Below are 52746 nucleotides of genomic sequence, written 5' to 3' on the forward strand. Positions count from 1 at the left end.
CCAAATTCGCCTTCAAAATGGAATGAATCCTAAGGCAGGCTAGGCTGATGCAAATTCTTTATCCTTTCTTGTCACCAATATGCTCCTTGAAAACAAACTGAATATTAATAGTTTTACATTTTACCTCTCACCCTGTCCCTGCTTTGCTCTGTAAACAGAGATCAATTTCCAGGATGGCTCCTGCTGCTTTAGAGCCAATGATGATCTTTGTAGGATCCTAATTGCTGAGTGATTAAAATAAAAACTTTCCAAAACTGAAGTTATCTTGAATAACGTGGATCCCTATACTCACTAGCCAAAAAAACCAAAATTCAACGACAAAACGTGACTTTTTCCATTCTGCCTCACCTGCTGGAGTTGACGTCAGAGCAGACGAAAGAGTAAGACCACTAGCTGAGGTAGAAGTAATAGGGAGAGCAAATGGTGTGGCAGATGCGGCAGGTTTACTGAATCCTAAACTGAAACCTGTTGTAGACGCAGATGTAGTAGCTGGCGTTCCTGAGTCAAACAAACAAACAAATCCTATTTTACCATGAATGTATATGTCTTACATCAATCAGAATCCCTAAAAGTTCGTGACCCTACTTTTGTAGCTAGAAGGATAGGTGTGTAGGTATGAAAAAGGAAAATATAGAAGTTGGAGCCAAATCATGATGAATAATTAAAAGAGGATGCTATGATCTTAGGAAAAGCAAGAAAAAGTCCCATCAATGTGGTCATATTGAAATCCAATTTCAGTTCTACCCCTGGATTTACCTACAACAGCACTTACCCTTCCTTTGCTCTATACTCAACAGAAAAATATTCCTCCCCTCCAACGCTATTTAAACCACCATTCTCTACTGTTTCCTCTTCCTGTACTTCTGTCAACTCTGGCTACTCCTTCCAGTCTGCTTTTGTCCATCTCCTTCCTCTGTTCAGTTCTTAAATGATACTGCCTACGGCTCCAGGCCTGCTCCCATACTTCCCAACTACAGAATCTCAGTTAGGGCAACATGGGTCTAAATCTACACCTGCCGGAGTCTCCACTGGTTAGCTCTACCGGGATGTCCCTTAACTATCCGCCTCTATGCCTCCCTACACAAAATGTTTCCTAAACCCCCTTCCGTGGTCCACTCAGTTGCTCAAGCCAGAAACCATAATCACCCCTGACATCCCTTCTCTCTCCTGCATTCTACTAGCCATGACCTGCTGATTCTACTGCAGAAATAGCTCTAGATTACAAGCATCCTCAAAACCCTTAGCTCAGGTCATCTTCCTCTCAAGAACAATTATAACCTCTTAATTTGTTTCTGTCCCTCTAAACTTTAATCTTTTCTTGGAATTATTTCAGTTACTTTAAAAAAGAAGAAGCGAGAACACCAACAATAAATAATACCCTGGTGATTCTCTCTGACCGAAGGCTCTTATTAGCTCTATACTATCTCTACCCTAGAGTCAAAAGGCGTGGCACACAACCACCTTTCCTATCTACCTCCAATCTGTTCTTCACACCCCCTCTCTCCCTACCATTCCCACTTCTGAAACCTAAATTCTAACCAAACACTTTTCCTACTTCCCTGAGTCCCCTTATGACTGGGCAGTTGCACGTCTCCATCAGGAATGATGTTTCCTGCCCCCAAAATAAACTTCTACTCTTATCTTCCTCTACTTCTCTTGGTGCCTATCATACATGTTAGAGCACTTATCAGGTCATACAAGAACATGTTACTATACCTGCCAGTCACCTTCACCTCATCACCCACTGAATGCCTTACTCATGCTCATGCTCTTGACAACATTAGTATCACCTGCACCACCAGTATCATCACCACACCAACAGCTAATACTAAATGTTCAAAGCATTATGTATACCCAAGGCCACAGAGTTAGGAAGTAGTAGCTGCTCAAAACTATTATGAGGAAATACATAATGACCTGCATTTTGGCTTTCCTTAAAGGCACTGAGAGAAGCAGCTGCCAGAAATTAAACTTCTGGATTGCCCTTACAACAACCAGAAATTCCTGCCAGGGTACAGTGCTCTAAAATCTTTTTTTTTTTTTTTTTTTTATTAAAGATTTTTATTTATTTATTTGACAGAGAGAAATCACAAGTAGGCAGAGAGGCAGGTAGAGAGAGAGAGGAGGAAGCAGGCTCCCTGCTGAGCAGAGAGCCCGATGCGGGACTCGATCCCAGGACCCTGAGATCATGACCTGAGCCGAAGGCAGCGGCTTATCCACTGAGCCACCCAGGCGCCCAGTGCTCTAAAATCTAAATGGGTTCTAAAATCTCAGAAAATGAGAGAATCGAACTGCTTGCCCCAAAGCCAATCCTGTCCAAAACTCTGGTAGTGAACAGATGGGTTACACTTTCTGCTGGTCACAGGTGAGTAGCATCCAAATGAACAAAGTCCACCAATCTTTGGTTTACTTCAAATGTTAATTAAATTAATAAATTTAACTTTGACTGAGTTTCCTCACTGTCCTTTCATTCATTCATTTCCTTTGACATTATTAATTTTTTTTATTAACATATATTTTTATCCCCAGGGGTACAGGTCTGTGAATCGCCAGGTTTACACACTTCACAGCACTCACCAAAGCACATACTCTCCCCAATTTCCATAACCCAACACCCCTTCTCCCTCCTTTGACATTAACAACTGTCATCCTACTTACTCACATTCCCTTCGGCGTATCGCTACAGAGAACCATGGCATTTTTGAGCTGGAAAGAAATACAAAAACCTTTCAGTCCTACCCTTGTTTTACAGATAACCAAAAGCTGCCAGATACTACATGACTACCTAAGACCTCACAATGATTTGGAATTACAACCAGGGCTTAATTCTAAGACTTCTGGTCTAGAGTTTGTTGCCTTTTTTTTTTTTTCCACTAAAAGGGTTCAAGTGACTATAAAAATACAATGTAAACTAAACCTCCAGAGAAAAAACCATTTCTTTATTTAAAGGTTTTTACTGAATTAAACAGTCATTGACTTTTTTAAAAACTCCAGTACTGAAAGGCTGTATAATGAGTCAGTGTCTGTGATCTATTAGGTTCCTTACATGCTTCCTTCTATAGCCCAGCTCTGTGAGATAATAAGAAAGAGAAGAGAAGAAAACCACAGATCTGGGATCTTTTCTCAAAAATTCTTACCCAGAGTTAATCCTGTAGTTATTGTTGCTGCTATTCCTGGGGACAAAAAGAGAAATAAAATTTAATCATCAATGGCAGATGACATTTTGGGGGGGTTATTACAAGGGCAAGACTTAGAGTCATCCTCGGGATATGATACTACAACAACCAGTATCTTCTACCACGACCGCTAATAGAAACGTTCTTCCTAGATCACTGGTTTTCATATTAACGGCTATATATAATTATATAGGGAATAAGATTTATAAATGCAAACAACGACTGCTTATAACAACATTAGGCAAGGAGAAAAAAAGCTACTCTAAGCCAACACTGGCACACAAAGTTGTTTCAAGGAGCTCACTGGAAGCTCCCGCATTCCTGCAGTTCTTACATTTTCTATGTGTGGCTGTGAAAAGTGGCAATCAAAGCTGGAATGTCAATGCATAAAGTGGTAACAGAGACCAAGAGGCCCTGCGGGTACAGAATAAAGAGTAAATAAAGAAATAAGCTTTTGAAATGGCAGCATTACTGACACATATTTTTAATAACCAAATATCTTTAAGTATTAAAAAACAGATTTTTATTATCGAAATGTCTACCAGAAACTTTGACCTCTTGCCCTTTTCCCATCGAAACAACTCTTTTAATAATATAAAAACTTAAAACGTCTCTTAGGAAGGTAAATTATAATGTTATAGCAAGAAAGGATGCTGACTGCCCCATATATGCAAATTAAAAAACGTCCAAATTGGTAAACTTGATTTATATTCACTAAGGTGAAACACTGCATTATATACTCTCATGTAAAAATTAAATTAATTCTTTATATTTAAAGAGGTAGATCTTCTTTGTGTCAAGTATACCAAAAAAGAAGTTATTTTGAAAAGAAATCTTGGGATGCCTGCGTGGCTCAATTGGTTAAGCGGCTGCCTTCAGCTCAGATCATGATCCCAGGGTCCTGGGATCAAGTTCTGCAATGGGCTCCTTGCTCAGTGACGAGCCTGCCTCTCCCTCTGCCTCCTGCTCCCCCTGCTTATTCTCGCTCTCTCTGATGAATAAATAAAATCTTTCTTTAAAAAAATCACATTTCTTCAAATTTGTTTCTCTTCTTTTTTGAAGATTTATTTATTTTTGAGAAAGAGCTTGGGGGAGGGGGGTGCAGTATGCATCAGGAGGATAGGGAAACAGAGACAGAATCTCAAGCAGACTCCCCAAGGAGCTTAAAGCCCAAAGAAGGTCTCATTCTGCAAGCATGAGATCATGACCCGAGTGGAAATCAAGAGTTAGACCCTTAACCAACTGAGCCATCCAAGAACCCCTAAATGGGTGTTTTCATTTACACTAGAATAGATCATAACCGATGTGAGGCCTACCACTGGCCCTTAAGTCCACATCCCTATATATATTTCCATCTTCATATTTACCATTTTTTAGGTCTGACACCAATGACAATCCCTATAAAGGGCAGAGATATAAACCAGAACCTTAAAAAGAATATCCCATAGCTACTCCCTGAAATGTGACAATCCTCCTTACCTGTATTTGTTCCTCCCAGAGTGAACCCAGTGGTAGGTTTCGTTCCAAAGAGCCCGGTTCCAAAACCACCTGAAGGAGCAGATGTCGTGGCAGGAGTTGCAGTGCTTCCAAGAGTTCCAAAATTGAGACCCACTGAAGGGTTTCTTACTTATAAAGAACACAAAATAAAGTCTACTGGAACCAGTATTTCCTAAAGAAAAATAAGAATTAACTCTTCAAGGTTAAACACTTTCTTTCTTTTCACATATTCAATATATTGCCATAGAATACAAAAAGAACTATCAATTTATTTTTAACCAACCCAATTCAAATAGTCTCCTGTTCTCTTTAAAAATAAGTCACATACAAAAGATTTCAGATCCCAAGGAAATCATAAACAGTATCACATATTCTCCTTTTCTAAGTTTTATTGACAGCGTATTTTAAAATGGCCACAGAGAAGTCCTATGAATGTGGATCATTTTCCTCTTGAATGACTCACGTATAGTTCATATTTCTAAATACATTTGTTCTTTCCCAACTACTAAATAAAGAAAAATAAAACATACTCAGAAAAGTTCTTTTAAGTGATCTTTGCCACCTCTCTGTTGCTTTATCACCATATTCATGGATTTAGGCAGGGATGGGGGTTACAGTTACTTTTCTTGTCACCAAAACAGCATCAAGAACTGGGGTAGGGGAGAGAAGAGGAAAAGGACTAAACATAACCTGGCAAGAGGAAAATACAAACTAAAAATCACCCTCTATCCAGATTATGTGTTCATAAGCAGAAATTCTCTTCAGAGTTTCTGAAAGCTCAAAAAGAACAGCTGGTGATAGCAAGTGATGTGAACAAAGTTCACAACTTTCAAATGTTCTTATCAAAACTCAAGGGCTCATATTTGCTAACTATAGTGGGAGAACAAATTATTAAAATGAACAACCTGACACTCCAAAAATTGTACAGGAGAGTTAAAAGAGACTATAACACATAACATAATGGGAGCTCCCATTCATCCTATATAGGTCTTAATTCTGTCTTGCCTGCCCTTCCAAACAGACATAATCCCAAGAGAAGTCAAGGTCAGTTTTAAAAAGCTTATGTCTGGGACACTGCAATTTAAGGAGGTAGCGGTGTTATGGCTGGGTTCCAGTGCCAACTCTCCAATGTCCTGGGACTTGTGTGACATAACTTAGCCTTCTTGATCCTCTGTTTCCTCATATGCAAAATGTTAATAACTTTGTCCACTTAACAGATTTTTTGCAAAAGATTGAGAGATTATGCATGGTGAATTAACTTCACTTAATAAAAGTTATTACTGCCATCATTAGGAACTTAATAAATTCTACTGTACATATTTTACAAATTGTATTACACCAGCCAATCACTGTGAGGGGAACAGAACTTGAAACCAGTCATCAACACTGAGGAGGGGCTCAAAAAAAGGGTCCTGGGATTGAGCCCTGCATCGGGCACTCTGCTCGGCGGGGATTCTGCTTCCTCCTCTCTCTCTCTCTCTGCCTACTTGTGATCTCTCTCTGTCAAATAAATAAATAAAATCTTTCAAAAAAAATGGAGCGGGCCGGGTGTCTTAGTTTATCATTGATTTTAAAATAATCTCTAGGAACATGGGTATGTGAAGTACAGAAGGTTGGCAAAACAGGGTTTAAGGTATTACCAACAAAGCACAAAACTGTGAACACTTAATCAACTGAGCTAAAAAGGTATTATAATAAATGTTATCGGCAAATTTTGAAGACCTCAAATTAAGGAAATGGTAGTTATGCTGTCCTCCCTCCCAAATAATTCAGTGATCCCATTTGGTTTTACTGCTATTCCATAAATATAGAAAGACGCACAATGAAATTTTTTTTTATTTTTTTGAAATTATGTATTTTTAGACTAAATATTTAAAATTTCTTGACAACTTAAGATACCTGAAGACACAAGGCACTGTTTCATAATTAAATGTGAAAACATTACCGAAGAAATACATCAAAGTGGTATCTTCTTACTCAAGAAAGCAAAAGAGAATTTTCTCTACAGGAGAGAAATTTATTTAAAAGCTACCCCAAACAGGACCAAGTTTTGCCTCAACCCACTATTATCTGCCAATGGCTCATCAGAATGTGTTACTGTTGACTCCATCAGGTCAGGAATATTGTTTTAACTTCTCCAGCATGCCCTAATGTGGACTTAGAAAGTAACATTTAGGGAGCACTTCCCAAGTGCCAGATATAATGTTAAGTACTTTATTCATCAGCATCTCTGTTCCAGATGTGGGAACTGAGGCTTGGAGAGTAACTTCCCTAAAATGATTTACCTAAAGAGACCAAATCGGGATGCCTGGGTGGCTCAGTGGGTTAAAGCCTCTGCCTTCAGCTCAGGTCATGATCCCAGGGTCCTGAGATAGAGTCCTGCATCGGGCACTCTGCTCAGGAGGGAGCCTACTTCCTCCTCTCTCTCTGCCTGCCTCTCTGCCTACTTGTGATCTCTGTCTGTCAAATAAATAAATAAATAAAATCTTTTAAAAAAAACTATATTTTTGACACAGCAATTGCGATTCCATTGAACTAAGTAGGAGATGATAGGAATAGTTTTTGCCAAATCGGAGAAGGGTTACTGGTTGAAAACCTGGAAGAAAGAGCCAGTACCCTTATTTATTTCACCATCTAAAACAGAGTCCATTATATGGAACTGTGTTCAATAAATATCTGTTCCATGAATGACAAGAGCTTGCAACAGGGCGGTGGCACTGGAACTGAAGCAAATGGAAACTAGGTAATTAAAATTAGCAGGCCTTGCTGATTACGGGTGCAGAGAGAAAAGGAGGTATTAAGGGAAATTCCCAGACTTTTTCCTTGACTGTGTAGTCTGTACCTCCCCCATTTTTCTTGGTAAATTATGTTTTTTTTATTTTTTTTCAAGATTTTATTTATTATTTGACAGAGAGAGAGAGAGCTCTCAAGCAGGCAGAGAAGCCGGAGATATGCCCCTTGCTAAGCAGAGAGCCCCATGCGGAGCTCAACCCCGGGATCCTGGGATCATGACCTGAGCAGAAAGCAGAGGCTTAACCCACTGAGCCACCCAGGCGCCCCTGTACCTCCCCTTTTTAATATAAGGAAGATACTTTTGGCTTTTTACTCTACAATGACAACCCTCAAGCTTCAGGAGATAGATACCTTGTAACATTTTCTATGCACACTTCTTGATGTAATGAACTCCTCCCCTTTTACCTTAAAAAGACTGAGTTCTAAAAATTAAATCTCTCACCATGAAAATGACCTTTGACTATTATTGTCTCTTTCTAAACCTCTGCTGACTGTATTTCGTCATCGCCTGAAGCGGTGCTTTAGCAGGTTGCACAAAAACGATAAATATGCTACCTACAGGGGCGCCTGGGTGGCTCAGTGGGTTAAGCCCCTGCCTTCGGCTCAGGTCATGATCTCAGGGTCTTGGGATCGAGCCCCGCATCGGGTTCTCTGCTCAGCAGGGAGCCTGCTTCCTCCTCTCTCTCTCTGCCTACTTGTGATTTCTGTCTGTCAAATAAATAAATAAAATCTTTAAAAAAAAAATATGCTACCTACAGTTTTCAGTGTAACTAGAAGACAGTGTGAGTCAATCCACCATAACACTCACGAATACTACTACGCACACTGTTCAAAATGACCACCAAGAAATGCTGCAACACGTATTTAAAACAAAAACCTGCAGTAAAAAAGGACAGGGTTCCATGAGGTACCAAGAGGTGAGCTCGTTTAGAATACCACGAAATCATTAAAGCAGTGGAATGTCGAAAGCCGTATATCCTGCAATGAATTCTGAATTATCAGCGATAAAACTCTAATTGTCCCCCTTAAAATTTTTCTATTGTCTTTTTCTAAAAGCCCAGAATGACCCACAATGTCGTTCTCCCTTCTGTGCCTCAGACTGCCGCACTGCTAGGGCTCAGCGTGAAATCCCAGGCCCTTTCACCCAGCCAGACCCCACTGGACAGGGACACTGGGTGAACCATTGTGGATTCTGGGGACTCACAACCCTATGACCACCCTCCCGACCAGGCCCCCGAACGGCAGGACTATGAGGCTGGCGCTGCGCAAGTCTGTCTTTCTCTTTCGCAGACCCACTAGAAAGGAACCCAGCGCGAAGGGAGAGGGCCGGGCCCACCCACGGGATCTCACGGAGAGGACCAGGCCGGGAAGGCGCAGAAGCGCAGTTACCTAGATGCCCCGTCCCGAAGGAGAAACCGCCGCCTGCGCCGGTCCCGCCGGGGGCTACGGTGGTGGAGCCCAGCGTGCCGGTCCCGAAGGAGAACCCCGTGGACATGGCCGCCGGGGCTCAGCGCCGAAAGCAAGCTGCAGCGGTTCTGGACGTTCCTCTCTCCTCAAAGCCAAGGCGGGCCAGGCAGCATCGCTCTTGCCCAGCCCAACCAGGCGGGAAATTCAAGCCCTAGAGGCTGAACAAACAAGGCCGAGGTGGGTGGGGCAACCACCCGAGAGCACGTTCCGGCTCCCGCCGCGCGCTCGTAACCGGGAGCGAGCCCGCCGCGCAAGGCACCCTGGGATGGGAGGAGTGGATCACGCCGGCGCAGGGCATCCTAGGAGGGTGCGGGCTGCGGGGGGAGGAGGGGAGTGGACAGAGGGGGGGGCGGAGGGGGAGGGGAGGGGGTGGGCTGCGGAGGGGGGGTTAAGCGGGGGCGGGGGCGGGCTGCGGGGCCGGGGGGTTGTCGGGAGCGGGGTTGGAGGGGTGGGACTCCGGTGCTCTTAAAGGGTAGGCGCTTGGCGTTAAACAGCAAAACCGTTCCCTTAGTTATGTATTTGCATACCTGTTGATGTAATCTGTACTTCATGCCTGTTGAATATTATTGCTTATGTCTTTCCTTACTGGTAAAAGGATGCGTGGAATCCCAATGTGGGGGGGGGGGGCCCTATTGAGCAGTCCAAGCCCTGTTAGAGGAACGGAGGCGCGCTCAGTCCATGGTCGGCTGCCGTCCCTTCCCGGAGGAGGAGGGGTAGCTTGTCTTTCCCTGACAGTTCGGAAATGAACCGAGAGCAATTCATTCATCCCCTCCACAGCTTTTGGAGCCCGATAAGCGCAGTCATTGCGAGTTGCCAGCCAGGAAGCTCAGAGAGCGTCCTTTGGTGGGGGGTGGCCGATCCCGTTGGTGGCGCTGAGCAAACCCCCTGGACGTCAAGCGATGTGGTCAAGTCCACGAAGTTTTTGCAGCATATCCTGCTGGGTAGGAGTCTGGGTCTCCAGGCCCATCGGGGCGATGGCTGCCTTCGGGCTTTGGGTTTTGCATTGCTCTGACGCCTCTTTGCTACCTACCAGAGGAACTGCCAGGTGGAAGGGCTAAGTACAGAAACAAACTAAATATAGTGCGGAATTTAAGAGTTCCAAGAGCAACCCCTAAACACAAGAAAAATGTAGATTTAAGGAAGAGATCCCCTCTTGTAGAAGCATCAGGAGAAGCTTCATGTCTGGTGCATTTAAGGTGCTGTCATCATAATGTGGGTCTTTATTCAGAGATTGTTACATTACTTCCGCAAATGGTTTTCCTACTTGTGATTTCTTCCAGTAAAATTTATCCCATAAGCAACCACCAGATTTGCTCTCCTAAAACACAATTTTCACCCCTGCACTGCCTTGATGAAACACCAGTGGCCTTTAGGCTAGCATTCGTCCTCCATAAGACAAATCTAAGCTCGGGCCTCACAATTCCTCTTAATGCAGCACTTTCTCTAGTGTTGAGGTTGGGCATTGCTGCCTCCTGTGGACTGAATCCTGTCCCTCTAAAATTCATGTGTTAAAGCCTTCACCTCCAATGGGATGGTGTTTGAAAATAGGGCCTGTGGAAGGTCTTAGGTTTAGATGAGGTCACGAGGGTGGGGCCCTCATGATGGAATTGATTCCCTCATAAGAAGAAACATTAGAGACCTCTTTTTCTCCATTTCTTGAGGATACAGCTAAAAGGCAGCCTTCTTAGGTAAGAGGAGAGCTGTTGGGCACCTTGATCTTGAACTTCTCAGCCTCCAAATCTCTGAGAAATTTCGGTTCCCACCCAGACTGTAGTATTTTGTTATTGCAGCCTGAGCACTTACACATTACCTCTGTGTGTGTTTAATTAAAAAACCTAAATAGCATTTTAGATATTATGGATATCACCATAAGAATAATTAAAAAGTGATGCATTTGAAGTGTAATTTAAAGAAAAATTTCATAGTGACTGAACAGGTGGAGGAAAAAATGAAATATCGAGGGTTTAGAGCTTCAGTGATCTAGAAAATGCTATTATCAGTGATAACTTATAAGATGGTTAATAAGAGGACTATGAGGAAAAAATGTAGGGTATTTTGACTGGAAAAAAAAGATCCAGATGATTTTTGGAGGAAGATAGAATGTGGCTCCCAACATCTTTTAATTCCATTGTGTATTCTTTCCACAAGTTTTGAAGACTATCAACATAAAATTAGTAAGTTCAAAAGGCTTGGCCTAGGAGTACCTGGGTGGCTCAGTTAAGTGTCTGCCTTCCACTCAGGTCACGATCCCAGGGTTCTGGGATGGAGCCCAGCACCAGCCTCCTTGCTCAGCGGGGAGCCTACTTCTCACTCTCCTTCTGCCTGCAGCTCCGCCTGCTGGTGCTCTCTCTCAGGATCTCTCTGTCAATTAAATAAATAAATAAAATATTGTAAAAAAATGCTTGGCACATACAGTTTATATGTTGATTAATAAAACATGTAAGGTTAGCTGGAAGGAAAGTGCATGTAAAAATGTAGTAGGGAGTAATATATATTCATAATAAGGGAAACTGATGTGGGCCATATCGGAATTAAGTTCTCAATCATTCTGTAAATCTTAAACAGTTTTAAAAATAAGTTTATCAAGGGCACCTGGATGGATTGGTTGGTAAAGCATGCAGCTCTTGATTCTCAGGGTTGTGAATTCAAGCCCATGTTGGGTGTGAAGTCTACTTTTAAAAAGCTAAAGAAATAAAATATAAGTTTATAAAAGAAAGTGAGAAATTTGAGTTAGATAAAAGTTTGAGTTTGGGGGGAGCCATTCAAATTGATAAAGTATTCCTTTAACTTCATAAAAGTTTTTGTATGGCATTTTTGTCTTCCATCTGGCAGAGTGGTTTAACTTGTGCAGAAGTAACCCCTGAGCTGCCACGGAGAGGAGCGCTGCAGGGATGGAAAGCAGACTACTTAATGAACAGCAGTATTACAGTCTATAACATGGCTCCAGATACACCGAGTGTAAGACTGGACCTCAAAGACCTTTTCTCATATAAATTCTTATGCTTGTCATTTTAGCAAAAAGAAAACAGTTTACCTCCTTTATTCTACAGAACTAGAACTCCAAAGAAAGCAGTTTCTATAAGCCAGCAATGTGGTTATTAAATGGAAAGCTTGATGTAAAATGTCCATGTAAATTTCATGCCTATTTAAGCCTAAAGTCTATGCATCCAGGCAAAACCATGCAGCACAGTCATTTGGCTTAACTGTCCTTATTTACAATAACACATTCTATTCCAAAGGATGTTTCCCATATTCCTCTTTGACATTGGGGGACCTGAATCCGTATATCCATTCTATGGGAATTACCACTTTCCAAGGAGGAAGCAAAGGATTCAGATTCTAAATTATGCAACAAACCACATTCCTTCCCTTTGTTGTTTTATATTATGTGAATCATGGTAAGAAAACCATCTTTTGCAGAGTTACTGGCTGTATGGTGATGTTGCTAATGTCAGAAGCAAACTGAATAATCCAAAAGGCAATAGCATTGTAAAAAAAAAAAATTAATTTCAACTTGCATTAAAATGGCTAAAGAAGTTTGTTTCCGTGGTATTCTCAGATCAGGATAACTCTGAGAAGCATCATTTGAGAAGTTCTAACATAGAAAAGAAGCTGGAATCTTAAGTCTATTTAAGTGGATCCGCAATATATATGGTCTGATCCTCTGAAATAACCAAGAAAGATATTATGATTTAAAGCCTATATATGATCAGTTGACCTCTGTCTTGCATTTATTCCTGGGGATCTATTGACTTTAAAGTTTTATATAGTGTCCTAACTTTTTTATAAAAATCCTATTAAAGTTTCAAAAGATCCAACAACAACAAAATTTATAGAAAGATAGATCAACAGTCAAAATGCGACCAAATGTTAATAACTGCTGACTCTACAACAAAGATAGATGGGTGTTCATTGTACTGCTCTCTGAAATTCCCTACAGGTTTGAAATTTTTCATACTAAAAAATTGGAGCCTAAATCTAAAACAAAAGTTTCCAAGAATAGATCTAATAATGATCTGTTTCCTGATAAAATTTTCACTCATCTCCCAAGAAATGAATGAAAGAGAAAAGAAAGGAAATGCCTTGGTTTCCTTCGGAGTCCAACAGAGACAGCATTTTGCCCTTCCTCATGGGCTGTTAGGGGGATTGACTGTCATGATTCATGCTCTCAAAAGATACTCAGTAATCCTCAGCTTGACCTGCTCAGAGTAGCCCCCTGGGAGCACGTTGCCGTCCTGGGCTCTGGGCCTCTGCCCTACTGTGTCCCTTCAGCCTGCCAATCCAGACTCCCCTGACCCAGTCGTCCTTCCAGAAAGCCTTCCTGCCCGCCAGTATGGGATCCCACTACACTGGTGCTCACCCATCAGACCCAGGCCAGCCCTGGGGCAGGACGTCCCCCAGAGCTAGTGTCCTGGACATGGACAGTCCTCCGTGTGGAGACTGGCAAGCTGGAGCCCGCTGTGCTGCCACCTGTTTTTAGAACAAATATTGGGGTGCCTTGTGATGGGGCTCTTTCTCCCCAAAGCAGGGAAATGAGCTGCCCCCCAGTTCCATCACGCCTGTCCCACTCTTCCCCCACTGTGGAACCATTGGTACATCGCGCCTTAGGCCTCCCTGACTGCCAGGGCCCCAGAGCCTTTTCGTGGCTGGAGTTGAAAATGTTTGATGGAGGTCAGTTTGGTTTTTGATGGACCTGCTGGTGGGATGAAGCCTGGGCACTCCCTGCAAGCCAACACGAAGCCTGAGCCCCTGACCAGTAAGGCAGCGCACAGCCCACGGCCGCCCTCCCCTAGTGCTCAGAGCTCCCCTTTCTCACGGAGTCCCACTCGCTGGTGTTTCTCTCTCTTCCTGCAGGGAGAGCCCCAAATGCCCTCTCTCTGAGGACCTATCTTGTGTGCCTGGTTAGCTCCATCTTCTGGCGGGCAAGACCGGAGTTACTGACGACGACCTCTATTAGAGCGTCAGATCAAGGGGACTCCCCCTTACCCGACTCTGTGGGAGAGGAGGGGTGTCAGCAGGAAGCCCGGCCCCGTCTCTCACACAAGCTCAACTTGAGGGATACCAAGGTTGGGGTTGGCAGGGTCAGGGGGTCACAGCCAGAAGATCCTGAGGGTGTGGATGAGCTCTGTCCAGTGCCAAAGGCCCTGGTTGAGGCTCTGTCCATCCTGCAGCTTCCATGAGCAGCCGATGTGCATTGCAAGGGCCTCTCTTGCTCACACAGTTCATGTGGCTCTTGCTGTTGCCACTAAAACTCCATCTGCATGAACACTTGTCTGTCACCCGCTGACCGGCACTGTCCTTGGAGGTTCGTCCCTGAGAGGATGGGGTTCAGCCAGGAAGGACAGGGAGCAAGCCGAGAGGAGTGGCCTGGCCTGTGCCCCTCTGCTGGCCTGGAGCAGGCTCTGGTTGCTCCAGGGAGAGTCTGGGTGATTGAGCCCGGGGGGCTGGAGTGGCGGGAGCGTGTCACCGGACAGGGCATGGGTGAGGTGGGTTCCAGGACACGGGCCAGGGGAGCATCTGGGAGAGGACCTATGAGGGGCTGTGGGCAGCCTCCCCAATGCTCTATGGTCACTCCCAGGGCCCCGACGTCATCACTGCTGGCTTGTCCTCCTCATGATTTCAGGTCTCATCTATAGAATCCCGGATTCCTTCTTTCCAAAGCAATGCTTCTCCCTAATGAAGACAGCATAGAGGAGCCAGCAGCCAGTCCCCTAAAAATGTGGGTAAAGTGTGTCCCAGTGTTTACTGTTTACAGGAATCATTCCTAAAGAAACAGACATTTATGGCACAGACGTGCTTATCGCTTAGACTTTGAGAGTCAAATAACTGGAAATGAATTAGTTGTTCAACAGAGGGGTTTCCTGAATGCTGTCACTGAGAATGCCCAAGGGGACAGAGCGACAGTGTCTGTCCACTGAGGGGACATAAGGAAGAACAAGAGCACAGCCCCGGAACCTTCCCCGGCCCACTCTGTCACATACATGTGCGCACATGTGCACACACGCACACACACACACACACACACACACACACACACACACTACACTGAGGGTAAGGCGGAGAAGAAGGATGCCGTGTATTATAGGGGATTGTTCATCGGTAGAAGGAACATGCCTTCCTTTTTTCATCTTTAAATCATTATTTACTAAATAAACATAGTCTGGATAAAGCCTAAAGAACTCTTTTATGACGTAACTTGTTAGCAAGAGGAGAAAATTTAGATATAATTTTAATACTTGATAACATGCCCATTAGAATAGTTGAAACAGACTATCCAGAAAAATGAAAGCATGTAAAGGTGTCTCATGGACCCAGACATTTCTCTCATGGTTTCTGCTTTTCAAGGCATGCTTCTAAATGGGAAACCTAGCTCAGAATGAAAACAGTTCATTTGGGGGCTTCCCGTGATCTCTGTTCTTTCAGGAACATTCCTATCTAATAAAATGTTATTTGTATAACCAAGTTTGAAAAGAGGGGAATCACACTTATGTTCTGCAGACACACACAGAAGGCCATATGGTAGGATTCCAGGCAGAGGAAAAAAGTGGAGGTGAAGTGGCCGAGACAGAGAGCAGAGCAGCGGTTGCAGGGACTGGGGGAGGGACAGAGCAGTGAGCGATGAAGAGTGCGGGTGTCTCTGTGACGGAAACGTCGTAGAACGACATGGTTGTGCAACACTCTGGATGGACCTAATGAGACCTCCATATCCCACTGCAAAGGATGCAAGTAAAATGTTATGTAAACTCAAATTCTACTTTATTTAATTAAATCTAGTATGTAATTATATACATATACACAAAACAGAAGAAATACAAATAAAGCAACGAGGGCGATGGGAAAGACATGCTTTCTGGTTGTAGCAAGCACGAGGTGCTGCTCAGGAGCGGAGCCTGCTTGCTCCACGGAGGCAGGGGGCGGCATCTCGTGGGCAGGACCCTGCTGGTCATCCAGGAAAGTCAAAAGGTCAGGTGGCTCTTCCGTGACAGAGAAGTGAACGAGGGCCCTGACGACCATCTGCCCTGGCCCCAACGGGTCAGGGGGGGTCACTGGTCTTCCCAATCCATAGTGAGCTGCCGCAGCAGGGATGGCGGGGGCCAGCTCAGGCTCCAGAGGTGCAGCGGGTGCCAGAGTGGCTGCTGGAACAACTTCCCGAGACACATCCTGATCTGGCTCTGGGGCCGGTGATGTAGCTCCAAGAAGAGAAAGCATCATCAGCTTGGTTGACTTCCCTCTCGCCTTTCCCTTTCCCCACCACTCAGCGTGGCCTGCGCTCAAGACCCAGCCCCTGGAAGGTGTCCCCAGTGGAAGCCCATGGGGACAGGGATCTGAGACGACTCACTACTCTCAGCCCAACTACAATCTATGGAGGCTTCCTCAGGGTGGCCCACCCTGCCTCCTCCTCAGGCCCACATCAGTCAACCCCAGTTCTCCTCACCCCCAGCCTCTGGCTCTGTGGTCTCAGCGCGCTGCCTTTCTGGCAGCAGAAGCTGGGCACGGCGCTGCAGGTCCGAGCCCGGCACATTGACCTGCAGGTAGGCCAGTACAGCATGCAAGTTGGGATACTCTGGAGGCTGCACAAAATCCCCTGGATACCTTTCCACCCACATATCCAGGATGGCATAGACGGCCCTGGGGACAGACATGGAGGCAGAGAAGTCAGAGGACAGGGTATGCATCCAAACCAATATCCCAGGGATACCCTGTGGGAACCTGGGTTCCTGGGCTTCCAGCTCCTGTCCGAGACCAGTCGGACTCCTTGTCCACCTGCAACCTGGCAGTCCTGCCTGAGACAGGCCTGCTCCCACACGGCAGGCTGGCCAAAAGCCTCTGGGAGTGGGAGTCCTTGATCAATGGGGGGAGCCTTTCTGGACTTCTTAGGGGAGCTGGACACACTCCTCAGTCTGTCTCCTTGCCCACGAGCCACTTCAATTCAACTGCATGTGCCCAGGGAGGGGTGGTGTCTGGCCTCTTAATTACCCTCACTGCACTCGCCTCTGCTCCGTGAAGATCCAACCGAGGAGGGAACAAAGGGACTCTGTCTCTAGCCAGGCCTTCCCAGGACCCTCCCCGTACCTCCACCGTTACCTCCTCTGCCCGTTCACTAGGTGCCATGAGAGTGGGTCTGTTTCCACTGACACTCACCTCCCACAGGGTGTGGGATGCCTGCTGCTCCCTGGGCTCTACTGGGTCACCACTCTCCCGGAGCCCCCTCTGAGCACCCAGCGTGCAGGTGCCAACAGACTGCTGTGCGATGGTTCCTAAATCCTGCGTTCTGGGTCCCAGAATTGGGGCAGAGAGAGGGCTGGGAGGGGGCAGGGATGGAGCATGACCCTCTCAGGGGTTGAAGCTGTACACCATCCCCTTCTGCTCTCCCACAGTGCTCACACACCTACCCCAGTTACCCAGGGCACCTTCCCAGTTTCCAGTAGAAGCTCTCAGACGTTTACTCTAAAGCAGGAATCACAGAGGTGTGCGTGAAGGTCCGGCAGCCCCTCGAACTCACAGTACCCTTACTGCCCTGCTGGAGAGGGAAGGCCCTCCTGGAGCAGCCAAAGCTTACTCACATGTTGCGCTGGTCCTGGGGTCCGCCGACCTCATCATAGCTGGAAGAAACACATCCGAATCTAGAGGAGGCCAGGGGGCATCACATGAGATGTCTGCGGATGTTGGCTCTCACCATCTGACCCTTGACTAGCCTGCAGCCCTGGGGTGCTCTCTGTTCTGTGCAGGGATCCCATTCAGCTCTGAGACAATCGCCTCCACCTACTGGGGCTTCCTGAATGCTTGCTGAATGAAAGGGCCCCAACCAGCCCATCACCGACATCTGAGTTGCCCTGGCCCCTGCTCACCCTCAGGGATGCCTGCTCTGGATTCACCCACACACAGACCCCAGAAGGAATCTCAGCTCTCCCTTTCAGTGGCAGAGGAGCCCAGCTCAAGATCACAGTGAGAGTCAGGAATGAGGCAGAGGTTTCATCATGAGGGGCACAGGAATGAGCAAAGAGCATGCCCACAGGCCCAACAGCAGACTTTTCCACTGGCGCAGGCTACCGAGTGTTCTTTCCCTACAAGACCCCACTGAGTCCCTATAATACCTCTGCCCCAGTTAGGAGCAAGGGAAGCTTGGGGAAGCTTGGGGTCCTGCCAAGTCTCACAACCAGGCATTGGCCAAATCCCACGGAGCAGTTAGGGGCAGGGGAGGGTGCTCACCTTGCAAAGAGGAGGCCCAGCACCTCCTGGGTGGTAGCAAAGCTGCGGTATATTTCCAGAAACGTGTGAACATAGTTTAGATCTTGTTTTAGGACGGCAGTCACCAGGTAATCTATTCCGGCCCCCAATGAACTGGCACGAGTGTTCCATACTATCAAGGTCTTATTCCTCTTCCTCGTTGAGCCATTTTCCCCCTGAGGTGAATCAGAGGAGACATGAGTCAGTGCTGTGGCCACCAGGAGGGTTGGGGCTTGGAGGGCAGAATGAGCCCCCAGATCTCAGGGACTTAAGCAAGAGGTGGGACAAGAGAGCCCAGAGTCTGGAAAAGAATCAGGTGACTCAGTGTCTCATTGGGTTTAGCCTAAGACTTGGTTTTGCTTCAGGTCATGCTCTCCGTGTCCTGAGGCTGCGTTCCTCGTAGGGCTGTGTCCATAGGGCAGTGTCTGCTTGAGGATTCTGTCTCTCCCTCTGCTTCTCCCCACACTCCCCCTGCCTCCCTCTCAATCCATCAATCAATCAATCAATCAATCAATTAAGAACTCTTTAAGGAAGGGATATCTGGGTGATTCAGTGGGTTAAAGCCTCTGCCTTTGGCTTAGGTCATGATCTCAGGGTCCTGGGATCGAGCCCCGCATTGGGCTCTCTACTCGGTGGGGAGCCTACTTCCCCTCTCTGTCTCAGCCTGCCTCTCTGCCTACTTGTGATCACTGTCTGTCAAATAAAGAAATAAAATTAAAAGAAAGAAAGAAAGAAAGAAAGAAAGAAAGAAAGAAAGAAAGAAACCTTAAAGGAAAAGAGAAAATGTTCTGGTATCCATACAAAGAATTGAAAAAAATGATGTCTGAACTTGCTAGTATCTCAGGTCCTTTTGTGAGCGGAGTATGGATAGTACGTCCCTGCATGAGTGGCATGGATCCTGTGATTTCTGATGACATAGCCCCATTGTTTTTATTTTTTTGAAAGATTTTTTATTTATTTTTTTGACAGAGAAAGAGAGGTCACAAGTAGGCAGAGAGGCAGCCAGACAGAGAGGGGGAAGCAGACTCCTCGCTGAACAGAGACCCCCCCCTCAACGTGGGCCTTGATCCCAGGATCCTGAGACCATGACCTGAGCTGCAGGCAGAGGCTGAACCCCCTGAGCCACCCCGGCACCCAACATATCTCATTCTTGAGACAAGAACACAGACGTTTTAGGTGAGAGGGCTTAGGATAGGAGGGCACGGAGGCTGTAGGATGCAGCACTGTTCATTAGCCACAGAAGGGGATTATATCCAGTCCTGCCCCTGTAAAGGGCTAGATGCCGGTGATAAATGACTGGCCTTCTGGACTGCCATGCAGGGCAGTGAGGCCCCTGATCCTCACCCTAGGGGCCCCAAAGATGTGTTCCATCAAAACAAAAGCACAGAGCAAGAGACAGAGTACCATGGGCCCCATGTCCCTTTGGATCAGAATCTCCCAACTCACTCTAGCAAATGATCATTTGCAAGATTTGTATAACCTGAGGAAGGACTGTTGGGCCAATGCAGACACCTGGGAACACGAGTTAGGAAAATGCCTAGGCCAGGGCAAAAGGAGTCTAGATCAACGGGATGAGACCTGGTCTAAAGTCTCTTTAATGATACTCCTATAAGTATGTGGACAATGGCTGTGCTTCTGTCCAAGGCGTGAACCGGACCATGAGGGCCAGTTTGGGGAAGTGATGGGATGCAGATTCACGGGAGTACAGGACTCTAGGAGGCCAGGCTGGCTTCTAGGAAGTGGGGCCCTTGGTGCTGCATGGGCGCCTCAGGGGTCGGGTCTCCCGAGCACCTGCACTCACCCTGAGCCAGCGCCAGACTCTGTTGGCCCTGTGTGGCTTCTTGTTCTTCGGGGAAGGAGAGCAGCGGATGTCGACATTCAGCTCCTGCACCATGTCCTCTGGAGCGTTCTGTAAAGACAGTGCCCAGCAGCCAGGCAGGAGACCTTAGAGCCCTGTCTGGAGGCGTTTGCTAGTCTTTAGACCCAGGGCGCTCCATTCCAGACACACCACAGCCCAGGTGGCAGAGCCCTCCCCCAAGGAGAGAAACGTGGCCCAGCTTCAGGGCCTTGGATGTGCTCTGGCACAGCTAAGAGGCACCTCAGGAATCCCCGGTGCACCTAGCCCACCATGACATTGGTGTGAACAAGAAGGGATCACCAGGGTATCCACTGTGCTCACCCTCCTCCAGCCCATGGGCGGGAACCCCCACATATCCCTCCTCCCCTCAAAGTCCAGAGGAAGGAATGGGGCTTCCCTAGGACGGTTCAGAGGGGTGGGCATCGCCTAGTCTCCTCAGTAGTAAGTACCTTATGGCGTCTCCCTCGAAACATCCTGAGGCATCGCGGGGGTGGTTTCAGCCAACTTCTGCAGCATGGGAACAAGTCATTTTCCTGGGGGTTCTGGTACCCAGAGCCCCGGGATGTACGTAGACAGGACGAAAACATCTTTCTGTGTCAGACGTTTCTGTCCAAATAGCCCTGATACCGGACTAGAGTGTGGGTCCTGGTTGCAGGGGTTACAAGTTGTGGGCCTTTGTGATCCAGGCAGTGACATCACTGCCTGTGATCCCCTACCGGGGCCCACTCCTGGTTGGACCCCTACACAAACAGTGCTCCCGTCTGCCATCTCCTCTTCCCCCTTCTGCATGCAAGGACACATCTCATCTGTACACAGTGACCCCAACACACCCCTCGGAACAGGCCCCCAGGGAAGGTCTGGGAGAAGCTAGGTCCCCAGCTTGCAAACACACCTGGTTTCAGACACAAGTCTCTATACTTACCTGGTTTGGACCTTAGATAAGCCGTTGTGCCTGACAGGGATGGTCCCTTCTCTGCAAAATACGGATGATTCCAGCATGTCTTTCTATCAGATGTCCACAGGCATAGGTTGGATAATAGCTATGATGTTAGAGGAGTGCTGTCACAGGTAGGAAATACCTCCCACCCAATTTCCTCCCTCCTATCAACTTCTTGGAATCTGCTACTAATCAGATCCCACCCCACAGTCCCTCCTGGGGTGTGTGTGTTTGTGTGCACAAGCACACTCGCTCCTGTGTGCACACATGTGTTCATCAGTGCTCATATTCTGGAGTCCCAGAAGACGACAGCCCCACCTACAAAGGGCTGGGTAGTAGCTTCTCAAGAACTTAGGCTTCGAATTTTCAATGAAATCCCTTAGTAAGGGACTGACCTTGGCCCTTGGCCCTTGGCCCTTGGCCCTTGGCCCTTGGGTGGGAACAAGTTATGCAGATGATAGGGCTATGGATACATCCAAGGGGAGGCACCTACCTGAAGGAGCCTACTGCAAAGTTTCCATCGACAGCCAGGTGCATGATTGAAACACTTAGGTGTCTACCCCTGTCTGGGACAATCCTGGCTTAAAAGTGTTCAAGGGGTGAAGTGGGGTGATATCCCAGGGGTGACAGCATGATCTCAGGATCCCGGTGGTCCCCAGAAGACCAGGTGGGGCCCGAATGCTTCAGAGTTCCCAGACATCAGTTAGGGAAAATGGCTGAAAACCATGAAGCTATGTCCTGGCTTTCTACTCTGTAAAGCCCTGTACTCCGAATCACAGCATAGTTGGGTGATCACTTTCCTGGGAGAGGTCCAGAAGAAGCAGGAGCTTGGTGAGACCTCTGACACCTCGCAGGTCTGGTGTTGGTCTGTGTCACTGGAATCCATAGAACCTGGAGTGGGTGGTTCCCACCTCCTGGGTGGCTCTGCTGGTTAAGCAACTGCCTTCAGCTCAGGTCATGATCCCGGATTCCTGGGATCGAATCCCACATAGGGCTTCAGCTCCATGGGGAGTCTGCTTCTCCATCTGACCTTCTCCGCTCTCATGCACTCCCTCACTCAAATAAATAAAATCTTTAAAAATAAAACAAAACAAAACAATTGGAATTGGAACTCAGTCACGCGCCTACGATAAAAATGCCTCGTCCCTGGCAGGGTGAACGCAGAGTTCTGACAGAATCCGAGGAGATAAGACCGGTGGAACGTTTTTTTCTGTGCGGGCTCACTGAAGAGCTGGGTGTGAATTTTCAGCTCCACGGTAGGGAGCAGGGTGCGGTGACAGTCACCTCAGCCATTGGTGCTGCAAGCCTTCAGGGAGTAAAACAGCGGCACTTGCTGGAACCCAGGGCCCGTCTCTGCTGCTTGGGCCAGCTGCAGTTGCACCAGGGGAAGTCCCCCTGAGGATCAGGGCAAGAGCCCCTCCCCTAGAAGGCCATCACGAACAGCTCACCCCTCTCAAGTTCACTGATCAGAGAGGGCTGCAAAGCTGCAGAGCTCAGGGAAATCACTAGGTAGCATTCTTTGTATTTTTATTTTGTAGGCTTTTGTTTATTTTTTTCAGGTTTTTCTTACTTTCATCTCCTTTTAAAGAATTCTTATTTGAAAGAGAATGTGTGGGGGGGTGTGGTTGGGCAGAGGCAGAGAATCTTTTTTATTTCTTTATCTTTTTAAGATTTTATTTATTTATTTGACAGAGAGAGATCACAAGCAGGCAGAGAGGCAGGCAGAGAGAGAGCGGAGGAAGCAGGCTCCCCGCTGAGCAGAGAGCCCGACTCGGGACTCAATCCCAGGACCCTGATATCATGACCCGAGCCGAAGGCAGCGGCCTAACCCACTGAGCCACCCAGGCGCCCCAGCGGCAGAGAATCTTCAAGCAGACCCCCTGCTGAGCACAGAGTCCAACTCAGGGCAGGATCCCAGGACTCAAAAGATCAAGACCTGAGCTGAAACTCAACAACTGAGCCACCCAGGCTCCCCTCCAAGAGTAGCCTTAAGTCAGAAGAAATTAAAATTAGATCAATCCTAAATATGCATGAATTTTTAAAAAGAGTAGGAGAAGGAAGAGAAAGAAGAAAGCCAAGAGCAGCGAGAGAGTAGTCAAGGAGTAATATGAATTTTACTAAAGTGTGGCATGAGACAAAACTAGAAAGAAAGAAAGAAAGAACTTTATTAGTAGTATCTCTGTGGTATGACCAAATGTGCTTTGTTTTTATAATACATACTTGACAAAATGTCTTCCTATTATTTAAAGCATGCATGAATTATTTCAATTTTAGTTTTAATATTTAAAGAAAGGGTGTTATATAATTTATTTTCTCAAATGTCTTAGGACTTCTGGCAGGAATCCTCCTCAACCACGCTGCATCGCCAAAGGTCTTGGAGGTGATCCTTGACTGTGTTCTCGAACATGAACCAGTAATAGTCGACATTCCTGCATCGTGTTTGTTTCTGTTATTGTCCTTGCCACAGTGAAAAGTACTTATTAATTTTCTTATGTACATATTAAGTGTCTCTTTCTGTCTCACTTATCAACTCCAAAAGGGCAGTCACCTTTTCTGTTTTATTCACCAATATATAATCAATTGCCTAGCACAATGACACATGAGGTAGGAACTCAATAAATACCTTTGAATGAATAAATATATAAACCAAGAAAGTGAAATCCTATCACAGAGTTTGGAAGTGTAATCGAAGTGTAATCGAAAATGTATAAATGCAAATAAAAATTGATTCATTGGAGCAAATGGTTGCCAATTTGTCATCACAAAATGGGCCATTAGTGTCCAGATTATTTTTTTTTTACTGCTTTCTCATTACTATTTTTCACTAAGATTTGCTATTCCCAAAACATAGCCGTATCATCTGGGAAAAGAATAAACAGTTGTTTCTGATGTAGTGTAAACTCGTGAACCAGCACGAAGGTGAGGCAATTGATGCCCCCAGAGCACACGATGTCAGGAGACACTCACGCCTAGGTTTGCGCAAGCCTCATCCATGAACCTTCATGACCCTGAGCGAGTGCCTCCTTAAATTTTGTACCCTAGGGGCCTCCCTTGTCCCATTCTGGCATCTCTGTTAGTTTATCTATTATTTGTTCTTTCTATAAACTTGTCCTTGGAAGAGAAAAGAGTGCATGTCCAGGCTATGTCAGCTTGCCAACAGCAGGTTCATGAATGTCCTTCTTTTCATACACAGATTTCTTTCCCATCTCTTGACTGCCTGCCAGACCCACAGAACAAAACCTCCAGGTTGGTTAGGGTGATCTCCTTCCTTTCCTCCAGTCCCATACTGCTCTTTGGGACCAAACTGACTGGCTGCACTAAACATTTTTGTTATCCAACCTTAGCTGGTGTGTAATGAGACTTGTTACTCTGCTCTTCATCACTCTGTGCAGGCCAGAGTTTACCAATGAGGTGCTGGGTCTCAGTGCATAGACCCCTTTCTGTGCCTTCAACATACTTTATGTTAACTACTTCCCAACATTTAAAATTGCCAATTTTACAGGGGAGATACCATGATCATGAAGGTGGTTTTCCCAGGGCAAGGCTTATCCTTTGCACTCCGGATGTGCTGACCCCTGCGATTTCCCCAAATGTGGGAAACTCGACTGCATAATTTGTGGTAGTGGGGGACTGCGTTCGCGCTTTTCCCTGAAAAAAATAAAATAAAATAAAATAAAATTGCCAATTTTACATGAAAATGCAGATGTACAAAATCTCAAAAATGGAAAAAAAACACATTTTTTCAAAAGATTTTCTTTTCTTAATTTTAGGACAGAGAGGATGTGCACGTGCATGAGTTGGAGGAGGGGCAGAGGCATAGGGAGAGGAACAGACACCTAAACAGACCCCATGCTAAGCAGGGAACCCTACATAAAGCTTAATCTCACCACCCAATCATGACCTTAGCCAAAACCAAGAGTTGGTGCTTAATCAACAGAGCTGCCCAGGTGCCCCATACAACACATTAAAAAAAAAAAGAAAATCTAACAAGATTTTTCTCAGTGTCTGTTTGTTAGGAAAAAATTTCCATGCCCCTCACAAATTAGAGAACTGGTTTAACATACATCTCCTGGAGACTTTCTTAACTTGGTTTGCTGACCTTCTTCGGGATGGGTTCTAGCAATTTGCTTCCACACAGCCTCTTTCCTTGCTGAATATGCATCAGCAAATACCTCCTTGTACATTAACACTATTCCTCAAATACTTTCTATCTATACACAGGATATGGACTGTATATCTGACTTTGTTTGGACGGATCGGGCCATGGAACTAGTTCTAGCAATGAGTGACGAGTAGAAATTTTATGTTTCTTATGGCTGAGCATTTAATTGTTAGTGCGAGCCTTTAGAGATCTCATTTTCCCTCTTTAGTGACAGGGAACATGGAAGGTAAATGAAGCTTTCCAGCCTGTGTTCCTCAGTGGCTTTAATGAACAGAATTCCCTGTCATTTTGCAATGGACATGTAGTAAGACCAAGAAATAAACTTTTGGGGACACTTGGGTGGCTGAGTCAGTTAAGCCACTGCCTTCGGCTCACGTCATGATTCCAGGGTCCTGGGATTGAGTTCTGCACTGGGCTCCTTGCTCAGTGGGGAGCCTGCTTCTCCCTCTGCCTGCTATTCCCCCTACTTGTGTTTTCTTTCTCTCTCTCTGACAAATAAATAAAATATTAAAAAGAAAGAAAGAAAGAAAGAAAGAAACTTTTGTTGGAACTGTTTGTTGTCACCACAAAACCTAGTCTATCTTGACTGATAGGATGCTCTTGGTCACATCTATAGTTTTGTTTCACCTTTCAGATTTAATCAAGCCCAATGTTTTAAGAAAATCAAAGGCAATTATGTCACAGATTGCCTTCTCAGAGTTCTAAGATCTGAGCAACAGAGAGAAAAAATAGCACCTGATGCAGCTATGTGGATGAGAAATGAATTTATAAAATTGACTTTCTGTTCCAGAATGTTCTTTGCAATGATCATTGTTTTTCCTTTCGTAGAATATTAGGCAATTGTGTTAAACATGAAAATACACTCAGAGGTTTTTGTTTGTATTGTGTAAGTGATTTTCAGTATCATTATTAGGATTTTATAGAAATACTTTTGTAATATGTGTGGTTCCTATATTTCTTCATGGAATTTTATTAAAATCCAGTTTTTCCCAAAGAAACACATTTCTATTTAATGATGCAAATCAATGGAAAAATAAGATGTGACACTCCAAAATTCACTTTACGTGTCACTGTTAAAGGCATATATCTATTCCAAATGAGGAGATGCAATTCTAGTTCACATAGCCTCAGAAGTAATTAGATACTTCAACTAGTATTAATAATGCTGCAACTATTCACGGGCGAAGATCAACAAACCCAGTCACACCTAGTTGAGGTGCTTTGGAATCAGAGGCAGAAGAGGGAGCAAGATTACGTGGGTCCCTGTTCTCTCTGCATCCTTCAGAGGAAGGCCTGCTGGACAGGGGGCTAAGAATGGACTTGACCATAGGGTTGGGTTCCTTCATAGAGGTTGGATTCCAATGCCATGGGAGGGAACATGGACAGCAGCCTTTCTCAAGGACTCCAGTGCCAAGCAGAGCAAGCTTGGGTGCCAGATATTCAGAGGACTGCTGGTTCCTGAGGAACTTGGGGGCCCCAGTGCAACTGAAAATTGACAGTGGGTGCAGCTTAACCCATTGGGAGAGGTGTAGCCACGAAAGGACACTCATGCAACAACCTGACTGCCCATACCCACACTGCCATGTCGTAGGCACCCATCACAGGCTAGCCAAAAATCTAGGTGCTTTATACTTGCTAGCTCTTACCTTCACTATCACCCTTTAAGATGGATATAATTATTTCTAATTTTACAGATGAGGAGAATGAGGCTCCAGGGAAGTTAGGTTACTTATCTAAAGTTAGCTGACTTGTAAATGGCAGAATCAGGATTTAAACCAGGTTGTGCTCTTTTCCTCTGTGTTTATTTATATGATATGATATTACCTGATACGATATTAAATAAATACAATAGGAAAATGGCTACTGAAAATACAAATCACAGTATTTTAAAGATACATAACTTCTTAAATAATCACTATATTGATCAAACTACATCTTCAAAATGGACCCTCCCTTCCTCTAGCCAAGACACCAACAATGATGACACCTCTATTGATTTTTGCTAAAGAGTGGCACTTGAAACATTGGCGAGAACCCGGTGCTTGCCAGAAGTCAAGGCCTTGCACCGGTTCTGAAAAGATCTAAAAAATTTGAGAATGTGGAGTTGGTGGTTGTGGTGGTGGTGGTGTGTGTGTGTGTGTGTTTATGTGTGTGTGTGTGTTGTAAGGAGGGATTGCCAGAATTGGGATTACAGTGAATAGTGAATGGTCTTGACTACTTTGGGGCATGAGATAACTCCAAATCCAAGGGTTCCCTCAGAAAATCCAGGGCCATTCAGATGGCCTTAAATATTTTGAAACGAGGGAGAGTACCCAAGATAAAGAGAGAAATCACTGGAAGCTCCTGTACTGACCTGTCAGGTCTCCTAAGACACTTGCAGCCAGTAACTACCCATAGTGAATTCTGAACTCCCTCAGAATTCAGGGGTGCAAGCTGAGGTTTAGTGACCTCTAAGAGCTGAGGCTCCAGCCAGGTGGGACATCTCCCCCACCCACCACAGGCAACTGTGTTCTTTAGAAAAGAGCAAGGGGCAGGAGCTCCAGACACCTGTTAACTACAGCCTGTTCTTCTCACGCCTCAGAACTCCATACATAAGAAAAATAAACTGGGTCATCGCTGCTGGTGTAGGGACTTTGTGTCAGGTTTTAGGGGAAAATGATGGGCTTTAATGTAGCAGGATGATCTGTCATCATTTTCTGGAAGCTAATTATAAGCCCGACACCAGAACATTGCCAATTTTGGAATCTCCTCAGAGGATAACAGAAAGCTGACAAAGGCTAGCTTTCAGCTTTACTTTTGGTAAATGGTCCAACATGCTGTGGCCTATATTCCTCAGCTATAAAATAAGAATATACGATGACTTGTTTGAAACTGGGCCACAATAACATATTGAAAGGTGTCATATAAACACGGAGCTGTAGAATCATGGACTCTCAGAAGGCTGACAAGAGCATTTGGTTCACCCTCCATTTACAGATAAGCACATGCTTATGTGGTCCAAGCAGAGGAGGGGCTATTCTCATTTTATAGTGCTTCCAAGAAGAATTCACACTGCCGTTAGTCTATTTTGAAAGTCCACATCTTAAGAAATGCCTCCCGATGCTGTCTTAATTTCCACAGATTGCATCCCTTGAACGACCTCTTCTAGCGTCGTTGGGCATCCCTGGTACCCTTGTTGGACTCACTGTGCTGAGTTGGGATATCCCTCTTGTTGCTGCCCCAGGTAGGGGCCATGCCTCTGAGGCAGGAGGTCAACATCTCTGGAGAGAAGAGGTAATCCCAAGATCTTCAGCAGGAAAGAAGAACATGGAGGGTGGGGAGACAGCTCTGGCTCTCGGGGCCACAATCCCTCAGGAATAGACCTCGAAGCCTCTACAGATACTTAACGGACTCCCAGAAGGTAAGGGTTATCCAAAGGTCTCTCCCATGGGGGCAGTCCAGGAGCTAGGTCAAGAGGCGTCCATGCGAAGGACCTCAGGACAAACAGGTGATGGCTTTATGTCATAAACCAGACTATCAGTGTATATTGCTAAGTGTGCTTTATTGTCCCAAGACTTTACTCCAGATCCCCCGGGGCAAGAATTTTCTTTTCTCTTCTCCTAGAAGGGAGATTTGTGGAAATGTTGGGCTGCACTGTATCATAGCATTTCTTCTGTGAGAATATTGGCTGTTTTCCCCATTGATCATGCCGGCGCAGATGCTTCCTTGTCCTTCTCTAAGCTCTTCATTCACTCAACAAGCATTTCATGAGCACTTACAATGGGCTAAGTGTTGAGAATCTAGCTGTGAGCACAATACACCTGGTATCTGTCCTCAGGGAGAGTACAGTGGACAGAGATCAGACTCCCCCGCTCCTGAGACTGGGATCCTCCTATCTCTTCACTGCCCCTCCTCACATTCCACTCCGCCCTCCGACTGGGACACTAGCTTACTGACCAGGGTAAAGTATCCTCTCCCTGGAGATTTCCTGTTGCCTACACCAGGACCTTCTCATTGTATGTGCTCTCTTCGTATCTCTGAATGCTGGGGGACTCCCAGGAAGACAACCCTGCACTTGCTAGGTGATGTTCGGAAAGTACATGGTTCATTCAGCAAGTACCAGACTGTTAGCCAGCTGTGTGGATGCTGGGCTGCTTCTGGACCAGGAATTAATTGCCCCCGTCAAGACTGGCCAGTTTCAAGACAGTCCTAATTGACGAGGGAAGCTCACTTGGCTGCTATGAAACTAGCCAGATGCCCACTGCCGTGCCCTCAACAATAAGTCACGGTCAATTCCAACTCGCCAGATGCCCACTGCCATGCGCTCAACAATGAGTCATGGTCAAACCCCGGATGTTAATGAAATCACAAATCTGGATGACGCTCTTGACACCTTGAACGTGAATGCTAAGATAAAGGGCCTTGGTAATAGGACTGGCCTTTCTGGAACACCACTAAGCTCTCACCAGTCAGGTTCCAGCTGCCAAAACAGGGACCTCATAACCGGCTTGCTGTCACTCCAACCCCAGAGCTTAGCATCATCTGGCAGGGGCGGCATGAGAGTTAAACAGATGACATGGGATAAAACAAGGCAGGATATTTCAGAGGCAGATAATTTACAGGTTACCTGTGCACGTTTTGCCTTTTGACTTCTCCCTCTTCCCCCCTGCCCCGACTTTGCCACTGCTGCCAGGCTGGTTTCCTAGAAGGGAGCAAGAAAACAATTTTATTTTCTAGGAGCACCCCTGGTAAGTGTTTAGAAAAAGTTCAAAGTTAAAAATTGCCTCAATGAGGTTTTGGAACAACCTCTTTAATGATAATGACCCATATTTTCCTGGTTGAATTCCTCGAAAGCCCTCTGCCTGTGTGAATACAGCCCTGGACAGGTGGGAGCGGAGGGCAGGCAGAGGCTTTAGGAACTCCCGCTCCATTCCAGTATCCTATGATGTATGGTGGGTGTATTCCCAGAAACCGCCCCCCACCGCCTCCCGCAAATGTTGTGATACAGTTATCTCATGGAAGAGAAAAAGTACCGGGGAAATCAAGCTACCTGACTAGGAAAGCTGGCGGTTTTCTTTCCTTTGATCTGTTTCTTAGGAAAAAAAATTCTTAAAAAAAAAAAAAATCCCAGAACATCCAGTATAATAAGCCTGATTAACTATAGTATTACACGCTCACTAACTAGCCTCAGGCAAAGTAGCAGCCTTGAGCCTGAGACTTTCTCTCAGAACCTCTCCAATCCCAGCATCTGTTGTGCTTGCTGTCACCTCCAGGGTAACTTCAGCATTTCACCTCCTCGGGTTCTGAACCAGTCCCTCCCACGCGGAGCTCGAGGCAGCTGGTAGAGTGCAAGCCAGGGTACGAGGAGCAACATTATTTCAGATGGAACAAGTGTCTGATGGAAAGTTTACACAATTGCAGCCGGTCCTGGACAATCTACCTGATCGTTTCACCCCCAGCCAGGTGGGTGTTCCAGAAGCAAGTAGCGCTTTACAAGAGAAGAGCGCGATGGCATGAAATTGCATCTCCTGATTCGATTCCCCCCTAAGCATCACTTGCTCATCCCACCAGTGACGGTGGACAGACCCGGTGGTGCCTCCCACCCCACTTTCAGCTTAGTCACCCCAAGTGATTTATATAGGCGAGACCACCCTTGTCTCCAGATAAAATAAGGAAGGGAATCTGAAGGGTGTTGCGGTGTCCTCTGCTCGCTGCCACACCCCTTCCTGTTCCTTCTCCCTTCCGTCTAATGAATTGTTTGTCTTTCCTTTCCTCCCACTCAAAAATGCTCATGCTTATGTGTGGGGATTTTTGTTTTGTTTGGTTTTGTTGTTGTTGTTGTTGTTGTTTTTATAGTTTCCAATAGAAACCATACTCATTTTCCAGGACATTTCTCCAAATTTTTTTTGCACTAAGGCCTGACTTTTTAATAGAGTCAGAAGTGGTTCTCGTGTTAAAAACAGAGGTTTCTGGTTTTCATGGGCATTCAAAGCTAAATTCTTCACTAGATCTTAATGAGATTCTGAATCATAGTTTTAATTTTGCTTGTTTAACCACTTGTGTTGTTTTGTTACTGCTCTAAGAGTTTTCAAATACGTCCAAAGGAGGGTAACCAGAAACAGTCCATGTAAGAGACAGTTCATGTAGGAGACAGAGTAAGTCAAGCAGAGACTATCTGAACCAAACAGCAAATAGCACTGAAGAGCCAGTCAAAAGTGCGGCTCTAGGGGTGTGTGGGTGACTCAGTTGGCTAAGCAACCCGCTCTTGATTTCTGCTCAGGTCCTGATCACAGGGTCTTGGGATTGGTCTCAGGCTCTGTGGGGAGTAGGCTTGGGATTCTCTCTCTACCTCCCCCTCTGCCCCTCACCCTGCTCACAACAAACAAACAAACAGTAAATAAAGGTTTTTTTAAGTGTGGCTACAACAAATTATTAAAATTTTTAAAAAACGAAATTAGATAACCTGAACTCTCTGTTGTAGGTATATCGGTCATGGATATGAAAATGTGCTTAAAATGCATAGAAAGGGAGCCTGGGGAATTGCTCAGGAGTAACTGACACTAGTAAGAGATTGGGAGCCAGTGTGGGGGCAGGAACTAAAAGGGAGTCATGGTCATCTAAAAAATAAAAATAAAAATACCACATGGGCCAGTAATTGCACTACAGGGTATTTACCCTCAAAAGACAAAAATACTAGTTCAAAAACATGTACGCCCCCTATGCTTATGACAGCATTATTTACAATAGCCACAATGTGGGAACAACCTAAATGTCCACTGATAGATGAACGGATAAAGAAGAAGTCATACATTAAGTGGTATATATCGGCCATTTAAAAAATGAAATCTTGCCATTTACAACAACAGTGACGGACCGAGAGGGCATTATACTAAGTGAAATAAGTCAGACAGAGAACGAGAAATACCATACGATTTTATTTATGTATAGCATCTAAAGAGCAAAACAAGTGAACAAACTAAAAAAGCAGGAAGAGACCCATAAATATAGAGAATAAACTGGTGGTTGTCTCCACGGTGGCGGTGTGGGGGGTGGGAGGGAGGGCAAAATCATTGAAGGGGAGCGGGAGATACAGGCTTCTAGTTACGGTGGGAGTAAGTCACGAGGACGAAAGGTACAACGTAGGGAATGGAGTCAACCATACTGTCATAGTGTTGTATGGGGACAGATGGGACCTCTGCCTATGGTGAGCATGGTGTAATGTCCATTGAATCCCTATGTTGAACTAACATATCACTCTGTGTCAACTGTACATCAGTAAAAAAGACGAAGAGGAAATGAAAAGGAGGGCACCTGCACACAGAGGCAGGCACAGAGGGAGGACCAGGGAAGACACAGAAAAAGCCTTCTAGAAGCCAGGAACAGCTGAGGTCACTGAAGCCAGGAGAGAAACAAGGAGATTCTCCTCCACAGCCCTCGGAACGAACCGATCCAGCCATCCCCTTGATCCCAGACTACGGCTACCAAAGTGGGAAGACTTCTGTTGTTTAAGCTGGAAGAAAATAAGGTGGCGGGGAAGTGAGTGAGATGTGACTTGGATTACTGCTATGTCACTGGATCTGTCCTAAGAAAAATGCGATACTCATGTAATCCACGTGCGTACACATGCTGACACACATCGGCAAACATGGATACATATGTGTATAAAAGAGAACAGTAACTTTAAATTTTATTATACTTCTGCAAAAGTCCTATAGTAGTATAATCACCCCTAGAGGCTCAAAATTCTTATTATGCTGAAGCTTGTGGGCTTCAGAAGGCTTTGTCTTTCCTTATTGCAATGGTTCTCAGCCTTGGATGCTCGCTAGAATCAATGGGGACATTCAAATCTCGATGCCAACGCCATATCCTAGACTAATGAAGTCAGAATCTCTGCGAGGGAAACTGGCTCCAGCTTTTGTTAAAGCTCCCCAGGCGATTTCAATATGTGACCAAAGTTGAGAACAAGTTTTACTCTGTAACCCCTCAAAGGGAGGGTCTATGTCTGCTTTGTCTTTATGTCCTCACAGCACCTAAGTTAGTGACTTACATCAATACAATGAGGAGATCCGGAGCCTCCAATATTCTCAGAGGGAGAAAAAAAGTCATAATAAGCAGAAGTTAGTAATGTGTTAGGACCAATGCATGCAGATTAATAAGTCCTAACACCGTTTCTCCCTCTGTCCCTCCCTCCCCACTTGTCCTCTCTCTTGCTCTTGCCCTCTCTTGCAAAAACAAACAAACAAACAAACAAATAAATAAAAATATGCAGTGGAATATTACTGATTTACATCAGTATGGATGAAACTGGAGGAAATTGTGCTCAGTGAAATAAGTCAAACAGAGAAAGACAATTATCACATAGTTTCACTTATTTGTGGCACATAAGGAATAGCATGGAGGACATTAGGAGAAGGAAGGGAAAAATGAAAAGGGGGAAATCAGAGGGAAGATGAACTAGGAGAGACTATGGGATCTGAGAAACAAACCAAGGGTTTTAGAGGGGAGGGGGTGGGGGGATGGGTCGGCCCGGTGATGGGTATTAAGGAGGGCACGGATTGCAAGGAGCACTGGATGTTATACGCAAACAATGAATCATGGAACACTGCATCAGAAACCCATGACGTACTGTATGGTGACTAACATAATAAAAAAAATTATAACAGCAAACAAACAGATAAGTAAAAGCTTAAAATAAAGCAAAAAACCTTAAGTGTCTGCCTTCAGCTCAGGTCATGATCTCAGGGTCCTAAGATCAAGACACGTATCGGGCTCCCTGCTGAATGGGGAGTCTGCTTCTCCCCCTGCCCCTCTCCCCAACTTGTGTGCTCTCTCATTCTCGCTGTCTCTTGCAAAAATAAATGAATAAAATTATGAGTTCCAACAGACAGCATCATGCCCTTTTGATGCCTTCAGGATCTGCGTCTTTTCACACACACACACACACACACACACACACACACATCTGTACACACACAGTCCTTTCCTTTGTTGGGTATCTCCTCAGAGCCTGAGAATTTGGTGGTGGTGGGGAGGGGGGTTCTTTGGTCACGTGATATCCCAATAGAGCAAGGTGAAAGCCGCCAACCAGCTGTGTCTCTCACTGATGTCAAAGAAAAGATTGTAAATGGATTTCCAAGTCACTGTTGAGCAGAAGGTCTCTTTGGAAGGACCCCTCAGCTTCCTCATGACTGCTTCCCAAAACGGATTACATTACTCCTGAAGCGTTGCCCAATCTTATTTGGGACAGTGAGTTCCTCGGGACATAGCAATAAGTCCTTCTGAAAATGAATTTGGAAATTTGAAGTTCTTCAGATATATTTGGGTTTTTTTCTTGAAAATGGTGCCAAAGGTTTCCTCTACTCCTGGCACAGCTGGTGTTGATGGTTGTGGTGGCTTCGTCTAAAATTTTGTGCTTTAAATGTTATGATCCTTGGGTGTATCAAACCTGTTATAAAGTTCATACTGGGGACAGAGGGTCCATTTTAATTAAGCAGTTGGGATTACCCACATTTGATATGGTCCTCTGAACAGCTCAGGTGGTTATATTAATTGCTTAGCTGTTGATCTCTTGAAGACAAGATTTCAGCGACAGAATTTCTGGTGTTTGAGTAGATTATAATTCCATTAGAAATACCCCTGTGATATATTAGTAAGGTACTTTTAAAAATAATCTACATAGCATTCTATCTTGTGTCTTTCTTTAATTGGTATGAGATCAATGCAGCATTATTTAAGTTCAAATATCTTGAGGTGTTTTTTCTTAATCCCATTAAGCGATAGCTTCACAACAGATTTTGTGAAATCCTATTACTCACAGAACCTCTAAAATCAATGTTCCTATGTATTTTAAAAATCAAAAAACTTCTAATTATTTGAAAAAGTGTCTGCATTTTACATCACTTAGGGGCATGTATATTTTATGAGTTTATAATTCCAAATATAGAATAAATAATTCTATTAAATCCTAGTATTTTGGAGAAAAACAACATTAGTCAGCTCTATAAATTAGGGCATGATAAGTCGAATTGTTCCCTCTGTAACAGCGTAAGAGTTGCAAACTTTTCATCAAGACAGGAATAGAGAGAGAGAGAGAAATTCAGATGGGGGAAAACTATGACCTCTTTGGCATGTCTCTTTTCAGGATGACATTTCAGAGCCCATCTCTGCTGGGCTGGTGTCTGCCCACCTGGCCACACAGTCAGGTTTGTTTTTGTCAGCTCTAGCCCCGATCCGCGTCATGCAATGCACACATTTCCTACTGCATTCATCAGTCGCTCTGTCATTCATGGTCAGAGTGGTCTCTCTCACAGTGATGGCTTATGGAAGTTGTGCTACGCCACGCCTTCCTTTCCCTCCTGCTTCTCTCCTTTGAAGTCCAGCCCACTGGCCCCTCCCTCCCTCCACTGCTTGCTTTCTCTGGCTTCAGAAATCCTGGGACAGACTGAACGGGAATTTGCACCAGAGTCCCAGGATAGGAGAAGCACCTGTGCCCAAGGATGGTTAGGTTAGCACCACGGTCACCAACATACACCTGGGTGGCCTCCTTAACTGCTTAGTCTCTAGCGTGCTTCCTTCAATAAAGACACCATTCAACAAACACTGGAAAAGTACATGAAGGAAGAATAAGCCAGCAGCGAATTGTGACTTTGTGTTCATGGGCACATTTAAGAGTGTCTGAACAGCCCCAAATCCCTGTTGGCTCTGAAAGTTCAGGCAGTTCCTCTTGCTGTGGCCTTACTTCTCCAGGGGACTGAAAAGATCCAAGGTAGGGATCAGTCCCTCCCCCTGGGACAGAAATTTCACATATGGTACCTCTGTTCATTCTCAACATAACTCTCCCTTCAGAGAAAAGAACCAAGGCTCAAAGGGGTTCAATCCACCCAGCAAGCAAGTGGCAGAGCCAGGACTCAGCCCAGAGCCACCTGGTTCCAAAGTTCATGTCCCTCCCGCCACCCACGTCACTAGAGAGGGAAATGCAGTGTGTCTGTGCCAGCCTCGTACCTACACATTACGTGAAGGTTGGGATGATAAGGAGCCCGACAATGAATGACCAGTACCATTACAACACTTTGCATTGTCGTCTTGGATGCTTTTATTACATATCCAAAAAGACAATTCATCAGGCAGAATTGTATTTGTTCAGTATTTCACTTTCAGTTCCGGCTTGTTTCCTTCCTTCCTGCCTTTACTTGTGTCCTTCTCGCCTTCCTTCCTTCCCTCCCTCCCGCCCGCCCTGCCTCCTGCCTTCTTTCCTTCCCGCACCATCACATTGTCCCGGACTGTAACTAAGGGTAAAGCAATTAGGCTTTACTCTGCCTGTTTAGGAGATGCAGTCCCTGGTTCCTTACAGAGAAGTCTTCTTCAAGACAACCGGGTGGCTCAGTCAGTTATGTGTCTGTGTTCAACTCAGGTCATGATCCCAGGGTCCTGGGATGGAGCCTCACATCAGGTTCCCTGTTCATTGGGGAGCCTGCTTCCTCCTCTCTCTCTCTCTGCCTGCCTCTCTGCCTACTTGTGATTTCTCTCTGTCAAATAAATAAATTCCTGTTTTTTTTTAAAAAAAAATCTTCTTGGGCGCCTGGGTGGCTCAGTGGTTAAGCCGCTGCCTTTGGCTCAGGTCATGATCTCAGGGTCCTGGGATCGATTCCTGCATCGGGCTCTCTGCTCAGCAGGGAGCCTGCTTCCTCCTCTCTCTCTCTCTGCCTGCCTCTCTGCCTACTTGTGATTTCTCTCTGTCAAATAAATAAAATATTTAAAAAAAAAAACTTCTTTACCAAAGAATGACAGCTTCCAAAGATAGAAAAAATGGTAGAATTAGGAAGTCACCATTTTGCAACTCTGCATGGAAAAACTGATTCAGGTAAGAGCCATCAATGAATGCTACAAGCATTGGGTAGAAGATTGTGGGGAGTAGGATCTTTGGACATTACCAAAGTATCACCCCACTGGTGACTTGCCAATTTTAAGAGAACAATATACTATCACAAAGGCCAGTATTGGTGGCTGACAACTCAACCAAGGATGAAAACTCAATAGTATGCACACCCTGGTGTTGTACCCCCGACTCGAAGCAGCAGGAAGTATCCAGTATCACCGAGAGTATTTGTTCCTGATATGTTTAACCTGCACTTAACCAAGGTTTTAGACCTAACTTCCAGTGCATAGGAAAGTCGATAGCTGGAATGTGGAGGTAATGACACTACAGGGAAACAGTTAGACTTGTGGGACATTTTACAAGACAAACTGGCCTCGTCTCTCCAGAAAATCAATCTGATCATGGAAAGCAGATCAATGCTTGCCTGGAACAAGGAGCAGAGGGGATATGACTGCAGAGAGACACAAAGGATCTTTCTGGGCCAACAGAAATCTGCATTTTGATTGTTTTTTATTTGATTTGATGGGACAGTTACATCGGTGCATACAGTTGTCAAAATTAATGAACAGTACACTTACAGCTGAATTTCTTAGGTCAAGTTAAGCATTGATGCAGATGATTTTTAAAACAAAAACAAATTATCAGTGTCACAGAAAAAAGTGAAGCCATGGGTTGTCTTTATTGTCTTGACACAGTATTTAAATTGTCTAAAGACCCATTACAACCAGATATAATAAGAGAAGTTCAGCTAGATCTGGGCTTGAAGAAAAAGGGGACAGCTAAGAAAGACATTTTGGGGATAATGCAGAGAATTGAGGCAAACTGGATGCTAGATCAACCTGAGAAATTTAAAAAATTTTTCTTCTGCTTTCTGGTGGGGTAATGTTCTTATTGTTAGAAGATACTTGTTGAATTATTTAGGAGAGAAGGGTCATTAATTGCTATACCAGAAGCTATATGAGGACATGTAGAAAGAGAAAGCAAAGACAGCATAAAGTTATCAATGGTTTAATTCTGCAGAAAGAATTCACTGATATTTATTATGCTAGGCTTTCAACACTTCTGTCCTTCTGAAATGTCCAAGAATAAAAATGTGGAAAACAGTGACTGCCATGTGAGTGGTGATGGCTCTTCTGGTTTGGAGGCAGTCTTCAGAGAGTCTTCTGGCCTTTGGTGAGATTATCTCTTATGGCAAGGAGCCACCCCTTTCCATGGCTACTCCTTCAGGGGACAGGACACGTGCATGTCCCTAGAGAGGCCTTTGTATCCTACTCTGTGACCTAAAGGGCTTCGGGCTCCGCCCACCATCCTTCACTTCTCCCCACCACGATGCTGTTGAGCAAATACACGTGAACGGTTCTGTTAACTGCTGGAATAAATATTGCACCTCGACTAAAAAGAAAAGATAAGTTAACTCCTGGAATCTCTCCATGAGAGAAGAGACGATAGAAGAACATAGATCAAGAAGCTTTAAACACTTGCTTAAAGTTGAATGGAAACATACGTAATATGTACTTTGAAGGTATGAGTTCTCTTTCAACGTCAACTAAATGAGGTCACTAGGGCTCTGGGTGTGGAAGATCAGACTTATTTAATGTGATGATGTCTAGGATGTTACTGAGCTAAGGGAAGTGATCAAATTCTCCTCCTCTGGAAGGTCTAGCTCAAACTGCTTCTCTTGTAGAAAATCGTTCCAAACTAATCCAACCCAGAACAATCACTCCCTCTCCCAGGTTCCACCTGTTCCTGCTATCTGTTTCAGCCTGTCTGATCCTAAGTCACCTGCTAGATTATTTAAAAATAGCTTACATTTTCACATCTTCTCCCCCAAAAGCCAGGATAGGGTTTGATGGGGATGCCGAGCCCTGATTCTCCCGATATGTCTGTCTTCACCAGCACATACCCACCCATACTTTAAGTGCTTGGACAGCAGGGGCCAGGGCTAAGCCCCTTTGTGTTCCCAAGGCCCTGCACAGTGTCTGATCCATAAATGCTTGAAAAATGAACAAGGGCTTTCCTCCTATCCCTACTGTACAGTCCAGAACATAGGGCAAGGCATGGGGGAGCTTCTTGTAGAATGAATCAAAGTTACCTGGAATCAGGACATTGGAGTCGTAAAGTCTCTCTTTCTCTGTCTGTCTCCCTCTCTCTATCTGAATCTCTCTTTCTCTTTTGCTTACATGCACATGCATTTTCTTTCTCACCATTGGAACCCAGACACCACGCTGGCAAGAATCCCAGGATTAGAGTAAGGTGTAGAGGAAAGCCATGTCCACTATCCCCTGTCCAAATCCCTGACCCATAGATTTTGTGAGCAATATAAATTTTTTTTATGAAATTGCATTCTGGCAAGATAGGTTATATAGGTACACTAAATGGAACATTCTCTTTGCTCCTGATCCTTCTCTACATCTCATCTAAACAAGGAAGTAGTACCTTAGGTAGGATTGTCAAATTAAATGCGATGTCCCATTAAATCTGAATTTCAGAAAAATAATAAGTGATTCTTTTGGCACAAATGTCCCCAGTATTTCATGTAACATATCTTTTAAAAATATTTATTGTAGGTACCTCCTTAGCACAGTAGGCAGTGCATCAGTCTCATAAAACTATTTGTTTATCTGAAGTTCAAATTCAGTTGGCACTCCTTTATTTTTATTTGCTAATTCCAGGAACACTTACCTTGAGTCTCCACCCTGGACCTTTTCTCTACCCACACACACTACTTAGGGGAGTCAACCCAGTCCAAGCTTTATCCTGACAACTCTGAAACTTTTATCTCCAGTTCAGAAATCTCTACCAATCTCCACACCAAAACACTGGACTACCTACTTGATAACTCCACTTTTACCGCTGAGAGTCATCTCAGACCCAATCAGAATTGTTGATTTGCAACCCCTCCCCACCCCCCCAAGCTGTTGCTCCTCACCCTTCCCCATCTCGGTGAATGGCACTGACATCGACCCAGTTGCTCAAGCCCCTAAGGAGAGCGTCAGCCTTGATTCCTCCCCATCCCGTAGTCTGTGTCCAGTCAATCAAGAAGTCCCTTTGGCTCAACCGCCAAAACATATTTCCAGCCCATCGCTGCCTCCTGGTGTCCCCTACAACCCCTCTGGATCAAGGCACACTCTCCTCTCACTTGAACAACTGTACTAGCCACCCAATGGCTTTCCCTCTTCCCCTCTTGATTCTCTATAATCCTCTCTACTGCATTTCCCCACAGAAGCTGGCGGGATCTTTTTAAAGACACATCATGGAACTCGTCTGCTACAAATGCTCCAATGTTTCCTCACTGCACTAAAAATAAAATGAAAATATCCTTCAAGATCCTTCATGATCTATTTCCTGTACCATCTGTCAAAGGACACCAACCTTTCTGTTCCTCAAACATCCTAAAAACCTTAGGATGTTCTGCCTGAAGTACGGCACCCATGTGGCTCATTCTTACCATTTCCGCCTCAAATCTCACATCACTTCTTCCATTTAGTCCTCCCTTAGCTATCCCTCCACCCCCCACCCTCGTGACTCCCAAGGCCATCAGCCTGGGGTATTTCCACCTCCAGGCAAAACCCAGTGCATCTGCTTTGGTTTTAGTTTGTTCACTGGTTTCTGTCCTCTTGCATTTGATCTTTTTTAAAAACCAGCAGAGAAACAGATTTTGTTAATTTCCTAATTCAATTTAAGAGTACTGTCCATTCATATATGATTTGACTTATGATTTAACTACCCACATTTGTTGTGATGGCTTATATAGGTAGACTTATTTCTACCGTATGATTTTTACTTTTCTATTGATCATGCTTTTTTTTTTTTTTTTTTTTTTTTTTTTTTTGTCAGAGAGAGTGAGCAGAGGCAGGCAGAGGCAGACGGAGAAGCAGGCTTCCTGCTGAGCAAGGATCCCGATGTGGGGCTCGATCCCAGGACCCTGAGACCATGTCCAGAGCCGAAGACAGAGGCTCAACCCTCTGAGCCACCCAGGTGTCCTGATCATGCATTTTTAATGTTTCTTTCTTCTCATTTGTTCCCTGTCAAGGAGTTGACATACTTTCTTTATTCTCTTATTTCATCTTTTACTTTGAAAAAACATATACTCGATTTCTGTGTTTTAGGGTTACCAGTAAAACTCTTTTTTTAAAAAAAGATTTTATTTATTTATTAGAGAGACAGAGAATGAGAGAGCAAAAGAGAGAGTATGAGTGGGGAGAGGTCAGAGGGAGCAGCAGACTCCCTGCCGAGCAGGGCTCTGATGTGGGACCTGGGACTCCAGGATCATGACTTGAGCCAAAGACAGTTCCTTAACCAACTGAGACACCCAGGTGCCCCACCTTTAAAACTCTTAAGCCCACGTAGGGACGCCTACCTAGCTCAGTCTCTTAGGCATCTGCCTTCAGCTCAGGCCATGATACTGGGGACCTGGGATTGAGTCCTGCATCAAGATGCTTGCTCAGCCCAGAGCCCACTTCTTCCTCTGCCTGCTGCTCCCCCTCCTTGTGCACTCTCACACTCTTGCTGACAAATAAATAAATAAATAAATATATAAAATCTTTGAAAAACCCAAACTCTTAAGCACGTGTAACTTACGTCTGAACTGAGTCTATTACTCCTCTTAGAGCACAAAATGAGAATCTCAGAATCCTTTAATGCTAAGTACCTTCAGTTGTTCTAACAATGTGCATTATCATGTCATTCCAACTTGTCACTAACATCTCCCGAAATGGCTTTTTCGTGTGTTTTACAGCTAATGGTAATTCAGATTTCCCGACATGTTGGATAACTACTTACCCACCGGGCTCTTTGTTTCCCATTCACTCCTGCAGGTCTGACTTCCTGTGCTGAAATAATCCTTCAGTTGTCCTTCCAGTAGCTGTTGTGGAGGAACCATTTCTCCATCCTTATGTCAAAAAATGTTTCTCTAGCACCTTAAATCCTGGGCATAATCCACAGGTACGAAATTCTGGTGTACAATCCATTTCTTCATTGCAACCAGAATGGCGAGATGTGTGAGACCTTGTGGATGGAATAAGGTGGTGTCTGGGCCCAGCTTGCTTCCCAGAGCAGAAAGCCGGGACCTAGCTTCCTGGTTTTCAGCCATCCTCCCTAACTGATGTCTGGGAACTCAGAAGCATTCGGGCCCTAGCTGGTCTTCTGGGGACCCCCAGGATCCTGAGATCATGCTGTCACACCTGGGATATCGCCCCGCTTCACCGCTTGAACACTTTTAAGCCAGGAATGTCCCCCACTAAGTCTTTCAATCATGCACCTGGTTGTCCATAGAAACTTTGCAGTAGGCCCCTTCAGGTAGGTGCCTCCCCTCGGCTGTATCCATAGCTGTATCACACTCACAACTGGTTCCCATCCAGGCCCCTCGGGCTCTGAAGCTGCGGCAGGCACCACAGTGGGAGCTAGAGGTAGCTCTTGAGGTGGTTCAGCATCTTCTTCTGAGGTTGGGGCTGTCGGTCCAAGAAGAGAAAGTATCAATCCAATGATTGACTTTTCATGTCCCTCCTAAATCAAGGAAAATTTCCCCACCATTCAATGTTCTCTGAGTCCAGGAAGCAATCCCTAGAGGGTCTCCCCTGATAGCAGGTCATGGGCACAGGGATCTGAGGCTACTCCTTACTCCCGGCCCACCAGATAACGCAGGCCAGCTCTGGGCGGCCTCCGCTGTTCCCTGCACAGGTCTATATCAGCCAGCCCCTGTCCTCCTCAGATCAGCATCTCTCTGGTTCTCCTCCCTCTACACCTCCCCCTGCTTGTGCTCTTTTCCCTCTAATAGATAAATAAAATCCTAAAATAATACATAAAAGCTTGAGCATCAAAGTGAACCTTGAGGCCTTCAAGACCTGGCCAGAAACACCCTCCTGTGTGTATTTCCTTGTCATCTTTCCTCTTGTGCTGATGGCATCAGAGGTGCATGTCATCCCAAGGAGGGAGAGGGCCGATGGTGGAGAGACTCTGGGCTCCTGAAGAACACAGAAAGGATATCAGTCTCCAATCTGAAGATCCACTCAGCACTGTCAAGGGGGGGGACCTCTGTGGTGACAGGCTACCAAAACCTGGGGAGATACATGGTCATTCAGCGTAATGTAATATAGCTCCATACAGCATGTTGAAATGACCAAGTTCACTTGAATAGTGATCAACCTAAAACCTTTAAAGGGGACCTAAGAGGCACCTGGCTTCCTCAGGCACTAGGAAACTTGATCACAGGGTTATGAGTTTGAGGCCCACATCAGGCACAGTTAACTTAAAAAACAAAACAAAAGGCTTACACAGGACTAAAATCAGTGAGGCTCAAACAACGGAGCTGGTCTGTGCTGGGATAGATCCTGTCTCCCGTTCATTCAGCCACTGGGCACTGCACACTCAGATGGTGCCAGGGCTTATCAGCCCAGCTGGTTCTCCTCGTGAGAGCTCCGGGTCTAGAGCAGAAGATGGACAGACGAGAAACCAAAATGTGAACGGGAAAAGCGATTGCTCCACAGCAAAAGAGCAAGGGACACAACTAAGGCCCGAACTCCACCCGGTGAGGGGTATGACAAGGCTGTGCTGAGATGACACGGAGAATTCCTGTGGGAGGAAAAGAAGGAGACAGCCCTGCAGAAATGCGAGTGCATTCCACCTGGCGGAGGGCACCATGGAGCAGAAGACTGGAGGTTAGAAAGGGGGCCAGGGTGGCCAGAGAAGCTGAGGAAGGACCAGAGTGGGAGGGGAGGAGGGCCAGGGCCCGGGAAGTTGGTCAGTATCAGTGCCCTTCTCCCAGGGCTTGTGACCGCACTTCCCCACACTCAGTGGCTGAACCCACAAACGATGCCTCGTGGTCTCAGGGGATCAGGAATCCAGCAGTGCTCCGCTGGGGGCTCCTTCCAGAGTCTCTCCTTAAACTGGGCTGCTGACAACACCAAGGGAGGATCTGCTTCACTGAGAACCTGAGCGCAATCAGGGGCATGGGCCAGATACAGCCCATCTCAATGACCTGACTTCCGTCTGCTCTGGGCCCACAGGGCTGGGCCATGGGCGTATGTCTGGGTCATGGTTCAACCTAGGAGCTTGTGCTCCAGTATGAAGATTGGAGAGAGAACATGGATCCGAGTCAACATGGGGCTGGGCAATGAGTTTTCGAACGAAATCTCAGAAGGGCCTTTGGGTCACGTGGCCACGTTCTGTGACATGGAAGTGAATCACCAAGTCCGGACCACACTCTGGGGAGGGGTCACACAAACATGTCTACAGAGGAGTTGGGGAACCAATGGAGCCCCCGAAGGGAGACTGTGAAGATCCCTGAAGTGTCCGGGCCTTGCCCAGAATCAGACTGGTAGGGATGCTTAGCAGGCTTGAACCCAGCTCTTTGAGTGTCCTCAAAGTTGGGGTCCTGGATGCAACCTAGCCATTCACTAGGGGCTCTGGAAAAGTTTTTCTGGAAGGAAGTGGCTGTTGGCCTGGAAATGTTATCGAGCTGAGGGTGATCATGGTCTCCTAGATAGGAGACATATGCCCAGGTTCTTGTCTGAGGAGGATCCCGGGTCATGACGACCCACTGGATGGACCACCATCTGCATCACACCCTTTGGAAAGGAGAGAATGGCCTGCATCCTGGGATAGGTGGTCTCTAGGGGTAAGGGTACATTCTGACAATCAAGGGCCAAGACTCCAGTCCCTTCATTAGGGTTTGCATTGAAAATGCAAAGCCTAAGACCTTGGGAACTATTACCCAGCCCTCTGTAAGTGGGGCTGTCCTCTTCTGGGACTCCAGAATGTGAGCACCGATGAACATATGTGTGCACACAGGAGCGAGTGTGCTGGTGCACACAAACACACACACCCCAGGAGGGACTGTGGGGTGGGATCTGATTAGTAGCAGATTCCAAGAAGTTGACAGGAGGGAGGAAATAGGGTGGGAGGAATTTCCTACCTGTGACAGCACTCCTCTAACATCATAGCTATTATCCAACCTATGCCTGTGGACATCTGCTAGAAAGACATGCTGGAATCATCCATATGTGACAAGAAGACCATCCCTGTCTGCCACAATGGCTTCTCTAGGGTTTGAACCAGGTAAGAATAGAGACTTGTGTCAGAAACCAGGTGTGTTTGCAAGCTGGGGCCCTGGCTGCTCCCAAACCTTCCCTGGCGCCCTGTTCCGAGGGGTGTGTTGGGGTCACTGTGTACAGATAAGATGTGTCCTTACATGCCGAAGGGGGAAGAGGAGATGGCAGACGGGAGCACTGTTCGTGTAGGGGTCCAACCAGGAGTGGGCCCCGATAGGGCATCTCAGGAAGTGATGTCACTGCCTGGATCACAAAGGCCTTCAGAACTTGGAACCCCTGCAACCAGGCAGCCAGTCTAGTCCCATAGCAGGGTTACTGGACTCAGGACCTAGACACAGAAAGATGTTTTCCTGTTGTGTACCTAGTTTCCGGGGCTCTGGGTACCAGAACCCCCAGGAAAATGACTTGATCCCATGCTGCAGACATTGGCTAAAACCACCCCCACAATGCCGCAGGACCTTTCAAGGGAGACGCCATAAGGTACTTACTACTGAGGAGATTAGGCGATGCCCCCCCCCCCTCTGAACCATCCTAGGGAAGCCCCATGCCTTCCTCTGGAGTTTGAGGGGAGGAGGGATATGTGGGGTTTCCTGCCCATGGGCTGGAGGAGGGTGAGCACAGTGGATACCCTGGTGATCCCTTCTTGTTCACACCAATGTCATGGTGGGCAGGGTGCACAGGGGATTCCTGAGGTGACTCTGAGCTGTGCCAGAGCACATCCAAGGCCCTGAACCTGGGCCACGTTTCTTTCCTTGGGGGAGGGCTCTGCCACCTGGGCTGTGGTGTGTCTGGAATGGAGCGCCCTGGGTCTGAAGACTAGCAAACGCCTCCAGACAGGGCTCTAAGGCCTCCTGCCTGGCTGCCGGGCACTGTCTTTACAGAACGCCCCAGAGGACATGGTGCAGGAGGTGACCGAGGAGATTGCCTGCTCTCCTTCCTCCAAGGACAAGAAGCCGCACACGGCCAAGAGAGTCTGGCGCTGGCTCAGGGTGAGTGCAGGTGCTGGGGAGACCCGACCCCTGGGGCGCCCATGCAGCACCAAGGGCCCCACTTCCTAGAAGCCAGCCTGGCCTCCAAGAGTCCTGTACTCCCGTGAATCTGCATCCCATCTCTTCCCCAAACTGGCCTCATGGTCCTGCCCACGCCTTGGACAGAAGCAGAGCCATTGTCCACATACTTATAGGAGTATCATTAAAGAGACTTTAGACCAGGTCTCATCCCATTGATTTAGACTCCTTTTGCCCTGGCCTAGGCATTTTCCTAACTCGTGCTCCCAGGTGCCCACACTGGCCCAACAGTCCTTCCTCAGCTTCTGCAAGTCTTGCAAATCATCATTTGCAAGAGTTAATTGGGAGACTTTGATCCAAAGGGACATGGGGCCCATGGTACTCTGTCTCTTGCTCTGCACTTTGGTATTGATGGAACACATTGTTGCCCCCCCCCCCCAAAGAAAAGGAACAGGGGCCTCACTGCACTGCACTGCACGGCAGTCCAGAAGGCCAGTCATTGATCACAGCCATGGAGCCCTTTACTGGGGCAGGACTGGATGTAATCCCCTTCTCTGGCCAAGGCACAGTGCTTCATCCAGCAGCCTCCGTGCCTTCTTATCCTAAGCCCTCTCGCCTTAAACATCTCTGTGTTCTCGTCTCAAGAATGGGATATGTTGGGTGCCGGGGTGGCTCAGGGGTTTCAGCCTCTGCCTGCAGCTCAGGTCATGGGTCCTGGGTCTCACAGTCCTGGGATCGAGGCCCACGTCGGGGGCATGGGGTCCTCTGCTCAGCAGGGAGCCTGCTTCCCCCTTTATGTCTGGCTTCTCAGCCTACTTGTGACCTCTCTCTCTGTCAAATAAATAACAAGTCTTTCAAAAAAATAAAAAGAATGGGCTATGTTATCAGAAATCACAGGATCCATGCCACTCATGCAGGGACGAGCTATCCATACTCCGCTCACAAAGGGACCTCAGATACTAGCAAGTTGAGACATCACTTCTTTCAATTCTTTGTATGGATACCAAGAATATTTTCTCTTTGCCTTAAAGGCTTCTTAACTGATTGGCTGATTGATGGATTTGAGAGAGAGACAGGGGGAGAGTGGGGAGAAGCAGACGGAGGGACAGAATCCTAAGCAGACACTGCCCAATGGACACAGCCCTACGAGGAGCGCAGCCTCAGGACACGGAGACCATGACCTGAAGCAAAACCAAGAGCCTTAGTCTGAACCCAATGAGACACTGAGTCACCCGATTCTTTTCCGGACTCTGGGCTCTCTTGTCCCACCTCTTGCAGAAGTCCATGATATCTGGGGGCTCATTCTGCCCTCCTAGCCCCAACCCTCCTGGTGGCCACAGCACTGACTCATGTCTCCTTTGATTCACCTCAGGGGAATAATCGTTCAACCAGGAAGAGGAGGAAGACCTCGGTGCTGATGGCCAAGCGGGCCGACAAGCTGCAGGCCGCAATAGATCACCTGGTGCCTGCCGTCATCAGACAAGATCTACACTGTGTCCACATCTTTCTGGAAACATACCGTCACTTGGCCACCACCCAGGAGGTGCTGGACCTCCTCTTTGCAAGGTGAGCACCCTCCCCTGCCCCTAACTGCTCTGTGGGATTTGGCCAATTCCTGTTGTGAGACTCTGGCAGGTCCCCAAGCTTCCCCAAGCTTCCCTTGCTCCTAACTGGGGCAGAGGTATTATAGGGACTCAGTGGGGTCTTGTAGGGAAAGGACACCTGGGAGCCTGCGCCAGTGGAAAATTCTGCTGGAGGGCCTGTGGGCATGCTCTTTGCTCATTCATGTGCCCCTCATGATGAAGCCTCTGCCTCATCCCTGACTCTCACTATGATCTTGAGCTGGGCTCCTTTGCCACTGAAAGGGAGATGTGAGACTCCTTCTGGGGCCTGTGTCTGGCTGAATCTAGAGCAAGCATCCCTGGGGGTGAGCAGGGGCCAGGCCCACTCAGATGTCGGTGATGGGCTGGTTGGGGCCCTTTCATTCAGCAAGCATTCAGGAAGCCCCAGTAGGTGGAGGCGATTATCTAGGAGCTGAATGGGATCCCGGCACAGAACAGAGAGCACCCCAGGGCTGCAGGCTAGTCGAGGGTCAGAGGGTGAGAGCCAACATCCAGAGATATCTCATGCGATGCCCCCTGGCCTCCTCTAGATTCGGATGTGTTTATTCCAGCTATGATGAGGTCGGCGGACCCCAGGACCAGCGCAACATGTGAGTAAGCTTTGGCTGCTTTAGGAGGGCCTTCCCTCTCCACCAGGGTAGTGAGGGTCCTGTGAGTTCGAAGGGCTACTGGACCTTCAGACTCACCTCGTTATTCTTGCTTTATGGTAAATGTCTGAGAGCTTCTACTGGAAACTGGGAAGGTGCCCTGGGGAGCTGGGGTAGGTGTATGAGCACTGTGGGAGAGCAGAGGGGGTTGGAGGACAGCTTCAACCCCAAAGAGGGTCATGCTCCATCCCTGCCCCCTCCCAGCCCTCTCTCTGCCCCAATTCTGGGACCCAGAGCGTAGGATTTAGGAACCATCGCCCAGCAGTCTGTTGTCACCTGCACGCTGGGTGCTCAAAGGGGGCTCAGGGAGAATGGTGACCCAGTAGAGCCCAGGGAGCAGCAGGCATCCCACACCCTGTGGGAGGTGAGTGTCAGTGGAAACAGACCCACTCTCATGGCACCTAGTGAACGGGCAGAGGAGGTAACGGTGGAGGTATGGGGAGGGTCCTGGGAAGGCCTGGCTAGAGACAGAGTCCCTTTGTTCCCTCCTCGGTTGGATCTTCCCAGAGCAGAGGCGAGTGCAGTGAGGGTAATTAAGAGGTCAGACACGACCCCTCCCCGGGCACATGCAGTTGAATTAAAGTGGCTCGTGGGCAAGGAGACAGACTGAGGAGTGTGTCCAGCTCCCCTAAGAAGTCCAGAAAGGCTCCCCACATTGATCAAGGACTCCCACTCCTAGCGGCTTTTGGCCAGCCTGCCGTGTGGGAGCAGGCCTGTCTCAGGCAGGACTGCCAGGTCGCACGTGGACAAGGAGTCCGATTGGTCTCAGACAGGAGCTGACAGCCCAGGGGCCCAGGTTCCCACATAGGTTCCCTGGGATTTTGGTTTGGATGCGTACCCTGTCCTCTGACTTCTCTGCCTCCATGTCTGTCCCCAGGGCCGTCTATGCCATCCTCAATACCTGGGTGGAAAAGTATCCAGGGGATTTTGTGTAGCCTCTGGAGTTTCCCAGCTTGCATACGCTGCTGACCTACCTGCAGGTCAATGTGCCGGGCTCGGACCTGCAGCGCCGTGCCCAGCTTCTGCTTCCAGAAAGGCAATGCGCTCCTGAAAAGACCACGGAGCCAGAGGCTGGGGGTGAGGAGGACTGGGGGTGACTGGTGTGGGCCTGAGGCAGAGGCAGGGTGGGCCACCCTGAGGAAGCCTCTGTAGATTGTAATTGGGCTGAAGAGAGTGAATCGTCTCAGATCCCTGTCCCCATGGGCTTCCGTCGGGGACACCTTCTAGAGGCTGGGTCTTGAACGCAGGCCACGCTGAGTGGTGGGGAAAGGGAAAAGCAAAAGTTAAGTCAATCAAGCTGATGATGCTTTCTCTTCTTGGAGCTACAGCACCGGCCCCAGAGCGAGATCAGGATGTTTCTCAGGAAGTTGTTCCAGCAGCCACTCTGGCACCCGCTGCACCTCTGGGGCCTGAGCTGGCCCCTGCCATCCCTGCTATGGCTGCTCACTATGGGTTAGGAAGACCAGGGCCCCCCCTGACCCGTTGGGGCCAGGGCAGATGGTCATCAGGGCCCTTGTTCACTTCTCTGCCACGGAAGAGCCACCAGGACTTTTGACTTTCCTGGATGACCAGCAGGGTCCTGCCCCCGAGCTGCTGCCCCTTGGCTCTGTGGAGCAAGCAGGCTAAGCCCCGGAGCAGCAGCTTGTGCTGGCTGCAGCTCCAGAGCATGATTCCCCCTCCCCAGTCATTTCCTTCTTTATCGTATTTGTTTCCTGTGTCCACCTCTATAATTACTTCATAGATGTTATTTCTTAAATAAAGCAGAATTTGAGATTATATAACATTTTACTCGCATCCTTTGCAGTGGGATATGGAGGTCTCATTAGGTCCATCCAGAGTGTTGCACAACCATGTCGTTCCACGACCTTTCCATCACAGAGACACCCGCGCTTCTCATCGCTCACTGCTCTGTCCCTCCCCCAGTCCCTGCAACTACTGCTCTTCTCTCTGTCTTGGCCACTTCACCTCAACTTGGATTTTCCTCTGCCTGGAAAACTACAGTATGGCCTTCTGTGTGTGTCTGCAGAACATAAGAGTGATTCCTCTCTTTTCAAACTTTTTTGAAACGATATAGGTATTTTTGTTTTTCTGAATCTTCTACCAAAACAAACAATGAAACAGCACAACACAAAACAAATAACTCTTTTGTCTGGTACACCGCCAGCTAACTGCAGAGAAAGAACCTCCCTTTTGAGAAAGAGCAGAGCTGCTACCCTGTATGGTGTGCGACGTGCTGGAAAGAGCCGCCGGTACCCACAGAGCAGTGGCCCTCCCAATACCTGGTTGTGTATACTGGTCTGCACACAACACACAACCCGAGGAGTCCACAGAATAGTGACCTTGGACTGATAGACACCCTTTCGATACAGGCAGACCCCCCGAATAGATTTCAGGCTTTTTTGGTCTTTTTCACTACCACAGGACAAGTCAGTAAGTTAGATAATAGACAAATGAATTCCATTCATCCTGGATTTTTCTGCTATTCTTTACGTGAAAGTACTTAAAAAAAAAAAAAAATATATATATATATATATATATATATATATATAGCACTATACAAATGCTAGTTATTACAAATTACATCCAAATGAAGCTAGATGTCCCAGAAACTGGCATTCTTATTATTTATTTTTATTTAAAAAAAATCAGTCATTTTCCTACTTGGCTCAGAATCAGAAAGTTTCATCATAGTTTTGTTTTAGGATTCCTCTAAAGTGATCTAGAAACAAAGACAGTAATACACATTCTTCCAACTTCAATACCGAAGTATATACAACACTCATCAGGAGCTGAAACACTTTCATGAGCAGACAATGACCAACTACAGAATGTCCTGGTGGGTTACAGTCCCGAAGGTGGTGAGAAGACCTACTCTCGGACACCCGTGGTTTGGCTGAAAGAGTCTCTCATGTCCAATGAAAACTGAGTTCTGACATCCTGCCTTTTTAGAGAGAGTTAACAAGATTAAGAAAGGTGTTTTAGAAAAGCTTTTCAAAAGGCCCCACACTTTGACCTGTTTTTTCTGGTGAAAAATGCACACAAAGTCTAAGCATGTACACGTGTGGTAAATGACAGCTTTTCTAAAGCAAGAGCATGAACATCCAAAACTCATGGCGGGTCCACTTGAGCACCTTCTTAATAGTCATGGACAGAATGGCTTTATTCATTTTTATAAACAGATACACCAAGTCTTTTTAGCTTAGTTCTTACTATTAAATTTACCTTTAATAAGGTAAAGGGTTTATTTTTTAAGAATGTTTTAATTTTTTAAAAATTACAAAAAATCTTTTTTACAAACTCATGGCCCGGAGAACAAGACCTGAGCTGAGATCCAGAGTTGGATGCTTAACCGACTGAGCCACATAGAGGCCCCTTAAATTTATCTTTTAAAATATAATAACCTAAGGAAAAAAATACCCTTTTCTTCTATAACTTGATATGCCATTGCCACTTTCATCTCTGACCAGGACCTTCCCCCTCACATGCTGGACGAATGAATTTACTGTGTTCCATACTGAGAAATGTTGTCACTACGATTATTATATGAAACTGCTGAAATGCTCTCAGACCTTGGAAGCCCAAGCCACATGACCCACGACGGGGACCAGCTGGATTCATACTCATTCTCGCTGAAGGTGCCTGGCTGCTCTTCGGTAGCCTGGGCTGCCTCCTCGACAGTCTGGACCTCAAGTGCTTTCAGGACAACAGCAGGGGACGCGGCGCTGGCTTTTAGCATAGCCATGGCCTCACTGTGACTTCACTTGGTCAAATCAATGCTCATTCATATTCAGCAATATATCACCTGTCCAAAGGAATAAACAAGAAAATGAGATGAGCTACCAAGTCATTATCTTCCCTATGCATCCTGTTATTTGTAATTTTTTCACATCTCTGTCATTCTTACGATATCGAGGGAAAAATCCAATTCATGGAAAACATTCCAAAACAACTCAAAACTATAAGATAATTTCATCATATATAGGAAAAAATGTGGCTTGAGGCACTGTGATTTGACTGGAAGTCCAAGTCATTAGACCTCGTTTTGCTAATGTGCAGGACCTGGGCATGTTCATTTCTCTTCTTTGGGCTTCAGTGATTTCTGTAGTTCTTTCCTGCTCAAAAATTATTTGATCTTTTGCTCTTAGAAATGAATTTTTAACATATACTGTTTTAGAGTTACATAGTTTTATAGATATAGTCCTACAGAATTTGCTCAGCGTGAATGTATCAGAATACTTAAAGAGAAGAGGTCCTTGGGTCTACACAAAGAAATGAAACTTGTGATTTGAGCATCTTTTCCTTAAGGAAGAAAAAAAAGTGTTTGTTGCCCTGCCAAGTAATATAATAAAAAAAAAGGGCCACGAGGATTATATAAAAGGTTAGGAAGGAAAAGATGAGTGTTCTATTTTTTAGAGGGTTTTTTCCAACATAAAATAATGCAATGATCTAA

General features: G+C 46.3%; 1 protein-coding gene and 1 non-coding gene across 5 annotated transcripts; one reads left to right on the plus strand and one right to left on the minus strand.

Moving 5' to 3' along the window:
- Positions 1–15667: 15667 nt before the first annotated feature.
- On the minus strand, positions 15668–41930 carry LOC131813855 (ral guanine nucleotide dissociation stimulator-like). 4 transcript variants are annotated; one of them, XM_059144375.1, is made up of 10 exons: positions 41755–41930; positions 29725–29799; positions 24468–24604; positions 20942–21059; positions 20469–20526; positions 19963–20070; positions 18144–18337; positions 17498–17557; positions 16527–16562; positions 15668–16123 (listed from the first exon to the last, which is right to left on the minus strand). In XM_059144375.1, exons 4-10 carry the CDS (start codon positions 21016–21018, stop codon positions 16033–16035), a joined length of 624 nt encoding a protein of 207 aa, XP_059000358.1. In that variant the 5' UTR covers positions 21019–21059; positions 24468–24604; positions 29725–29799; positions 41755–41930; the 3' UTR covers positions 15668–16032. The 4 variants fall into 4 exon arrangements, with proteins under 4 accessions (XP_059000358.1, XP_059000357.1, XP_059000355.1 ...); XM_059144374.1 differs by lacking the exons at positions 29725–29799; positions 41755–41930 and adding an exon at positions 21450–22028 and having other exon boundaries at positions 24468–24483; XM_059144372.1 differs by lacking the exons at positions 24468–24604; positions 29725–29799; positions 41755–41930 and adding an exon at positions 21450–22728.
- Positions 24444–24607, plus strand: LOC131814239 (U1 spliceosomal RNA). Its single transcript, XR_009347227.1, has one exon. It is a non-coding gene; the product is annotated as a U1 spliceosomal RNA (small nuclear RNA).
- Positions 41931–52746: the final 10816 nt, after the last annotated feature.

The sequence above is a fragment of the Mustela lutreola genome, chromosome 13 (assembly GCF_030435805.1).
Source record: "Mustela lutreola isolate mMusLut2 chromosome 13, mMusLut2.pri, whole genome shotgun sequence".
NCBI lineage: Eukaryota > Metazoa > Chordata > Mammalia > Carnivora > Mustelidae > Mustela > Mustela lutreola.

Excerpts from the sequence above, each read along its gene's own strand:
- LOC131813855 (XM_059144375.1), bottom strand. The coding sequence starts at position 21,018 with ATGCTGGAATCATCCGTATTTTGCAGAGAAGGGACCATCCCTGTCAGG. Across the intron at positions 20,071-20,468 it reads TTCGAGGGAGACGCCATAAG|AACGCTCCAGAGGACATGGT; the intron begins GTACTTACTACT and ends CTGTCTTTACAG. Across the intron at positions 18,338-19,962 it reads GAGTCTGGCGCTGGCTCAGG|GGGGAAAATGGCTCAACGAG; the intron begins GTGAGTGCAGGT and ends GATTCACCTCAG.